Below are 71,076 nucleotides of genomic sequence, written 5' to 3' on the forward strand. Positions count from 1 at the left end.
TTTTGGTTTACCCAAATGTCCACTCCTAACGGGGCCTATGAGAAGCACGGTGGGCTTATGGGAGACGCCGGCCCTAGCATAAGCAGCAGCGAGAGGCCTGTGTCGATCTAGACATGCAGGCTGAACAAGAAGTGGCCGGAACGGACGGGCTCTGTTCATGAAAGAAAAAACTGTGGAATTGAACGAGGCAGTCCAAAACTGACGACTTCAATTCATATAAAGATCCAAATTTGCTCAAAGAACGTCAGATTAACCGTGCTCGCTTAACGAAAAAAAAATCTATTTGGACAAGTTCCGCACCAAAAATGCAAATCTTTGTTTACAAACAAAAAATGCAAATCTTTATTTACAAAAAACAAAAAAAAAAAAGACCGTGCTCAGCCGGGGCTCAATCATCTGGGAGATAGTGTGCAGATGAGTGCGACGACACAAGTCACGAGAGCATGTCATCGTCGCTGGGTACACAGGTTGGGCTAAGAGAGGCTCGAACTCTCACGCTCGGGGGATGACTACTCATTCATCAAGTGAGACTCAAGCGCAAGCCAACTGCGCCACCACCCAGTTCGTGATTAGCGGAGGAACAATCCACCCATAGAGGTTGGAGGCCAAAAACATCGTGGCGTTGGACAGAGACGTGGTAGTGTATTTGAGCGGCATGTTTCACCAACCAGAGCCCAACACTATGAGCATCGATGACAGACTCATAACATTACTACCACAAGCTAAATAGTAGCTAAAAAGAATTCAAGACATAATGTTGGCGAGATGAAACTAGGGCAAAATAACACAACACATCTTGTATAGCTCCTATCCCCAAGATCCAACCACTTATCCTACGCCGCGTAAGTACTTACCCCGGCAAGAAATATCGGCTTGGTATTTGCACCATGTTGCTTGTTGGTTTCAGCGAGCCCAAACCAGCCACCCAACAGTGTTTTTCTCTCACAACAAACCAGCACCAGCCAACCCAGAAACCAACCAGCGAACAGGCCGTTGATTGGATAAACTTGGTGAGTGAATCATGCAATACAATGAGATTCGTCTATACCAGGTGTGGTAGATCGTGTAGTTCTTGGCCGTCGGCTTGGTTGTGGCGCTCCCCACCCCTAGGCAGTGTGTCAACGCGACGATGGCGCACACGGCTAGCTTACCCTACGTGCGTCTGGTCGCTACCGCCGTCTTCTGTGCGCTCATTTAATTTCTAGTATACAGTGGCAAAGCTAAAGCAAATTGAAGGGATACGTTTGTCTTGTAGATACATAGGCTTGTACCCTCGAGGGTGTAGAAATTGCCACCATTTTACTTATAATCACTATTTTCACATTTTTTAGCCCTAACTCCTACGTAGCTTCGACCCAACTTGCAGGGCTTGTCTCTGTCACTTGTGCGCTCTGATTAACCCGGTCACATACAACATGGCTAGTAACAGACGCTTAGAGCAATGGTTTGGTACGGGACTCGCTTCATCACCTTCGGGTTTTGCGTGTTGAATCTCCAGCGCTTGGCGATGGCGCGGAATGGGACATGCTTTGTGAACTCTAGGGAATTTATTGTGGTGGATTTGGGTGCGTCTCCCCACCCAACCTAGGCGTGTGGGAGGTGAGAGTGCGGAGCGGCCGGGAGGTGACGGAACGCAGCCCTCCAGTGTCCGATCGAGCTAGGCTCCGAGAAACGAAGTCTCCTTTCGTTTCTCGGAGGCTTATTGGCTGTCGGGTGCTTTGAGCACCATGCTAGTTGGGATCTGATAGACATTTAAGGAAACAATCAGCTTTTGTTGTTGCACCCCGTAGGCCTGGCTGGACCTCTAGTCTGGCAACAAACAAGCCCTTAAGCAGCGCCGAGGAGTCATGTTGATCTTGACATCCAGGAGGAGAGTTTTCTGGAATAAGAAGAGGCATGATTAGGCTCCTAATCGTTGAATCACCGTACAAAAAATATTTTGGAATTGACCGAGACAGTCTAAAATTGCTTGTAGATCTTGACATCTAGGAGGAGAGTTTCTAGAACAATACGTTCAAAAATAAAGTTCATGGAACAAGAAGTGGCATGACTAGGCTCTCGATAGTCGAATCACCGTTGAAAAATACCGTGGAATTGACCGAGATAGCCCAAAATTCACAACTTCAATTCATATAATAAATCCAAATTTTCCTCAAAGAAAACCGCTCCTGTGGTCAGATTAATCATGCTCGCTTTGCCGAAGAAAAATCTATTAGGACAGGAAAAAAAAACCGAGCTCAGCTGGGGCTCAATCATCTTTATGGGCAGATAAGTGTGACGACCCAAGTGGTCACGAGAGCTACATCATCATCGCTCGGTAAATTGGGGTGAGAGAGGCTCGAACTCTCGATCTCAGGATAACTCAAACAAGCTATGAGACCTACGCGCTAGCCAACTGCGCCACCACCCCGTTGATGCTATGCAGAGGAACAAAAAGCCTATAGAGGCAGCACACCGATATGCCAATTTTGCCGCAGCAGAGACCAGGGGGCGCGGCGTGCCGGGGTCGCCGCCGAGGGACCCTCCTGTGCTTTTCATTTGGACAAACAAAAACGTATTAAAAATGTCCAGAAAAATATAAATAGTTAGATAATATAGAGTTCTACATTTTTATATAACATTTGAGAATCATATTTTTTTTTGTTGAATCTCAAATTTTATATGAACACGGAACTTTGCGTCATATACCTATGAATTTTTTCGGCCACATTTGGATATTTTTCTTTGCAAATGGAAGCAGGAGAGCATAGAAAGGCGTGGGAGAATTGGGTATGTTCTCAGGTGTGCGAAGTACAAGCGGAGTTTCTGTTCAATTTGGAGCCGCCATACGGAGTGTGCGCGCGCGCGCGCGGAGGGCGTTGTTCAATCTTTTTATTTGTCTGAGCATGACGTCCTAGTAGAGAAAAACAAAAAAAATAAACAAAAACATTGTGACGTTGGAGGGAGAATGGGAGATGTGATGGTGTATTTGAGTGGCAAGTTCTACAAACCAGAGCCTAACACAATGAGCATCCATGACACACTCATAATACTACTCCCACAAGCTAAATGCCCGCTAAAAATTCAAAAGATTGGCTGAAACTGGCTGAAAAACACTGTTCCGACTGAATTGTTGTGAGAGAAAAACACTGTTCCGGCTGAAAAAAGAAGTCGAACAAGCCATTTTTAAGACAAGCGAACGGGGTCAATGTTGGGAAGAAAACTAGGCCAAAAATTATTTTTGCTTGAAGGAAAAAAAAACAAGTCATGCATATTACCATTGTTTAATTTTTTAAAATGTGATTTATTATTTCCAAAACTATGATGTTTTTTTTTATATTGTCAACTCGACCATCTGGTGAAACATGCAGAACAACTGTTGCAGGAAAAGGGGATGAAGAAAATAGTGTCACGAGGACAGGAGATTCCACACATTCGTAACAAGACATGGAAACGTGTACGAAAGGTGAGAGATTACAGAGATCAGAGCTCTAATCCATCGTGCAACACCTTCCACAATAGCAGGTTTATGACAAACAGACAAGCAAAGGATGGCATCAGCCTATCAGGAACAAGATACGAAATAATGCAATTTTTGTTGTAAGATATTAGATATAATAACCACGCTGGCTTTCTTGAACAAAAGGGTCACCTGTTGGAGTTTTAGTGGGAAAAGAATGGCTTTATTTAGCCAGTAAGCAACATTTCATTTGCCGCCGAATTCCGGCGGTGCCGTGTTCTCTGCATGCACTAACAATCAAGCATGGCAGAGCGTAAGATGTTTCAGAAGCAAGCAAAGACCAGCAGTGCCAAAGAGGCGCCTACGCCATCTCTTGCTTCTCTGCGCCGTTCTCTCGGTGCTTCAGATATCCAAATCCCTCGTCGCAAGCCTTCTCCTTCAGCCTGTCCTTCTTCCCCGCCTGCACCCCCTCCGTTCTAATCGCACCCGTCATCATTCTTATGCTTGGGCGCGCGGTTCGTCGTCTCGAGCTTCCTGGGATCGATGGCAGATCATTTCGCGGTGATGGCAGGCCGATTGCTCACGGAGTCCAGTCCTCAGTCCGCCATTGGTGAGGCCTCTAACGTCTGTCGTGCCCTCCACCACGTCGGCTGCGTGCGATGTGTCTGTCCGTGTCCAAGATGGCAGGCCAGCGAGCGATTTTTTCGCGACGGAGAATATAGCCTGTTTATTATTAGGAGGAAGAGAATTACACATTCAGCTAATCAGCTACGAGAGAACCTTTATAGCACAGATTGCATACCACTAAGCCAGTGGTGAGTGATCCGGAATACAACTTAAGAACAAGAAAAAAGATAAAAAGTGACTGCCCTTAATACCCGAAACCTACCAACTGAGCCTGCAAGAAAAGGATACAACGTCACAATGGTTGCCTACAAACTAGACCTGCCTTGGGTGACAAAGCATCCGCTAGAGATTCCACCGACAACCTAGCATCTATCGGGGGAGAAGCGAAGACGGCCACTGCGGCAAAGCATCCGCAGTGGGAGTAACCATGGCACACACGACAGTAAAGCATCTGCCAGAGATGTGGCCAACAACAATGGTGGCAAAGCATCCGCCAGAGAAACCAGGGATGGCCAAGCATCCGCCATGGTGACGACAATAGCGGCAAAGCATCCGCTATGAAAGCCAAACGACGACGACAAGGTCTAATGCTGCAGGACAACCATTGCGAGTAGAACATAGGCATATACAGGCACAACGAGAAACTTCACCAAAAGCCGGCGGTGGTGAAGGAGACACGGACGTAGGCGACCACACGGGGCGAGAGATTCTTCAGTGACGCCTTCACGAAGGACATGACGCCCAAAGGTATGGTAGAACCGTTCGAAATAACACACTTACGGATGCGCTTATCTTCTACTAGACACTAAGCACCCCGAAGATGGCCTACATTAGGCAGTTCTATCGAGCACACCCCATGGGAGAACCCGGACATCCATATTTTTCAACAGGATCATAAATGGGAAAATAAACCTTACAACATTTTAGCCATTTCTTACATCACTTTTCGTGCAACATCAGAGTATAATATTTATTGTTTATAACAACGGAATATAATCATGTTATCAGAGTTTCAGCATAAATAAAATCATTTAATGACAAGTCAAACATTAACATGATGATCCGTTATATACATCGGCCCCGTTCGCTGGTCTGAAACTTGGCTGGTTTTGTGAGAGAGAAACACTGTAGCGGCTGGTTGATGAACAATGTTCGCAGCGAACGCGCCCATCATAACAGGTTATAAGTTTTTTCCATTGTAAAATATTTTAGGTGGAAGTTTCAAATAAACTCTATGTTCGCAACGTTAAGAAAACCCTCGCTAAGCCCATCAGGAGATTTTCACACACAAAGTGTCAGCTCCACATGTTCCTGTCACCTACAATAGGGTAGAACAAACCCTGGGTACTCAATTATACTCCGCAAGGCTTATCAGTCAGGAGAAAAGAAAACACTCTAAGGATATGCAATGCTATCTGGCTTGAGGGTTATTGCATCTGTGGAAGCATTACTAAACGTACGTCCTTATATTAAATTTTATTAGCAGTCATCATTAGTCCATTACTAACCATTCTATGTAAGCACCTATGCTACTTTCAAGCAAGTGTTAAATAATCAGAACCATTTAACAATCTTTCATATTTCAGTTCTTACTACGGTGCTAGATCGTAGACAAGTCGTACCGTATCACACGGTGATTCGAGAACCAATGTATCCCAGCTGGGTACCCTAAAACACACGTCCCATTTGTACCCTAGGCACAAGCAGGACCAACCCACCACTCTCCTGTTAAGGGGTCTAGGTCTCCATCTAAACTTGGACTCTAAACCCCTACCCGAGTCCCGGACTTAGTGTGGTGCTTAGACCTCCACCATCCCCGTCTCCAATCAGTCGGTCTGGAAAGAGCCGGAACCTACGATAAGAGAGCAACGAGTCTTTCCGCTCCCATAAGCAAGTATATGCTTAGGATAATAAGTCTATGACCTGACTAGAATCCAATATAACGGACGGTCCTCAATCGACACAGGCAGAACAAATGCAATCCGAGCCTCACTCAAATGCCTAACCAAGTCCAAATCTGAAGTACCATTCCATCCGATCTTCAATTATCATTCATATATATTCTATGTGATAGTAATACAATAACAACAATAATATCTTTCCCATCTCTTGCGAGTGACAGGTAATCACTTGATTTCTACCGGATCCTATAGCATAACAATCTACACGATACTGACATACTAGTAGGACTCATAGGATAATGATATATATGCAAGTGGTTTTCATTCAACTCCGTAAAACTTAATGCATAAGCATAAAATAAAGTATAGAATAATAGGGGTTATACACCGGGGCTTGCCTAGTTAAAATATAACCAAGTTAGCTTTTATCTTGGTGGCATGATCATCAAGTCACCATCTGCTTCTGCTACTCCCAATGACTCCGCGATCCAACATCGCTCCGATCATGAAATACGTGAATGCAACGCAGGGACGTAAATAATGAACGGCATTCGTAACTCTAAAATATGATTACATCTCGCAAGCTAATGAGCTAGCTCTAATGACTAACATACTAGGTCATGTATCCACATGGTCAAGTGAGGCTCATTCCTAGAAAATGTTTTTGTTCTATAAACCCCCAACTAATTTTTGACATTTGATTTATTAAATATATATTTTCGTACTATGGCTCATTTAGTTACCTTAACAAACTAATTTCTATGGAGCTACAAAAATTATAGTGAGCACCTAATAATGTTAGGAATCTACTATAAAAATTTCAGAGCCAACACTACTACCAATTTATAACAACAATTCCTATAAGTTTATATTTTGAAAATATTAAGTATCTCAAATTAATTATATAGCTCCTAAGAATATTATAAAACTATGTGAAAAAACTATACTAGCAGATAGATCATGATTTTAGGAACCTGACAAAATTGGTTTCACAATTTTTGGCCAACTCAACAAATTTATATTGAATTTACAAGTTGTCTTAGAAACTAAATTAGAAATGCCTAGAAAATACAAAGAGGCCGGCAGCAACCATATTGGCCCCAGCGGCCCACGCGAACGCGGCGCTCGTGGTGGCCTAAGGCGGGGGAGCCCGCGCCCGCGCCGCACTTTTTGCAAAATAGCCCCTAGCCTACCTGAATATTATGCGACGCCTCTAAGTACTATTGCACCACGACAATCTCCCGAACTTGAGTCCGACACTCCATCGCAGTGAATCACCCACAACCGCTCACAACTTGAGTTGGGTCATCCACAGACACCAAGTCAACAAGATGTACTCAAAAGATATGAAATAAGCATGAGTACGAATAATAAAGCTCATTTGCATCGGAGTAAAACGCGGAAGCAAAAACAAATGAGCTTAGCACAAGTGATATGATATATAAATGATTCAAAGTAGAGAGCACACATGTCATATATCACGATCACGTAGATATCACTGTCACATAAATATAGTTTAATGCATAAAAGTAAAACACGACGAATGCATAATAGTGTATCACACATAAAAACCAAATATAAAAGATAGTCTAAGTAAACTAAACTCCCCCTAAGTCTAGCATACTCGATCCCTCTCCTCCTTTGGCGTCAAACACCAAAACCTAAGGGTCGGTCGGCGGGGCAGCAGCGAACGAGTCAGGCGCTGAGGTACGAGGAGCAAGCTGGAATAGAGTGCCATCATCATCTGAACCAGAGCTCTGAGCTATCTGACCCTCTGTAGCTGGAAGCGACGCTGAAGCGGTCTAGGTCAGATCAACAACTGGAGCTGCTGTAGACTGTGCAGGTATGACTAGAGCAGCTAGCTCTAATGATGCCACTGAGGAAGGGAGCATCTCTGTAGTCCCGGTAATAGGTGCAACTATAGAAGGACCTGGGACATACAAATATGGCTGAGTAGGCTGCCCTATCAAATCACTGAAAGTCACACCAAGGCTCCTAGACACTGTAGTCTCTAGCACTAGCAGCGAGAAAGTCTGAGCTGGTGTGAAGCCCGTCTAGAGAGGTGTGAACTGTAGGGCTAACACGAGCGAAGCAAACCACTGAGACACCTGCTCTGTAGATGAAGCAAACTGTGCCGGTAGCTATCCCTGACTCTGAAGCCCACTAGGCTGTAACGCTGGAGTCATAGAAGTGGTGGTAGGCTGACCGAGCTGGGGTGAAGACTATGGCAGTGGAACCCCAATAGCTGTCACTACATGCTGCATAAATCCAAGGAGCTGCTGATGATGCATGGGCTGCTGCTGCTGCTGTATGGCCTGTTGTTGCCGCTGAAACTCATCCTGTCGAGTCTAAAACTATGCAAAAGTAACGGCGGTCTCCTAAGCCTGGTGAGCCTGATCCTGCCTCATCCGCTCAAGTATGGCAAGTAGAGCGGGGTTATCTGTGGTGTAGATGGAGCTGAACTAGAGCTACTGGCCTCATGATCATGTCGTTGAGGAGGCATCTGAGGGATATCGCGGTAGTCCTCATCTGAGCTATCTCTGGGGTTGCTCTCGACCAGAGTAGCAAAGCTGTGGCGAAGGTGCCTGCTCTGTCTCCTCGGCCTACTGTCCCTCCTGAGTATGCGTTGTTGCCTATGACTCCTGCTGTGACTCCCCCTGAGGATGACTCTCATCCAAGACAACTCGCCATCCCACAACCATGATAGTCCTAGCTGGACCACTATGACGGCGCTCAACCTTCTCTAGTATGCCCCTCATAGATGGAGAGAGCCGATCTGCAATAACAACACCACTGCGAGCACCTTCTCTCTCGGCATGCTCTGTGGCCTTTACAACTGCGGCTGCTCTAGCTGTGTCTGCATCTAGATACTTCCGCTTCTTTGTTGCAAGTTTTTTCGTCACCTTGCCTTTTGGATCTATAGGCAAGCGAGGCAGGTGTCTTGGATCCTCATCACTGGGACCACCTCCAACATTCTTGATGTGAACCATTGATTGGATCTAAAAAGAACAACTGCCGCCGACAAGAAACAACTGTCAACTATCACTTCCGAGGCTTAGCCTCGATCCTTACTCACGAGCTTAGCCCCAAGTTTACTAACAACTACAAATAGGACCTCAACGGCACCGACTCACTACACGATAGAATAGAGGATATACAGATAATCTTAATTATTTTATCTAGAGATACGAAACCCTAAGAAAGCAAGCAATTAGGTACGAAATTGAATTGAGGGCTTGCTACCTGATGAACCGGTGATCCAAAGAGATGAGAAGCGACACACGGGGAACCACCAAATCGGCTAGGGTTAGGGTTCCAGCGATGCACTACGATGAATCAGCGAGGAGAGCAGTGGCTAGGGCACCGACGACGATGAAGCTATGGCACGACGGCGCTGGAGCTAGGGCATGGCGGTGTAATGGCTGATGAGCGGGAGCGTACAGATGAGGGGAGGCATGGTGGAGCAACATGGGCTCATGGTGGCGGCGGCTTAGGTGCGACGCAGCGTGGGCGACGATGCACGAAGGCACAGCACAGTGGCGGTGGCGGTGGCGGTGGCAACACAAGCGCGGAGGCACGACGGGTGGTGGCGCGGGCAGCGACAGCGTGCGGGCACGGCACAGCGTGGGCGGCGTAGGGAGCGGCAGTATAGTGTGCGGCAGTCGGCGGCGTGGGAGCAAGGCGGCGATGTCGGCGCGGAGGCGACGGATTTGCGGCTCAAGAGCAGAATATGGCACGATTAAATAGTGGCCCCCAACGTGATGGGAAAGGAAACAGAGAAGAGTTGGAATCCTGCATGATTTCTACTGATTGGAGGCTCCGGTGGCAGCGACCAGACGCTGCCACTCAGCGTTCGGTCGATTCCAGAGAGGTCCAAATTCCCTAGAATCGCGACCGGACGCATCCGGTGGACACCGACCGGACGCAGCCAGAGTCCGGTGCAAGCTGTCTCCTTCGTCTTCGATCGACCGGACGCAGAGCTACCATCTAACCGGACGCTGAGAGAACACTGTTTTAGCGTTCGGTCACTCCTTCGTAGTAGGTTCACCTCCTGTGAACTAACCGGACGTTGGACATCAGAGTCCGGTGCAGCGTCCGGTCACTCTTTTTTCAGCAAATCTTTAAAGTCCTTCGTGCTGCCTATTCCCAATCAAGTCCCAACTCCAATAAGATCCAAATAAACACCAATTGAGACTGATATGAGTGACCTCTCTCAAACCCTCATGTTTTTCAAAAATATTTTGCCTTAGGCTATTATTCTTTTTTATAAAAATAGGCAATAAGAGGGCAATTGAAGATAAACGATAAAACAACATTCATGCATATGCAATGCAATACTTGAAGATAAATCTAGTTGCTTGTCAAGTTTGATGTTAAGCTTCTTCACACGCTTTACGGCGGTTATCTTAACCATGTTAGATAAGCCCTATATGCATTACCAAAAATTAAACATGTTGTATATTACAATGCAATGCAAGGGACAACACAAGCTCATTTTTTTAGTGAAGTTACTAAAATCAAGAATATTGAGCTCATTCCGCAATCGACAAAAAGTCACCTTATCTAGTGGTTTAGTGAAGATATCCGCCAATTGATCATCGGTCCTTACACCTTCTAATGATATATTATTTTTAGCAATATGATCTCTAAGAAAGTGGTGGTGGATATCTATGTGCTTGGTGCGAGAGTGTTAAACCGGATTATTTGCAAGTTTTACCGTACTTTCATTATCATACAAAAGAGGTACTTTATCTAGAACTACACCATAGTCTAGTAAAGTTTGTTTCATTTAAAGTATTTGTGCACAATAAGCACCCGCGATAATGTATTCCGCTTCGGCGGTGAACAAAGCCATACTATTTTGCTTTTTGGAGGACCAAGACACAAGTGATCTACCAAGCAAATGGCACCATCCGGATGTGCTTTTTCTATCAACTTTGCAACCGGCATAATCCGAATCGGAATAGCCAATTAATTCAAATCTAGCTCCTTTGGGATACCAAAGGCCAATGCTTGGTGTGTGCTTAAGATGCCTAAGGATTTTTTTTACGGCAATTAAATGAGTTTCCTTAGGATTGACTTGAAATCTTGCACACATACACACACTAAACATGATGTCGGGCATAGATGCGGTTAAATATAACAAGCTACCAATCATAGAGCGGTAGATAGTTTGATCAACCGTGTTACCTCCTCATCTAGGTCGAGATGTCCATTAGTTGGCATTGGTGTCTTGATTGGCTTACATTCATCCATCTTGAATCTCTTGAGAAGATCATTTGTATATTTCTCTTAAGAGATGAAAATCTCTTCTCTCATTTGTTTGATTTGAAAACCAAGAAAGAATGTAAGCTCTCCAATCATTGACATCTCGAACTCCTTCGACATCAATTCACCAAACTCTTTGCAAGAATCTTCATTTGATGATCCAAAGATGATATCGTCAACATACACTTGACAAATGAAGATGTGCCCATTAAGCTTCTTGATCATCTTGTTTGTTGCGGAATACCCAATTTGTTCCAATGACTCTTGCTCCTTTTGGCCGCTCTTTAAGAGTCCAAACTTTATTACGGGTGAAGTTGTTCAACTCTTCATGCATGGCATTTATCTAATCCAGATCTTGAAGAGCTTCTTCTACCTTGGTAGGCTCATAGCAAGAGACAAAAGAGTGATGAGCAATAAATAAAGCAAGTTTTTGTGAGCGGGTCATTACACCCTTTGATGGACTCCCTATGATGAGATCTTGTGGATGATCTTGTAGTAGAGGTGTATTTCTTCTATTGACCACTTAAGGAGGAGGTTGCAGAGCATCAACATCTTGTGCTTGTACCACCATTTGATCATGGGAGACATGAGTGTCTTCATTTTCTACTCTCCCATCTTTATCATCATCTTGTGGCACACTTGATGAAGAAGGTGGATCAATCACTTGTACATCATCTTTAGGCTTGATGTCTCCAACTAGAATGTTCTTCATAGCCTCCCTTAATGGTTCATCACCTACATCATCAAGATTCTCATGTGCTCCTTTGAAGCCGTTAGATTCATCAAATTCCACATCATATATTTCTTCAACCAAGCCGATGGCATGATTAAATACTCTATATGCTTTGAACTTTGATGAGTAACCAACAAGAAAACCAATATCACAACATCTTTAAAACTTTCCTAGGTGTTGTCGCTTCTTGTAGATGTAGCATTTGCAACCAAACACCCTAAAGAAAAAGACGTCTAGCTTCTTCTCATTGAGCAACTCATAAAATGTCTTGTCAAGGAACTTTTGAAGGAATAGGCGGTTGGATGCATAACATGCGGTGTTGATAGCTTCTGCCCATAAAGCTTCAGGGGTGTTGTACTCATCAAGCATTGTTCTTGACAGAGTGATCAATGTCCGGTTCTTCCTCTCAACTACACCATTTTATTGAGGAGTATATGTTGCGGAGACCTCATGTTTGATTCCAACTTCATCACAATAGGCTTCTATGTTTATGTTGTCAAATTCCTTTCCATTGTCACTTCTTATCTTCTTGAGCTTCACTTCAAATTCATTTTGTGCTCTCTTGGCAAACTTCTTAAAGCAAGATGCAACTTTGGATTTGTCATGAAGGAAGAATACCTATGTATATTTTGAATAGTCATCAATAATCATAAGACAATAAAGATTTCCTCTCAAACTCTTGTATATTGTTAGTCCAAATAAATCCATGTAAAGGAGTTCTAGCACTCTTGTAGTTGACATGAAAGCTTTGGTTGGATGAGTATTTGCAACTTGCTTGTCGGGTTGACATGCACTATAAAGCTTGTCCTTCTCAAACTTCATGTCCTTCAACCCTCTCACCAAATCATTCTTCATTAGCTTCTTGAGTGAGCTCATCCCAACATGAGCAAGTCTTCTATGCCATAGCCACCCAAGTGTTGTTTTGGTGAATAGGCAAGTCTTTAAATTTGCATCTTTGGAGGTAAAATCCATTAGATATAGGTTGTTGTATCTAAATCCTTTGAATATCACTTGATCGTCATCCTTCTTAGATACAATAACTTCCTTCTCGATGAACAAGCATTGGAAGCCGAGATCACACAATTGTCCAACGGATAGCAAGTTGAAGCTCAATGAAGCAACATATAGCATATTTGAGATAGAATGATCATTTGATATTGCTACTTTGCCCAATCCTTTAACCTTGCCCTTTGAGTTATCTCCAAATGTGATTCTTTCTTGTCCATCTACTTCTTCATCTAGTGAGGTGAACATACGAGGATCACCGGTCATATGTTGTGTGCAACTAGTATCAATAACCTAATGACTTCCACCGGTCTTATAGTTCACCTACACATAAGAGATCAAGTTTTAGGAACCCAAACTTGTTGAGGGCCCTTCACCTTCTCAATAAGTGACTTAATAACCCAAATTTTCTTAGCCATATTCTTGTTGGGAGGTCCTAAGAACATGACTTTCATCTTTCCACTAGAATCCTTTCTAAGCATGCAGTGAGCATTAAAGGCAAAAGGTCTAGCATGCTTGGGCAAGGGTTGTGGTGGTGGAGTTTAGCACTCATGAGCAAAGTGGCCTTCTTGTCCATACTCAAAACACTTCTTTGGCTTTAGCTTTTGTTGTTGTTGAGCTTGAGCCTTCTTCTCTTTGTTTGCCATGTACGTAATGCCACTTCTATTCATCTTCATGACGGTGTTCATTAGTAGCTTACTTTGAAGATACTTGCCTCTAGTGAACTTGCTCAATCCAATCTTGAGATGCTCTTTCTCCAACTTGAGCTTCTTGTTCTTTTTCTTAAGAGCATCATTGTTTTTCTCTTCCTTAACCTTCTTGTTTTCTTCTTTGAGCTTCTCATTCTGAAGCATCAACTCACCATCATGATTAAGAGTTTCTAACACAATGGTGTTGTGACTTTTGATCTCTTCAAGATCTTTCTTGAGCTTTTCATTGTCATTCTTGAGCTTGACAAACTTATCATAATCATTGGCCTCAACCACTTGCTTACCCTTGCTATTAGAACTTTGCTCAATGCTCTCAATGATCAAATCATCATATGATATAGCTATATCAATCTTAACAACATTGTTAGTAGCATCATGTGGCTCATTGGATAAATATTCTTGAGCAATAACAAGATTATCATGATTATTATTAAGAGTAGTATATTCATCTTTTAGCATATTATGGCTAGTGATGAGCTCTTTATGCATCCTCTCAAGTTTATCATGTTTATCTTTAAGCTCTTTCTTAGAAGATTTGAGCTCCTTGAGTTTGGATGACATAGCTTCATTTGCTTCTCTAAGCTCAACACTAGCCTTTTCGGCTATATCATATTTAGCTAAAAGAGAATCATTTTAGCTTCTAGCTTGTTATTCTTAGCTCTAGTCTTTATAATGATCTTGGAGTATTTATTTAGCAATTTAACAAGATCATCATAAGAAGGTGATTCATATTCATCATCATCACTATCGCTATCATCATTACTAGCATGTTCATCATCACTACTCTCATCATCATTTGATACCTTGCATTCATCCTTGGCCATAAGGCATAGGTGTGTAGAGGATGATGGCGATGGTGGCGGTGAAGATGATGAAGAGTTAATAACAATGGCGACCACCTTATCATTGTCACTATCATCATCAGATGAGCCGCTAGATGAATTAATGTCCGTGAGCCAATCACCGACGATGTATGTCTTTCCACTCTTCTTCTTCTTGTGGAAGTCCTTCTTCTTGCCATATCTCTTCTTGTATGGCTTGTCTTTCTTCTCATCTTTATCACTTGAGTCATCTTTCTTGTCCTTGTTCTTGTTCTTGAACTTGTCTTTCTTGGGCTTTATGTATTGATGAGCTAGATGACCAAGTTCTCCACAATTATAGCAATCTATCTCAGAGATTGGCTTCCTTCTAGAGCTAGTGAAGAAATTCTTCTTCTTGCCATCAAACTTGATGCCACTCTTGTTGAGCTTCTTTAGCATCTTGGCGGTTTTTCTCACCATGAGAGCAAGGCTTGCATCTCAACTTCATCATCACTTGAGCTCTCATACTCAAGCCTTGCTTTGCCCTTCTCTTGACTAGCTTTGAATGCTAAGTCCTTTTCTTTCTTCTTGTTAGAGGATGAGCCATCTTGAGGTATGATGTGCATGTACATCTCATGAGCATTGATCTTTCCCAAGATTTGTGTCAGTGTAGTGGTGGAAAGATCACCTTGATAAAGCATAGTCATAATATGCCCATATTTGTCAATGGGGAGGACACTCAAAATCTTTCTTACAACATCAGATGGTTGCATTTGAGTGAGTCCAAGCTCATTGACTTCCTCTACAAGAACATTTAAACGTGAATACATTTCATTAGCACATTCTTTAGGAAGCATCTCAAAAGAGTTAAGCTTTTTCATGACAAGATGATAGTGTTCCTCATGCTCACTCTTTGTTTCCTTATGGAGCACACAAACGTTCGACCATAGTGCATGAGTGTCTTTGTGGTTCCTTACCTGGTTGAACACATCTTTGCAAAGACATCTAAAGATGGTGTTTTGAGCCTTTGCATTCCATTTCTCGTAATTCACCTCGTCGCCTTATAGGTTAGTAGCATCCCGAGGTTTTGGGAAGCCTTGTGAGGTGGCTCTAAGTATTCCAATATCTAGAGCTTCTAAGTATGTCTCCATGCAAATTTTCTAATATGGAAAATTATCCCCCTCAAAGATAGAAGGAGGTCCATCCCTGTGAGACATCTTTCTCTAGGCGGTTAAGCCTAAATACATGAGCATAAGGCTCCGATACCAATCGAAAGGATCAAGATGCCCAAGATAGGGGGTGAATTGGGCTAATTCTAAATTTCTTTGCAATAATTAAACTCTACGGTTAGCCCAATTAACCCCTTGTGCCTAGAAAGTGTTTCTATTGATCTAACGCACAAAAATTTAGCACCCTAAGTTCCAATCCTACTCTAGCATGGCAATTCTAGGAATGTAAATGACAAGAATTAAATTGCTCCAAGTAAATGCTCAAAGTAAGGAGAGAAGGAGGAACGCAGCGATGTTTTACCGAGGTATCGAAGAGTCGCCACTCCCCACTAGTCCTCATTGGAGCACCCACGCAAGGGTGTTGCTCCCCCTTGATCCGCGCAAGGATTAAGTGCTCTCTACGGGTTGATTCTTTGACACTCCATCACGGTGAATCACCCACAACCACTCACAACTTGAGTTGGGTCATCCACAAACACCACCGGATGATCACCAATCTCCCAATCACCACCAAGCCATCTAGGTGATGGTGATCACCAAGAGTAACAAGCACGAACTCTCACTTGACCACGACAAGCCTAATGAGAAGGATGGATGCACACTTTGCTACTCTTGATCTCACTAATGAGGGCTCTCTTTGGGATTCTCAAATCTCAATCACCTCACTATGACCTTGCTCTTCTTGGCACTCTCAAAGGTGTTTCTCAGCTGTTGGAATGAGCAAAAGTCCCCTCACACATGAATGGAGGAAGTATTTATAACATGAGCTGAAAAATGAACTGTTATGTGCCTCTGTGGGATGACCGAACGCTCCAGTCATGTTGACCGAACATGCCGGTCAGTTCACCCTGAACTCCAATATTTAAAGTGTGACCGGACGCGTCCGGTCATGATTTTTCCTCTCTAGAACCTTACTGGAGTCGACCGAACGCTGGCCCTCAGCGTTCGGTTACGTGACCTCTCAGCGTCTGGTCACTTCTAGATGACTTCACTTTGATCAAATGAACTGACCGAACCCTGAGCCAGCGTCCGGTCACACCGGAGCCAGCGTCACGTCCGGTCAGTATTTGACCCTCCATTCACTTCCAACTCTCGATCATACGTAAATGAAGTTTGCTCCAATGGATCTAAGGGCTTTTTAGGAGCTACCTAGTGCTAGATTTAGCAAGTGTGCACCACACCTAACCCACTAGACTCACCTAGGTCAAGCTACCTATCCATACCCCCCCTTAATAGTACGGTCAAAGGAAAAACAAAGTCCTAAACTACTCTAAGTGTCTCTTCAACTCCAATCGATACTTAGAACTAGTCCATCCTTAACCTTGTCGTTCATCCTTTGAAAACCGAAATGATTTCCATCGTAGGGGCATGACCACCATGATAGCCCAATCAATCTCTATTACCATGACCTAACTTAATTGCCTCTGCAAAATATATGTTAGTCATAGTAATCACGTATTGTCATTAATCACCAAAACCCAACTAAGGGCCTAGATGCTTTCAATCTCTCCCTTTTTGGTGATTGATGACAACACTACCTCGAGTATGAGAAAGAGTTGAGGTTTTTGACATGCTTGGTTCATATAAGCTTTTGGTAATAAGAACAAAAATGTTAGGCAAGCTTATATGACCTAAGCCAACAAGATGTACTCAAAAGATATGAAATAAGCATGAGTACAAGTAATAAAGCTCATTTGCATCGGAGTAAAACGCGGAAGCAAAAACAAATGAGCTTAGCACAAGTGATATGACATATAAATGATTCAAAGTAGAGAGCACACATGTCATATATCACGATCACGTAGATATCACTATCACATAAATATAGTTTAATGCATAAAAGTAAACACACGACGAATGCATAATAGTGTATCACACATAAAAACAAATATAAAAGATAGTCTAAGTAAACTAAACTCCCCCTAAGTCGCTCCCCCCTAAGTCTAGCATACTCGATCCCTCTCCCCCTTTGGCGTCAAACACCAAAACCTAAGGGTTGGTCAGCGGGGCAGCAGCGAACGAGTCAGGTGCTGAGGTATGAGGAGCAAGCTGGAATAGAGTGCCATCATCATCGGAACCAGAGCTCTGAGCTGGTCTAAAACTTAGCTGAAACTGGCTGGTTTTGTGAGAGAGAAACACTGTAGCGGCTGGTTGATGAACAATGTTCGCTGAGGAGGATCAGCCGGCTAGTCTGGTCTTACTAGACCAGCGAACGCGCCTATCATAATAGGTTATAAGTTTTTCCATTGTAAAATATTTTGGGTGGAAGTTTCAAATAAACTCTATGTTCACAACGTTAAGAAAATCCTCGCTGAGCCCATCAGGAGATTTTCACACACAAAGTGCCAGCTCCACATGTTCCTGTCACCTACAACAGGGTAGAACAAACCCTGAGTACTCAATTATACTCCATAAGGCTTACCAGTCAGGAGAAAAGAAAACACTCTAAGGATATGCAAGGCTATCTGGCTTGAGGGTTATTGCATCTATAGAAGCATTACTAAACGTGCGTCCTTATATTAAATTTTATTAGCAGTCATCATTAGTCCATTACTAACCATTCTATGTAAGCACCTGTGCTACTTTCAAGCAAGTGTTAAATAATTAGAACCATTTTTATATTTCAGTTCTTACTACGGTGCTAGATCGTAGCCAAGTCGTACCGTATCACACGGCGATTCGAGAACCAATGTATCCTAGTTGGATACCCTAAAACACATGCCCCGCTTGTACCCTAGGTACAAGCAGGACCAACCCACCACTCTCCTGTTAAGGGGTCTAGGTCTCCATCTAAACTTGGACTCTAAGCCCCCTACCTGAGTCCCAGACTTAGTGTGGTGCTTAGACCTCCACCATCCCCATCTCCAATCAGTCGGTCTGGAAAGAGCCAGAACCTACGATAAGAGAGCAACGAGTCTTTCCGCTCCTATAAGTAAGTATGTGCTCAGGATAATAAGTCTATGACCTGACTAGAATCCAATGCAACGGACGGTCCTCAATCGACACAGGCAGAATAAATGTAATCCGAGCCTCACTCAAATGCCTAACCAAGTCCAGATCTAAAGTACCATTCCACCCGATCTTCAATTATCATTCATATATATTCTATATGATAGTAATACAATAACAACAATAATATCTTTCCCATCTCTCGCGAGTGATAGGTAATCACTTGATTTCTATCGGATCCTATAGCATAGCAATCTACATGATACTGACATACTAGTAGGACTCATAGGATAATGATATATATATATATATATATGCAAGTGGTTTTTATTCAACTCCTTAAAACTTAATGCATAAGCATAAAATAAAGTATAGAATAATAGGGGTTATACACCGATGCTTGCCTGGTTAAGATATAACCAAGTTAGCTTTTATCTTGGTGGCATGATCATCAAGTCACCATCTGCTTCCGCTACTCCCGATGACTCCGCGATCCAACATCGCTCCTATCATGAAATACGTGGATGCAACGTAGGGACGTAAATAATCAACGACATCCGTAACTCTAAAATACGATTATGTCTCGCAAGCTAACGAGCTAGCTCTAATGACTAACATACTAGGTCATGTATCCACATGGTTAAGTGAGGCTCATTCCCGGGAAATGTTTTTGTTCTATAAACCCCCAACTAATTTTTGACATTTGATTTATTAAATATATATTTTTGTACTATGGCTCATTTAGTTACCTTAACAAACTAATTTCTATGGAGCTACAAAAATTATAGTGAGCACCTAATAATGTTAGGAATCTACTGTAAAAATTTTAGAGCCAACACTACTACCAATTTATAACAACAATTCCTACAAGTTTATATTTTGACAATATTAAGTATCTCAAATTAATTATATAGCTCCTAAGAATATTATAAAACTATGTGAAAAAACTATACTAGTAGATAGATCTTGATTTTAGAAACCTGACAAAATTGGTTTCATAATTTTTGGCCAACTACACAAATTTATATTGAATTTACAAGTTGTCTTAGAAACTAAATTAGAAAATGCCTAGAAAATACAAAGAGGCCGGCATCAACCATATTGGCCCCAGCGGCCCACGCGGACGTGGCGCACACGGCGGCCCAAGGCGGGGGGAGCCCGCGCCCGCGCCGCACTTTTTGCAAAATAGCCCCTAGCCTACCTGAATATTATGCGGCGCCTCCAAGTACTATTGCACCACGACAATCTCCCGAACTTGAGTCCGACACTCCATCGCGGTGAATCACCCACAACCGCTCACAACTTGAGTTGGGTCATCCACAGACACCACCGGATGATCACCAATCTCCCAATCACCATCAAGCCGTCTAGGTGATGGCTATCACCAAGAGTAACAAGCATGAACTCTCACTTAACCACGACAAGCCTAATGAGAAGGGTGGATGTACACTTTGCTACTCTTGATCTCACTAATAAGGGCTCTCTTTGGGATTCTTAAATCTCAATCACCTCACTAGGACCTTGCTCTTCTTGGCACTCTCAAAGGTGTTTCTCAGCTGTTGGAATGAGCAAAAGTCCCCTCACACATGAATGGAGGAAGTATTTATAACATGAGCTAAAAAGCGAACCGTTATGTGCCTCTGCGGGGTGACTGAATGCTCCGGTCATGTTGACCGGACGCGCTGGTCAGTTCACCCTGAACTCCAGTGTTTAAAGTATAACCGGACGCGTCCGGTCATGATTTTCCCTCTCTAGAACCTTCTAGAGTCGACCGGACGCTGGCCCTCAGCGTCCGGTCATGTGACCTCTCAGCGTCCGGTCATTTCCAAACGACTTACTTTGATCAAATGAACTGATCGGACCCTAAGCCAACGTCTGGTCACACCGGAGCCAGCATCGCGTCCGGTCAGTATTTGACCCTCCATTCACTTCTAACTCTCGATCATACGTGAATGAAGTTTGCTCCAATAGATCTAAGGGCTTTTTAGGAGCTACCTAGTGCTAGGTTTAGCAAGTGTGCACCACACCTAACCCACTAGACTCATCTAGGTCAAGCTACCCGTCCATACCCCCCTTAATAGTATGGCCAAAGGAAAAATAAAGTCCTAAACTACTCTAAGTGTCTCTTCAACTCCAATCGACACTTAGAACTAGTCCATCCTTAACCTTGTCGTTTATCCTTTGAAAACCGAAACAATTTCCATCGTAGGGGCATGACCACCATGATAGCCCAATCGATCTCTATTACCATGACCTAACTTAATTGCCTCTGCAAAACACACGTTAGTCATAGTAATCACGTATTGTCATTAATCACCGAAACCCAACTAGAGGCCTAGATGCTTTCAAAGGCTACCAAAGACAGTGTCATCGAGGTTCGAGCGAGGGTCACCACCATAGACTATCCAAAGATAAAATCATCCCTAGACTATCTCGGTACATACGGGAGTTGTGTGTCGGGCCCAAGATGTAATTGGGTCACACTTTAGTTGAATTAAGCTATTGGATCTTGTGCTTCTGAGGAAAACCAAATAGCTGAGGGGCTATTGTTGGGAGATGTATCATATGTTAGGGATCCACATTCGTGTATTTGGGGCTCATTACATAGTCTAGGCGCTTGTGAGATAATGTTTAGGACCCATTTGTGGCCCCTAGAAACTTTTTTTGTCAATGCAAGCCCCACTAGGGGAATAATGAAAAACTCCCCTCACACCCCCCTTATAAAAGGGGACGAGTGGGAAGGTAGAGGGACTTTTCTTGGCCTTTCACTCATTTAGCTCTCTCTCTTTCTCTTCACTGCCACCTTTACTATATATTAATTAAAATGTAATTAGTGTAGACTATTTGCCAATTTTATTAGATTGTTATGTTATGCAATATTGTATATACATATATTTAAGTGTCATGTTTGAATTTACTGTTTTAACATATATGTATATTTGTTGGTGCAAGGAAGAAGAGAAAACTAAATCGGTCAATGGGAGCAAAAGTTATAATCTAGTAGAAATTATGTGTATTTATTGGTGCATCAAAGAAGAAAAAACTAAATTAGTTAATGACTAGAAGAAATTACCGCTAAGTGACAATCTTAAGTGTCTTTGAACAACGTCTCCTACTCCGGTGCGCATCAACAAGGCGTCACAAAAGAAGTCGTCCCCGAAAACCTACGCTGACGTCACGCGAGGACAGGGCGAGGGCACCCGCTTCGCTGCTACGCCCGCCCGCCCCCTCTCGGTGTCCATAGGGCCGCGCAGCCCGTGCTTGGCCATGATGAGCAGGAGCAGGGGCCAGCGGGGTCTCCGGTGGCTGTTCGCCGGGCGGCAGCGCTGACGGCCACGACAGCAACGGCCTCCTCATGGACTACGATGGCTAGGGCGAGCACCCATCGCCACCGGCGCCCGTGCACTCGTTGCGGGCGGGTGGTGCTACCGCTACCGCCACGGGTGGTCTGCTCAGCAGCACCAACATCGGTTCCGTCTCCTCCACCGGGAGTGGCAACGACACCAACGGTGGCGGGCGTGGCCAATACACCTCCTGGTGGTGCTAGTAGAGGCCGTGGCGGTGGCGGAGGCCGCGACGGTGGCATCGCACAATTCTAACAGCGGCCGCTGGCGCTGGTATGCTCGATGTGCCTGCAACTTACTTACATATTTCTTCATTCCTTTACATGCTGGTTGGCAGCTATAGGGTGTACAACAACTTGTATTACCACTACGCCAGAGTCGAGAAGGTAGTTCACAATTTGGCTAAATTAAATGTTATAATTCATTGCTACAGTATGCATGGTCAGGGTAGGATCAGTAGCTATATGGCGAGTTCGCCGCAGAGGGTTCCCCGACATGTGTATTACCCTTAGACATGTGTATTACCCTTAGACTCCTCTAAGTTCTTTGTTATCTTCCATTACCCATCGTGTCTTCGTTTACCCGCGGAAGGAGAGTACTGTTATGGTTTATTGTGATGAGTTCTGTGTGATGTTTTCTATTATCCGCCGTACTAGAGAACTATTATGTAATGTTTTGATGTACTAGGTACTATGGTTCCATTATCGGTAGAATGGAAGTACTACTGTGATGTTTTATTGTGAGTTCTGTGTGATGTGATGTTTTACTGTGAGTTCTGTGTGATGTCTTCCATTATCCGCCGTACTATGACAACTATACTCCAGTTATGTAATGTTTTGATGTGTACTATGATGTTGACGAAGACATCACATTCAAGTATTTAGCTCTCTTGTCACCACTCTACATTTGGCATACGAATTACATTAGTGTGCGATAAAAAAAATCTGCATCTAACAAAATATTTAGACAAGCGTACTTACAGATTTCATCTTCACAACCTCAATTTCATCATGAAAATAGTTTACTAAATCCACTATAGAATATGTATTGATAGAGCAACTATTTGGTACTATCAAATAAGTAATGTTATTTTTCTATTTGGTGTTTTGTATTTTTCTAGAAAAAAAGACAGTCAAAATTTAAGAAGTTTAACTCATTATCAAGTCCAAGTAACCAATAAAATTTGGAAGGGGAGTAAGATATAGAGTAGTAAATACAGTTAAAACGAAATTAACTATTGATTTGAGAAAAAACAAGTCGCGCATAGTACCATTGTTTAAATTTTGAAAATGTGAGCTATTATTTCCAAAACCACGATGGTTTTTTGTTTTTATTGTCGACCATCTGGTGAAACATGGAGAACAACTGTTTCAGGAAGGGGATTGATGAAAATAGTGTCACCAGGACAGGAGATCCCACACATTCGTAACAAGACATGAAACGTGTACGAAAGGTGAGAGATTACAGAGATCAGAGCTCGAATCCATCATGCAACACTTTACACCTTCCTTCACCTGTCAAGTTTCCCAGTCCTAACTAGAATCGCAGGACAAACAGACAAGCAAAGGATGATATCAGCCTATCAGCAACAAGATACAAAAAACTAATGCAATATCATAACAACGCTGGCTTTCTTGAACAAAAGGGTCACCTGGACGCTTAGAGCAATAATATGGTATACCTTCATGGCTTCATTATTTCCCCAACTCCTTGCTTGAGTTTTAGTGGGAAAGAATAGTTTTATTTAGCCAGTAAGCAAACATTTCGTTTGCCGCCGAATTCCGGCGGTGCCTTGTTCCCTGCATGCACTAACAATCAAGCATGTCAGGGCGTAAGATGTTTCAGAAGCAAGCAAAGATCAGCAGTGGCAAAGAGGCGCCTACTCCATCTCTTGCTTCTCTTCGCCATTCTCTCGGTGCTTCAGATATCCAAATCCCTCGTCGCAAGCCTTCTCCTTCAGCCTGCCTGCCGCCGCTGCCCTTCTTCCTCGCCTCCACCCCCTCCGTTCTGATCGCATCCGTCATCATTCTTATGCTTGGGCGCGCGGTTCGTTGTCTCGAGCTTCCTGGGATCGATGGCAGACCATTTCGCGGTGATGGCAGGCCGATTGCTCACGGAGTCGAGTCTTCAGTCCGCCATTGATGAGGCCTCTGTCGTGCCCTCTACCACATCGACTGCGTGCGATGTGTCTGTCCAAGATGGCAGGCCAGCGAGCGGCGTCTTGGTAGAATGCAGAATCTGCCAGGAGGATGACGACGAGGCCTGCATGGAGGCTCCTTGCTCCTGCAAGGGAAGCTTGAAGGTACAACGCATCATCATGCTAATCCCACTTCGTTTCAGCAATTAGTTTCGGAGGAAGAATTTTCAGGAATTTGAAACATGTTAGATAGTAGTAGAATCGAACTAATTTGGTATGCGGGATCAAATACATGGATTAATTAAGGTGTTTTATTGCAGTATGCTCATCGCAAATGCATTCAGAGATGGTGTGACGAGAAGGGAGACACCATATGTGAGATATGCTTGCAGGTGAAATTCTTCACCAGGCATCTAGTCTCATCTGGTATTTCAAATCAACTTTACGCGAACAAAAACTGACTGTTATCTTCTGATTCACGGTCACGCAGCAATTTGTACCAAATTACACTGCCTCTTCAAAGCTGTTTCAACGCGGAAGAAACACGATTTTCTTCAGGTACCTTGTTATTATAGAACTTCACTTGTTATCACAAGAACGAATGCTTGAGCCTGACCACTGATCAGGAACATATGGAATAACACCCTTGTCATTTCCCAATTGCAGTGCTCCTGGCTACATTCAAGCACGACCAATGCTGAATGCAGATCATTCTGCTACATCAACAAGCTATGGATATGATCAAACTCCAGCTCCTACCGGCGTATTATGCTGTCGCATAATCGCTATAACTGTAAGTATCTGCAGAAGATACAGAGTGCATACTTTTTGTTCGTCCCAAATCTCGACAGTAACATTCTGAAACATCCACCTTCAGTTGATGGTTCTCCTGGTCTTCCGCGACGCCCTCTCGGTTTTCCTCGGTGACCAAGATGCCTACACCGTTGCAATGGTCACTGTAAGGCTCTGAATTACATCCTTGAAAACCTAGATGCATCACATCAACGCTTGTCCAACTTGGCTAACCTAGTGCAATTATGCTCCTGAAAAAACAGCTGCTGATGCTTAGAACCGCGGCGATCGTCATACCGGTCTACATCATATTGGTGGCGGTTACTGAGCTGCTTCATCGATGCAGGCAACGGCAGGTCTGTCTGAATCTTTTACGAAAGATCGTGCTGCAAGATACTAGTACTACATGCAGTTTCAAACTGAGATGATGAGGCGTGACTGACGATGCAGGTTGTGCACGACCAGGCTTCAGAACATGCAGGAGAGGAGAGGACGCAGCCGCAGCAGCATGTCATTAGCATTCAGTAGCAAGCTGGCCATCAATCCTGGTGTTCTTGCTGTCATCCAGTATTGATCCTTCAATGAACGGCTGAGCTTCAGGTGTGACGGGCCAGCAGATATGGAAGATGACTTGACTGCAACCATAGGCATCTCTTCAGAACAGCGCTGCCTGCACTTACTGTACATAGTAGTCGTAGCATATTTAACTGCTGCCAGCAGCCTTCTATAGAGACGATTGTACGTGACCACTCTCTTCGAATGAAGATGAAGTGAGCTTCCTGTGCATAACTCTATGACTTGTCTTTTTAATGCATTTACAGTAGGAGCCTCTGGCTCCTCCTGATCCCTAAAAAAAAACTCTATGACTTGAAGTGAGCTGGGAATCGATTTGCCAAGTTGAATCAGAGATAAGGCAAATTCAGATACTCCTATTCGCTTGGGCTTGTTTGGCTTATAAGCAGTACATTTTTCAGCCAACGAACAATATTTTTCTCTCACATCAAATCAGTCAACAGTATTTTCAACCATAGCTTATCAGCCAAACAAGCCCAAACGAACAGGGCACAGTTTCTGCACTGAGCGTGGTGCATCCAAGTACAGTATCAAACAGCATGCCACTTTGTCAGTAAGAGGCCGATGGAACGAGAAGTGAGGGACCTGGGTAGGGTAGTCATGGCCAAGGTATAATTTGTAAATCCTGTGAAATTTCGCAAAACATCTTTGAATGTGATCTTATTCTTATTATTCTATAATATGGTTCAAGTTAAAATTATCTCTGACACTAGTGTATTTTAGAGAGGGGAAATGTATTACACGTTTCACCAGTACTAGCGTATAAACGCGTGCTCCCTCTGTCCAAAAAGCATGCAAATCTCACGTATCTTCATTCTCAAGTTTGATCAGCTTATAGAGAATAGCATCAACATTTGTATCCCCAAAGATGTTTATTATAAAAAACATAGTTCATCATTTATCTAATGATACTTATCATCATAGCTATTATTTCCTTGTATATATTTGGTCAAAGTTGAGATTAATTGACTACCCAAGAGACGATATTTCCATTCATTTTGGAGCAGAGTACTGCAACAATTAGGATGACACATACAATATTACTGAGGTTTCAGCACAGGATAAAGTAAGGCACGCCAAAAAAATTTAATTTTGGTTTTCACTCATTAAATTGCTAAGATTACATCAATAGCCACTTTGCCAGGTAAACGTATGACCTGCAACAAGTTCACGCCGTTGCACGAAACAATCACGTGACTTGGCACTGCTAAATCTACTTCTGTATGTTTTCCATGTAATCACTGATCAACTTTTTGGGTACTTGCATTGCCAAGATAACCAGTCCAGAAAATATACACTCATGAAGGCTCCCTCCGATGCAGACATGCAGTTTAGAGTTTGCAAGTGATGCACTATTTTCAGTTCCAGTTCTTTCTTTGCCTGTGAAATGAACAAAGGAGACAAAAAGATCCTAATCACTTCTCTATGATATGAATCTACAAAGCTCAGATTAGTAATGGAATCCTACAAACCTAAAATGTTTAGTCAAATTTTCTTTAAAGAACGTAAATGGTAGTACTTTCTGTTCTTCTGCTGGGTCCTCCAGAAGCATGCTAGTGCCCCAAATGTACAGCTAGCAAGGGCGATACCCAGGGCAGCTCCGATTGGTACTGTTGCGGCACTTGATGCGAAAGAATCATCAGAAATTGAGCCTACTTGCTTGGTTACTTGAAGAAGAGACTCCATGGAGGCCTCCCTGTAGGATGATACAAGCATCTTCCCATAGTAGTTAACCAAGAAATTGAATACTTCATCTTCATTCCACTCAACCTGCATGGCTCCATCAGCAGTACTACTAGAAGAACGGTAGCACAATGGACAGAGCTGCTTTGGAGGCCAGATGATCTTAGGAAATGAAGGATCAGCATTGTCTAAATCCTTTTCTTCTTTCATCAACCTCTCATTAACTTTGTTATGCGCGGTCCATAGCCAGAGAGCAAGGTCACGGGCAGATTTGAAGGGGACTGATACACTACAGATGAACGGTAACAATTAGACATGCATTTGATTTTTGTGGCAATATATCGCTAGAGTAGTTTCTCCAAACCTTGAACACATTTCATAGAAGTGCGTGCGGCATTCCTCACAGATGAAGAAATTGTGGATGAAATCACAAATTGATGTAAATGTTATTTGGCTCTCTCCATCTCCGATTCGGACAGTTAGTGAATGCAGCAAAACCCATAGACCACAGCTGATACAGAAGAAAATGTTAATTTCATGTGATATTGAGCTTCTGAATGAAGTCTTAGAAAGAACCTGAAGAATAGTATTAAACAGCATTTGCAAATTTCCAATAAAATATGCGGAGCGCAGACATCACCTAAATCCTCTCATTTCCTTTTTACTTCCTCGGCAGAAAATCTGCGAGACAGGTACAAAATATACAACAAATGTTAAACATTCAATGCAAAAAGTTGTACCCAAAAGCAATTGAAGAAAAGGGTTCAAAAGAAGAGCGTGGATTATGAAGTTTAAGGGCTATTGAGCAGACTGAGAATTCGGGCGTACCCAGTATCCACGTGGCACCCCATTTCCACATATTTTCTCTCCTGCACTTTTCAACAATGTAGAACTGTCTTGCAGACTTAATGAGAGGTTTGTATGCCAGTGATCATCAAAGTCAATAAGTAGCTCAGCAGATCCTCTTCGACACCTAAGCAATCAACAAATAAGGCATAAGCATAATACAGCATAGCTATGCATTGGCACTAGTATAATCTCAAAAGGTCACCTCCATACCTCTTTGATGGATGATGAGCCACCAAAATTTGTAAAAACCTAATAAGTGAGTCGCGAGTGTCTGGTTTGATCATCTACAGTTAGCAGGTTACCATTAGCAATAATCATAAAAACAGGCGCAGAGAACAAATTAGTTGTAAGTTTTGATCATTTGACTCAAACCTTATGCTCCAAAATTATCTGCAATGCATGAGCTGTAGCTTCCTCAACATCATAAATTGCTCGAGCAATCTATCAGCATAAAATTATCCTTAAATAGTGCTTCATAAGGACTGAATCGTTTTGTAGATCTCATGTAAATTTACTCAAGAAAACCAGTATGCAACTGCACCTGTTCAGGATCTGAAGCATTTTTTGGGAGCATACTTTCATTCTCATACTTTTTGTCGTCTAAATTGAATGAGCTGCAAAAAATAAAGATGGTTCAATGGCTGTATCAGTAAAAATAAAGCATGCATATAATGGTTACATAAAAGAATTCAAACCATAACAGAATTAGGGTCAAACCAACCCACCAACATACTTCCAGATAAACATGGGTAATAAAAGAGAAAGGCAAGAACAGATGTACAAACAGTTGCTGATTTCATATGAAATTGTGAACCAAAGCATAATAGACGGCAACTTACCTTCCCATCTTCTTGTTTATCCATTTAAGTAACCGATCTGCTGTTCTTCCATCATCAATTAATTCTAATTCACTTTTCTCTTGCTTTGGTTTCCACTGAACCAAATTAAATTTTGTTGGCGGACCCCACACTAGGTAAGGATAATGGTCAACAGAGAATTTATTGCAAAGCTCCACGTTCACCTGTGCTGTCGAACATTCAAAAGAAATAAGGCATCACTGCATGCCAATGCAAACCACAACATGGTGTACAACATGTTTTCGCTATTTACCAGCTTAATGGTATTCTGAGAGAACATTGAAACTAAACTAAATCAAATTAAGCGCTAGTTATGCTCCACAAGAGAGAAAGAGAACTAATTTCTATAGTTTTAGCTTTAATAAAAGGGAAACAAAAGATTAAATAATTCTAAAAGGAATATCATTATCCAGTTAAAGGTTAGACTCGATCACAGAAAAACCCTTTCAAAGTTCTTAATTGTTTAGATCGAGGAAATTGAAAAAAAAAAGATATCACCCTTCACCGGAGCTACTGTACCTTTGATGCACAATCAACCCGTGCCATCACAATAGTCCCTGGATGTGCAGCATCTGGGCCATTGAAAAGTTTTGCAACCTTCTCATAGTGAGGCTGTATATACAGAGGAATCAAGATCAGCATGAATTGTAGTTCAGATCATAGTAGAGTCCACTGCTGGTTACATACCTTGTAGTTTCTGCAGGCAGGACACCTGAGCAAACATTGCAGGCATTCAAGTTAGTAGCAGTTCAACAATACATTGAAATGACATAAGCAAGAAATAGATGGAGAAAAGAAAATGTCAAGAGTTTATTGCAATAAAAGTTGGCAACAAGCTGTGGTCATCAGTCGATCGAGAAACTACTGGATGATGTCAGCCCACTCTTCAGTAATAAGAAAAATAAGTTCAGAAATGGCTTCAGTAAGTGAGAACCCTTGGGGTACAGAGAATTAGATACTGTAGCGTAATAGAGTACGGATTTATAACCAACGCCACTTCACAGCCATATCTTTGATTGATGTCTTCTAAATAAAACATAACAAACTGAATATACTATTTAAAAACTCGGTCGGTGGGGAAATATCACCCCAAGTTATTTAACTAAGAAGAAACTCTCAGTCAAACCGACCAAGAAAGCCCCTGAACCCCAGCTTCACCCCATAGGGCCGCATCGTAACCTGGGCCGACCATGACCTTCTGGGCTGGCGACCACTGCAACTACCCTCTGATAGGAGGGCCCAAACCAACAACAAGTGCCACAGGTACTCTAGCACTATTTTTTGGGTTGGCAGCGAGGGGACAAATTGAATACATTATTATTCACGTAAAGTCGTAAACTTCAAAATTCCAAAGCAGCTTGCAGGTAAATCTAGAGTGTGCCTTTTGGCGTGAGACACAACAAGTTTGAGATCATTCCAAGGTTGCATACGCATTAAGTTACTTCCTATGTAGCAGTTTGACAGTAATATTACTTTAGTACAACTTCAGAAAGAAACGATAATGATGAAGTAAGACTCGATGAGCACGTCACATCTAGTACAGGTTTACAGCCTAGCATACAGAACACACAGTTGAGGAAATTGTTTTTGACCAAACGTACAATTTAGCATGTTGCTCAAGTGCTATTTTTAGCTTGACATCCATAGTACTGACATAGTTACTACAAATCTGCAATAGTTGAGGAGGCTGCGGCATGGAGGAACTAATAAGCCATAAAGTTCCTCGTGCCCCATAAGAGATGGTCGTAGAGATCCGTTTTGTACGTTTTCAATCCTTTTGACTTCATATTTGCACCTGTACATCCCAGTGTACCAGTGAAGCACGGCAGCAGCACGCTAATCGGATTGAACCGTGCATCCATCCCAATTCCCACCCGATAGGCCTCGGCTTACACTAACAAAACAATCCACTAACAAAACAATCCTAGCATACTCAAAACCCACAAAAAATTCGCTGGAGCTATATATTATTCAAGTTTTGCCCACACCACAGGCGAGACGAAATAATCATTTGGATTTCGAGTCACAGATTCAGCGATCCCAATTCCCACATATCGGACGATCTCAATTTTAACCCATTTCGCGACTCGGAGACTAACGCGCCGATCGATTTGGAACGAACCCAGCCGCCGCATCGAATCAACGGGAACCAAAACGGGGAAAAAAACGAATCAACGAAGTCAGAGACGAGGGGCCAACCAGTGGGCGAAGAACTCGACGACCGCGAACGACTCCGGCGAGGCCTGGAGGAAGGCGGTGAAGTTGGAGGCGTCGAGGTCAACGGCCGCGTCCCCGTCGGCCGCCTTGGCGCCCCCGACGCCGAGCGAGCGGAGCGCGTCCGCCCCGCGCGGCGCCGCGCCGAGGCAGGCGGCGAGGGCGGCGAGGGCGAGGAGGAGCCGCCGCGCTGCCGTCGTCGCGGCGGCCATGGATCGCGGCGGGGGTCGGATCTCTCGGCTGCGCCCGGCGGGATTTGGTGATCTGTTTCGGACACCTGCCTGCCCCGCTCGGACCTCGGAGTCCTCCTACTCCTCCTAGTGGGGCGAGGGCGACTACCAGCAGGCTGGGTTTTAGAGCGATTGTTTCGCCGATCTGGGAAAAGGCTTTTGCGTAATTACGTCTTCTTTTTTGAGGGGCAATTATGCAATTTTCTGGGGTGCAAGTGCGACTGCAGCCTGATTTGCCCGGCTTTTGCTTGTCGTTAAAGGTAGACTAGTGGCGTGCTGGAGATAGGCGTACCGTGGCTTCGATGACGTTCACTGGCTGACGCATGGGTCCCCAAGAATGTCAAAGGGAGGCTCTGGCCCACGGGCAAGCGTGCAGAGATGGGTTCACCGTGGACCAGAGGATTTTTGTGTTGGGTTCGGTGCGACGCTAGCTATACTTTTTTCTTGTCAACCCGTGCGAGGGAGGCAAGGCAAGCAGAGGCACGCCACGGCCACGCAGCACTTGTTTTGTTTGCCGCTGTGGCTAGTGGCTAGTGGCTAGATCCTAGCACCGAGACACCTAGTTTTCTACAAAATACGGGTACTCTTCACTAATACGGGTACTCTTCACTCTTGAAAGACCTTAGGATCATCATAGCTACACAAATGCTTAGCAAGGTTCACATTAGTAATAAGGTCTTAAAGAACAAGTAAACCTATGATAATCATGCTACTATGCAATCCTAGTTGTCAGTTGCCACTCAACAAGAGAACTTGTACACGACAAATAAAGTAAAAGCTTAAACAAGAAGTAAAACGAAAGAGAGAAAGAGACAACTAGATTTTTTTCCCTTGGTATCTAGTTATTATCACAAGTTCACAACCCTCGAGTCCATATTGGAAGACCAAAGAGTCACCAAGACATGACTATGCTCCTCGTCACTAGTGAATAACCATTATCTACTCTGGAATTGTGAGTATCACAACCCTCAAGTCCATGTTGGAACACTAATGAAGTAATAGATTTGGTAGTATGACATGTGAGTGGAATGGCTGTGAAGAGTACATGTTAAAAGCGTGTTGGACAGCGAGAAATTTAGGCTCTAAGTAGAATCACTAGAGTCGTTGCTAAAATGCCACAGAGAAAAATGTTTCAGAGAGAAACATTTGGAACCGATTCTCGTTTCTCTAGGAACACCTAAAATCTAGTTTCTCTTGATTCTAGCTCTAATTTCACCAATCCAACAAGCTAGCCAAATGAATCCATAAAATGTTCTAATTCACTAGAAGCGTTTCTGAAGAAATTTGGATTAAAAAAACATTTCGAGGAGAATCTAAAACCCATCAAACGAGCCATAAATTATACTCCCTCCATCCAAATTTTATGATGTTTTAACTTTTTCTAGATACTTGATATTTGTTATGCACTTAGATATACACTATGTCTAATACATGGCAAATACAATGTATCCAGAATAATCAAAATGTATTATAGTATGTAACCGAGGGAGTATAAGGTAGAATAACATGCTAGCCGCGCAACTTGTGTTGGCCACGCCTCGCTAGTTACAATCATGTACGCGAATCATTCTGCTTTCTAGCTTTCCATTCGACGGTTCTCTTTGGCCAACCTGCCAGGAGCCCAAGGAGGCAGGAGCTGTGTGCGAGGGCCCGCGCTTCGCCGCTTCATCGGCGGCGTCGTGGGCTCGCGGCGACGGCAACACGTCCTACTTCCACGGGCGCAGGGACCGGGACTTCTGCCTGCTCTCCGACGCCAACCTCCACATCAACGCGCACTTCATCGGCAGCCACGTCCCGGGCCTCAAGAGGGACCCGACCTGGGTGCAGGCCATCGCCGTGCAGTTCCGGGGCCACCGCCTCTACGTCGGGGTGCTCAGGACCGCCGTGTGGGACAACGAGGCGGATCGTCTCGCCATCGTCCTCGACGGTGAGCCCGTGCAGGTTCAGGGCGTCGTGGACGCCAAATGGGAGGCGCCTGCCTCCGCCGCGCCGTCGCTGTCCGTGGCGCGGACCAGGGCGGCCAACGGCGTCGTGGTGGAGCTCGCCGGGGCGTTCAGGATCACGGCGAACGCGGTGCCCATCACCGAGGAGGACTCCAGGGCCCACACCTACGGGCTCCGCGATGGTGACTGCTTCACGCATCTGGACCTGGCGTTCAAGTTCTACTCCCTCACCGACGACGTGCACGGCGTGCTGGGGCAGACGTACAGGCGCAGGTACGTGAACCGGTTCGACGTGTCGGCGAAGATGCTCGTCATGGGAGGCGAGAGGGACTTCGCAGCGTCCGGGCTCTTCGCCACTGACTGCGCCGTTGCCCGGTTCGCCCATGCCTAGCGCCGACGATGTGCTTGCCGTTGCCTCCGATGATGACCTGGCCGGCGGCGTCAAGTGCTCTACCGGCCTCGACGGTGTTGGATTGGTGTGCAAGAAGTAAGACAGACCTCACACGCTCTCGTGCCGTTCGTGCGTCGCAACAGATAAATAAAGTGTGGACACGTACGCACATAACACAATTGTGGGCTCAAATCAGTAGCTTGCCACTCCATGAACCGACGAACGTAGCCGTGTGAAACCACGAAATGTGTCTAGCTCCTGTGTTCGTGTAACACGTGAATTATACCTGGGAGCGCCGGCGCCCGGACGTCCGCTGGATTCCGTGGACGCACTCTCTTAGCGCGAGCTCTTCCTTCTCAGTTTTGCACAGCACGCTACCAGCACGTCCCCCGCGCGACACGCGCAAGGAGTGGACCCGCTGGACCGCCGCCGTCGCCCTGAGATCGCGCGCCCACGCGAACTACCGCTGCTGCGCCTTCGTCGAACGAAGAGCCCCGCTAACACCGACGAACCCGCGACCTGCGATGCCTACAAAGAGCCCCGCTAGCTTCTGTGCCACGCGAGTCCGTACGCCCCCAGATTTCCCCGCAGTCCGTCGCGTCCGCCCCACACCCACGACGAGCATGCTGCATGCCTAGTGCCCCCATGGCCACAGCACCCCGCGTCCGCCAGCCCCAGCACCTCCGCCCGCTAGGCTCCGGCGAAAACCACGCACCCCGTCCGTCCCAACTCACCTCTCCCCGGTCGAACAACATAGAAAGCCGGAATAAAAACATGTGCAACAACACGGAAACAACTACTGCAACATTAGGCTGAAGCAGCTGAAACACCATGAACATATATATTGCAACAACAAGGAACAGCAGCTGCAACATTAGGATGAAAGCAGTTGAAACACCATGAACATACTATTGCAACAACAAGGAACAACAGCTGAAACATTATGCTGAAGCAGGTGAAATACCATGAACATGTTATTACAACAACACCGAATAAATTGTTGCAACAATTGGTTGAAGGAACTGAAACATTTGGAATATATTATTGCAACACTGGTGTGAAGCATATGAACAACACTTGAAAATAAAATACTTGCAACAACATAGAACAACTACTGCAACATAAGATTGAAGCAACTGAAACATACTGCAACATCTCAAGCAGTACTACTGTAACATCGCAAAAACATCTGTTGCAACAACAAAAAAAAAATCCCATTGCAACATTCGAAATCATCTGTTGCAACATAAAAAAAACATTGCAACACGGCGAGATCTGACCCCGAAAGCTCGCCGAAACCCTAGCCATCGTCGCATCCCTTAGATCCAGAGGAGGAGGAGGAGGGAGGAGGGCTCAGATCCAGAGGAGGGGGGGCAGGCCTCAGATCCAGATCCCTCCGCCACCTACCTCGTCGGAGCCACCACCATTGCCCTCGTCTCCGGTGGGGTGTGGGAGCCGAGTCGTAGGGACAATGGGGGTGCATGGAGGTCACGGTGGGCGAGGAACGGAGGGAGGAAGGGAACACCGGCGGACGGGGGCGCGCACGCGCGCGGTGTCCCCTGTCCCAGCGACGACGCGGAGAGCGGGCAGGAAAGCGGCGCGGAGGGGGAGCGGGTGCGGGGGAGCGGCACGGAGAAAGAGCAAGTGAGGGAGAGAGGCTGCGGGGGAGCGGACGGAGCCGGAAAAGTGGGCCGAGTGCGAGTGGGAGTGTGGGGCATCCGACCGGTCGGATGCCCGGTTTATAGCATTACCGAGTATATTTTAATCTCTATAAGACCATTCTTATTCTTAATTTGGAAAGATTCTTATCGAACAATACTTTTTCACGAGTTCATTTTGACCATGTCAAGGCAACGTGCAATCTGAAGCTGCGGATGACACTAACATTGACCAGTAAATAAAGCTTAGAGACATCTCAACGAACATCGATCGAATTCAAATGTTTGATTGAGTTGATCATGCTACCTTCAGATCTTGTTTCATGAAACCGCCGTATCTCTTCAACAAAAGCCTGGAGGTTCCGGTCCGAGGACCCACCATCGGCAACAGCTGCCGCCGCTTCGTCTTTCCACGCCTTGGCTCTCATCCGGAACGCCGCTGCCCGTGGCCCGCCCATCACCTCGTCGACGCTCGCGCGGAGGGCGTCCGGCGTCGCCGGCGCGGGCAGCCGGACGCCGACCCTATACTCCTCCACCAATAGCTTGGCGTTGGTGAACTGGTCGGACCACCACGGGTACCCGACCATCGGCACGCCGGCGGCGAGCGCCTCGGCGACGGAGTTCCACCCGCAGTGCGTCACGAAGCACCCGACGGCGCCGTGGCCGAGCACGCGCCCCTGCGGGCACCACGCCACGACCCTGCCCCTGTCGCCACACGCCGCGAGGGCGTCCTCCGGGAGGAGGAGCCGCCGGCTGTCGTCGCGCACCACCCACAGGAAAGGCCTGCCGGTGCTGGCCAGGCCCTCCGCCACCTCCAGCATCTCGCCGCGGCCGATGTTCACGAGGCTGCCGAACGCCACGTACACCACAGACCCGGGCAGCTGCGCGTCCAGCCACGCCATGCAGCCGTCGTCGTCGTCGTGGTCGCCGTCATGGTCCAGGAGCGGACCAACGGGGGTCACCGGCGCGTGGGAGCGAAGCGCCTCGACGACCGGGCGCTCGAGCCCCTCGAAGGTGTTGACCAGCACCCAGGTCACCGTCTTCCTGATGATCTCCCCGAGCTGCGCCCGGAGCATCTGGCCCCACAGGTTCCTCGCGTATTCAGGGCGGACCATGAGCGGCAGCTCGTCCGCGGCCACCGTCGGCAGGCCCGGCACCGCGACCGGCGTGTCGGGGTCGGCCTCGGACGGGAAGAAGGCCTCGGGGAAGTTGTAGAAGTGGTAGTACAGCGACAGCACGGCGCAGGACTGGATCCACAGCATGGCGCACGGAATGCCCACGCCCGCCGCCACGTCGAGCGCCCACGGCACGAAGGGGTTGTTCACGACGCACGCCACGGGCCGCCCGGCGTCGGCCTGGCGCCGGAGGAGGCCGGCCAGCGCCAACGGTCCCACGTCCGCGACGTGGCGTAGCATGTCGCTGGGGTCCAGGTAGCGCGGGTCGTCGTCCGGGGAGCGCAACGGCCCGCCGTCGTCGCGGAGGTAGTCGAACCGGAGGCGGCCGCGCCCGGCGCCGACGGCGACGCACGCGCCGTCGTCGCGCAGGGCGCGGAGGCCGGCGTGGCGGAACGTCGTGAAGGTGACGAGGAGGCCCTTGGCGGCGAGGCGGGCGCCCAGTCGGAGCAGCGGGTTCACGTGGCCCTGGAGAGGGAACGACACCAGGAGGACGTGCGGCTGCGACGACATGGCTGTGGAGTGTGGACTATGGTGTGTTCGTCCAAACTACAAAGGTTGTGTGTGGGTGTTTCTAATGAAGGGAGAGAACATGTTGGGTGCCTGTCTCTAAATACAGCGCGAGTCGTCTCGTACTGTACTCGGTACTCCTGCAGGAGCGAATCTAGGATTTTAGTTTAGGGATTTTTATATATAATTTGGTAAATTTATTTTAGTCAATTTAGTAACAATTGTAAATTTTACATACGCTAAGTAACATGATAAGGCTTAAATTGAATGATTAAGTTGAAAACATCCACTAAATACAACTGGACCAAGGGAACGATTACTGGATCAGGGACGACCAGAAGGTTAAACAGGGGAACGAGATCAGTTGTGAAAAAGAGATGCAATATCTAAGTTTCTCTTCGTAAATACATAAATATTAAAAAAACACATTGGCAAATAATTAAACAATTTTTTTATTTGTGATGTTAGCAAATAGCTATGAAAGTTGACAATAATTTCCTAAACAAACAAAGAGCAAAGATTAAATTTTACCTAAACAAAATAGCGAATCAAAATGATAAGCCCTGGCGAGACCGTATATACTGCAGACGAGATGTGCCAAATAGACGGTGATTCAGAGCAGGGTGAACGGCGGCAGGCCCGACACTAGGGCCAGGGCTGCGGCCGGCAGGGCGTCACCGACTCACCGGCCGAATTTTTTACTATTTTGCCATTTTTTCGAAAGTTTCTCTCAAATAGACCCCTGGCGGAAATAATTCCAGAAATAGACCCTTGGCTCGGCGCCAGAGTGACTGGCGCCGAGCTCGGCGCCACGGTCACTGGTGCCGAGGTCCTGGGCACGGGAAAATGGCCTGCCAGGGGCTCGGCGCCAGAGTGACTGGCGCCGAGCTCGGCGTTACGGTCACTGGCGCCGAGGTCTTGGGCACGGGAAAATGGCCTGCCAGGGGCTCGGCGCCAGAGTGACCGCCGAGCCCCTGGCAGGCCATTTTCCCGTGCCCAGGACCTCGGCGCCAGTGACCGTGGCGCCGAGCTCGGCGCCTGTCATTCTGGCGCTGAGCCAAGGGTCCATTTCTGGAATTATTTTCGCCAGGGTCTATTTGAGAGAAACTTTCGAAAAAAGAGCCCAATACTAAAAAAAAAAAATTTCGGACTCACCGGTCACTCGGTCAGGCGGCGACGCGGCGTGTTCCTCGGTAGGCTCCGTGGAACTCCCCGATCTAGATTGGATTAGAAAATTAAAACGTCGTGTACGGAGTATACTGGACGAATGGAGTTCACTTGCTGTGTGGGTCGCGTCAGTGCGTCACATGGGCCCCCCGTCATCACGTTATGCGTCCAGGTCTGTTTTTCCTTTTTTACAAATACAGCACATATACTATTATACAGTATATATATACTACTTGCCGCCGGATTTGCAACCCGACATACCCCGTGCCTCCGCACTGTACTCCTGTGCAAATGTCGGCGCGGCGAGACAGGACAACACACTGCCCCAGCGTTATACAGTTGATGCGTGTTTAAAATGGGGCACGAAAGCAGCCCGAGTTCTTCGTTATACAGTTGATGCACATTTTGGGTGTCAAAGCACTCAAACAAAGATTGACAGATGTGCACGTACAACCAACTCTGAATTTCAGCCCCATGAAAACAACAGTCGCGTGCTCAACGAATCAAATAACCATTTTCCAACCTATGTATGCGTGGGTTGAACACGATGGAATAGCTATTTTTGTTCCTCGATTATCGTTTGGATCTCAAATTCGTTTTTGAACTAGTATTATTGAAGTGTCTGTTTCACGTTTCTCTTTTGGATCAGTCTCGTCTTTATAAACTACTAAAGTGCATACTTTAGTCTTCAAATTTTACCTTTGGGCTCAGTTCCATCCATAAATTCAGTTCTTTTTTTTTTTTGGCTCATCCTTTCTCCTCATCCTAACGTGGCACACCATGTTTTCATAACCACCACTCCTCGTCCTATGTAGCGCATCATGTTTATGCTAAAGCAAATTCTGTATATGTTGTATCTCAAAAGTCTCCTCAACTACAATACTGCACCTGCCTATAGCCCTCTACCACTCACCCTTTTCATGCACCCATCCCATGGTGCTCAGTTGTATGTCGCACCTCCTTTGACATAGTTTACGGTCGTGTGTCGACATCGAGTGTGTGTGTGACACATGCGGTAGTCAAACCTAATGAGCCCAAAAGAAAAGTTTAAGGACTGAAACAACTTCTTTGACAGTCCATGTATAAAATTAAGCCAAAAAGTAAGGTTTGAGGAATAAAATAGCCCACTTTGGTAGTCTATGGACTAAACTAGATCCAAAAGTAAAATTTAAGGACTAAAACAACTACTTTGGTAGTTAAAAATGAACTTGAGCATCGAGCTATAGTTAAGGGACAAAAAAAAAAGGCTATTCCAACCTACTGAACAAAACCAAATACAACTTGTTAGTCAACATGGTTCAACCAAAGTAATATTGTTCTCTTTATAAAGGATAAAAGTTACTCCTGATCAACATATGATTCAGTTTTGGTCTTTAATTTGTACGGAAGGAGGTATGAAGGGATACAATCCGTTGTGGAAAACAAAATTACAATTGGAAAATGTTCGCCAGTGATAGACGGAAAGCTAATGATATAGAATTAGCATCAATTAAGACCTTCATCTACACTTTTTCCTATCATATGAGCACCTTTCTTACCTCTATGAGCATATTTGCAAGACTAAACTGACACACCTAAAGATTGATGAAGTAACCATAGCCACATCATATCGATTAACACATCTCCAGACACTGAAAGAATAGTGTCATTGAGTCATGAAATGAATCTAGTCTGATTACCAAAGGTCCACCGCAAAGATTCTAATCAACTTAGTTATGCTCAATATGCTTAGACTTTTGAGGAAGTTGCGTAGCAATAGATGGTTAGAGCATCTCCGAGAACTTGTATAATTTACTTGCTAAACTAAGGCTTCAGAAAATAAGTAGCAACATCAATTTATCTCCTTCTCCAAGTAATTTTCTATATAAACTTCATAAAATAAAAAGGGTCACATGTTGTTTTGTGCGGCAATTCTAGGTCGCATAGCACCCCTGTCGTTCAGACTAGCTCACTAGCACAATCAGGTATTGTCAACCACCCTAGCACGCAGAGCCCCCCCCCCCCCCCCACACACACACAACAGCAACAACAAAACCCCAAAATGAGTTTGATTGATTCCACTCACAGAATCTTTGCTAACATTGAACCAAGCTGACACAGTTAATTTGTCCTCGTCCTTCCTGTTTGATTTATATCATGAGTTTATTCATAAAATTGTCTAATTATCTGGTAAAAGCTATTTAGTCTGGAACAAAGGGACTCAACATTATCGTAGCTAGAGATCACACAATCAGCAGTAAGACAAACAAGCCAAAACGGATGCACACAAATGGCTGATGGCCTTGTAGACAGTGATCGGCGTAGTACAGTAATGATCGACTGAAATAAAAGAAATTCCGAGACACCTAACATGAATCACCATCACCCCTTCTACCAAAACTAGTCTAAACAAATATAAACCGGCGTGAGCAGATATGGAGCCGAAGAAGGGGAAGTTGACAACGAAGGCTAGATGGCGCAATGGCCATTGACAAAATGGAAGAAGCGTTACGGTTGACATATTTTTTATGGAGGGAAGCTCGATTTCAACATGTATGTGACATCATGAGCTAAACAATCAGACACCGAGGGCACGAGTACCACGAGTAGAGTAGTACTAGTAGTAGGTGACCTCAGTTTCGTACTCGGCCGGCTGCTATTTTGCATGTTCCTTTCGTGTGGGGACGGGGAAATCACCGTGTGGTTTTTCCTTTGTTTTTTTTTTCCAGAGACACCTGATTGATGAGTACGCTTGTTTAATTCCTTGGTCAAAACTTTACGTTCTATCACATCGAACATTTAACACATGCATAGAGTATTAAATATAGACTCAAAAAATAATTAATTGCACAGATTGCTACTACTTTGCGAGACGAATCTTTTAAATCTAATTAGTTCATAATTCGACAATAAAGTGCTACAGTAACATATGTGCTAATAACGGATTAATTAGGCTTAATAAATTCGTCTCGCGATTTACTGACGAATTCTGTAATTTATTTTTTATTAGTATCCGAACACCCCATATAACATCCAATATGGCACCCAAAATTTTGCACCCTTCGTCTAAACACCGCCAAACATGAACAGCTCCGTATCACGGTCACGAAATCACGTGCACCACAGTGCAGTACTGCTACTAGTACACGTTTCTGCAAGGTACGGTTTGACTCGTACGGGTATGCAACGGCAATTGCCATGTGGGTAAGGGGCAGAGCATGAGCATATGGATAAGGGTGCAGGGGAGTAGCAAAACACCAAGAACCTTTTGCAGTTGCTGTTGCAGCACACTCATCGCCATTGTTCGTGCCGGTCGTGCAGACTCGACGTGCCGTCAGTTCAACTGTGCGAGATGCGATGCCTGACCGCCTGTCCGCCTCTGCTGCTTCCCACCTGCCAGTTCCAGGGAGCCACGTTGACGACAAACATGAATGGATAGGAGTAGGATGCATGCTCATGGTTGGACGTGACATCTTCGCTGTTAATTGGCCATTGCAAGCTCACACTGCGACACAGGTCCGATGGCCGGATGCTCTACTGCATTCGTAGAGAGAGTATGGGGCACGTACGCAAATGATCAGGCCGGTCAAAAGGAGATAGACAGATAGTGGACTTCCTCCTGATGGAATGTGTTTGCCAACAAACGTTGTCTCGTGTGCATCTGCTGTGCCCATTGCGCAGCTTTGTTTTTTTGATTTCATGTTTCTCATAGAGGTACAATATCAACTTTTGGATAAAGAATATATCTGTTTAACCAATGGTGTAAACAGAGATAGGATAAGAATAGGACTTTCTCTTTTGACCAGCGGTAATACTAGGAAGCGGACGTTCGTTCGCGCGGACGCTCTTTTGGTGGGCTATAACGCCAGCCTAACACTCTCTGCTCCTCCGTTTCTACATAGAAAATCCGCTCATCAATGTACTCGTTCATATCCGCTCACTTGCTCCTACCCGCTCGCCTGCGCCTCCGGCGCTCGGTAGCTGGCCTAGACAGGCGCGGCGCACGGCCACCTCTGAGGGGCAGTGCTCGGCCACCGGCCCTGCCATGCGCAGCGCGCGGCCTCCTCCTAGTCGCGATGCTCGGCTGCCAGCCCTGCCAGGCGCAGCGCATGGCTACCCTCTTCTAGTCGTGTGGCCACTACCTCCCCGCCGCGTCGTGTGGACGATGCCTCCCTTCCACGTCGTGTAGCCGTCGCCTCCGGCCCGTCGCCTCCAAGCGTCGCCAGGCCCCTCGCTCTGATGAACTCCACATGCTGACGAGGAGATGTTGCGCTGAAAGCGCATATTACAGGAGTACGTTTCAATTGTTTTAGATGTTTCAGAGGTATGTTCCAAGTGGTTCATATGGATATTACAAAAATAGATCGGAATATTGCATATGCTACAGTGTTTGTACGCGTATGTTGAAAGCATATGTTCTAAATGTTTCATCTGTTTTTTGAGACGTACATTGCAAGTGTTTTTTTATGTTGCATATGTTTCATGCATATGTTGCAATTATTTTATCTGGATGTTGCATATGTTTTGCAATGGCTTTGTCAAGTGTTTTTATGCGTTTTTTTCAGTGTTTCAGAAGCACGTTTCAAGTGTTTCATTTGTCTTCAGATACATGTTGCAAGCGTTTCATCCGAACGTTTTTTAAAAGTAGATAAATGTTGTTGCTGGGACACACCTACCGCATCCGCCTGCTGCGGGGCGCCGCCGAGCAGGCGCATACCTCCAGGCGAGGAGATGCGGAGGGGGCACGAGCGGTCGCCGCGTGGGTCGGACAGTGTGGGCGACATCCGAGTGGCGCGAGCCCTTGCGACGCGCAAAACGAAGAGCATGCGCGCGTCCAGATATTCGGGCTCCAGCACTGCCGTTTGACCAGGGCAGCTGCGTTTTGCTGGTCTTATAGCTTACGGGGAATGGTTTATATATATTTTACAGATGCCAGCGAAATACCTTAGCTTGTCATGTCCATAGGGATTAGGGATACACTAACTTCTGTTCTAGACGCAGTGGCGCACTATGATGATCAAAAGGTGACCTTCGTCCAGGTGTGCCATACTCTTGAGATTGAGATGATGCGCTTCTTCGCATCCCACGATGGCCATTTTATTTTGGTTCACTTGGATAAAGTTGTCCATCTTAAAGCTGACCTTTTAAGTTGAAATATTTTGAATCCGATTAGTTGCTTGCATAAAGCTATACATACATAATAGCTTAAACAAAATAATTTACCTAGACAATTGTATGTAATTAGCTGGTGTTTAGTTCGCTTAGATATCATCATGGACATTGTTAAGCCTGCGATGGGTTGTCTATATAAGCGGTTTTTCTGCGTTATAGGCTGAATATGCAACGCTTGCATAGCTGGATACGGGGAAATAGACCGTTTTGTCATATGTGTATAGGTCTATGCAAGATACCAAATAATTTAAGTAGGAATTGCACTACGAGAATCTAGATAAAGGTTAATAAGCAACCAAACAGACCCTTTGTGATTCACGCGTGGATTCTTTGCATATGTTGTGCTACAAGTTATAATAAACATTAATTCCTTTTTGTTTCTTTTTTTAAAAGAAAAAAAAACCGGTTCCTCTTTGTTGAGCAGGATAAGGTCGGAATGACTTTTTTTCGGACTGTTCGGCTGATGGTTTCTACGGCTGAACATGACTGATAAGTTTAAGCGAACATAGTCTTCATTATGTTAGGAAAAAAAGATGGCCATCTTATCTAATGATTTGCTTTTCTGAAGCGATCAGGCGAATCTGGTAATGCTCGGCTAGTTGCTTGACGAGTGACGAGACTCAAAAGGGAGCGATGGGGTAGAGAAATGCAGGACATTTCCTCTTTTTTTTTTTTTGAGGAAAACGCAGGACATTTCCTATCACTGTTTGTGTTTGCCCAACATCTTTGGGCCAAGCTATTCGTTGCAGAAACCGAGTGAGTACTATGGGCCGTCACGCTAAAGTAGACCGACACAGAACGCGAACCCCACGCCATTTCCTATCATTGTTTGTGTTTGCCCAACATCTTTGGGCCAAGCTATTCGTTGCAGAAACCGAGTGAGTACTATGGGCCGCAGCCGATCGAAGAGTGGAACGCACGGGCGGCGGGGCGGAGCATGCCGCGTGCGTCTTCCGCGGCGCGGGCAACAAAAAAACACACGGTGACAGGTAGGGCTCGATATCGAGCCAGGCTTGGTTCAGCTCTGAGCTGGCTCCTCTAACGAGCCAGTTCGGCTCGGCTCGTTAATATTACGAGTTAGAGGGACAGCTTAGCTCGGCTCGTTAGTGAGTTTGAGCTGGCTCATTTAGCTCGTGAGCTTAAAAAAAATAGGATACACATGTTTATAATATTTATGTCATAATAATTTTAGAAGGTGACGTCTACCATTATGCAACCATACATGATTAATACATATCAGGTATATAAAAAATATCAACCATGCAACGTAGCTGGTCCATTCACGATCCATGCAGTTCCAGCATACTTGCTAGTTGTTTGCTATCACAAATTTAGAAAAATCTACAAATTCAATGTCGTTATCATCATTTTCTTCATGAAAAACAATCCATAAATTAATATTTAAGTACCATAATAATTATAAAATCAAAATTTATATAAAACAACTGAAAATAAGGATTATATGTTAATAGAATAGGTGTACGCTTTTGGGTTAGTATATGGTGGTCATCGGGGTTCATGCTCGTGGGCTGACACGGCACCCCCGCAGGTTGACCTCCGCGCTTGCCGCCCTTCACCCTTACGTCGGCGGCGGCGTACGCGCACCCGTATACTCTTCCAATCGACGCGGCCGACGACGGCAAACCACCCACGCTACTTGCCGCGCGCTCTGAGTCAAATCAGACACTGCGTGCCGAGCCCGAGCCGCAGGTGCACTCATGTAGGCCAAACAGGTGCCCTAAGCCGACTCACATGTCACATCGCCATGTGTACGGGTGCTGCTCGTGCTGTCTGTCTACCGACGGCGCCGTGGACGAGGACGACCGGGAAAGGGCAGGGCGTGCTGTTGGATGCAACTATGCAAGCTGCTTGGATGGCTTTTGCATTAGCGGCGAATTCAGGGAAGGGAAACGAATTTTTAACGGGTTGTCGCGGCTAATTTCTTGCTGGGAAGAATGCTTTTCTTCGCCTTCCGAGCGACGCATTCCGCTGCTGCCAAATTTTGGGTTTGCTTTCTCCATCAACCAGAGGCTGTTAGGCAGGCAGAGAGACCTTGCTTTCACCGGTCGTTCATCTCTCCTCTCCCACTCTCTCTTTACCCTGTTCCGAGGGAACATCATGGTGTCTTTCTGCGCAAACAATGTTTGGGCTCGTGTCGCACCTCGCATCATCGTATTCGTACCAATGGAACCTGACAGTGACCGATTCTCTGTTACTCCGTTTCTGATGTGTTGTCTGAAACCCCAGGATCACCTGCTTGGCTGCTTCTGATTAAACTTACCGAGTTACAGTACATGGGTTATGTGCATTTTCAGTAGATTACATCCATACGGTGTTTAATCTGACACTGTCACCAATTTATATAGAAAATTTATTTTAAATCTAGATCGTTGTGCATTACGAGCACATGTTTTGTGATAAGTTTGTAACCACGGACTTATATTGTGAACTCAATCTATACAAGATTTTAAATATGCATGGTAAAAAGAAAAGTTTAACATTGGACGAATCTAAACGGCTTCTTTTTGCTACTACTAGTACAATTTTAATGAACATATAATTAATTAGGATACGCGGTAGTCGGCTAGTCGCATATAGTTCTCATGCTATTTCTAGTCCTCACGGACATCATGTCTGTTTTGAATGTCGTTTTCTGAGAATGCTTGTAAGCGATGTTGAAATCATTGTTACAAGTTTTGTTTTCTTTTTGTGTCCTGCGCAATGTATAGTATACGTATTATATACTCCTCTCTAAAATTTGTCCCTTTTATATCGCCATGTTTGTCAAGGACTGATCTCTCCAGTTCAGAATGATTTGGTTTTGGTCTTTAGCGCTGTGCAATTATAGATATATATATATATATATATAATGTAGTCACTGAAACATGCAGAGTTATTATGCTGTGAAAGATTTTTTTTACCAAGGTGAATCTATCTGCAAAATCAACATACATGCTTAAGTTCAATATATACACTAAAAAGCGATATTGATTGGTAATTTTCTAAATTGGTTGCATATATGGTATAAGACATTATTTGAGGACACAACATTTATGCGAGCAAAAGTTATGAATATTCTTTGAGAAAAGTTTAGTATAAGCACCTTATTACTTGCTTCTATTATTACGGGAGAAGAATTGGATAAACATTACGTATATCACTTGAAAGTATGTAGTTTGCGGCGCTCAATGTTACTTATACTAACAAGCAATAAAGGCATCAAATTTAAGCCACTTATCACAAAACGGCTGTAATAGGTGCAATGACTTGTGGCGCCGATTTGTACGGCCAAAGTGTGGAACCAATCTCTTCTTCTCCTGAAGATATTTGCTCATTCAACTGGTTACAAGGACATAATATGGGGAAATTGAAAGCAACCGGCCATTCCACTCTAAACAGGAGAATTTGAAACGAGACAACTGCACAAGAGAAGAAAGCTAAGCGACTGAAAAGCCTGACCTAGTAATTGTATACTTCATATATGTATATTTTTTACAAAAATGGCTGTACATTTTACTTACTTTCCATCACATATATTTTGGAGTTTCATTCAGTTGAACCAAATGCTCCAAAAGATGGAACCGAAAACATGCTTGAATCACAAAGTATCAAAAAAGCTTTGTCATGCCATGCATGCCTTAGTAGGCCATGTATCTCGACGACATGTAATTCTCCTCCTCTATGGTCTCCAGCGTGGGTCTCCTGGACCGGGCATTGCTGGCCCGGTGCTTCAACTCGCAGATCTCCGCGGCCGCCGCGTCGTCCACCATCTCCTCCAGCCGCAGCAGCCTGGGCGCGTCCTCCGCCACCGCCACCGCCACCACCTCGGCAGGCGGCGCCACGACGACGGCGTTGGCCACCTTGGCGGAGGACCGGCGGGCCTCCCAGGTGGCCGCGGCGGCGAGGCGCGCCACGTCGGCGGCCGCCAGCGGCGTGCCCTTGCGCTTCATCGGGAAGGTCGCGTACACGGCGCCGAGCTCCAGCTCCTTGTCCGCGGGCAGCGCGGCGAGGCGCGCCCCGAGGCCCGCGCCGCGCGCGTCGACGAGGAAGTGGCCCGGCGCGTCCATCATCAGCTCCGCCGCCGTCGCCGGCAGCGGCACCTGTCTGACGCCGCCGTCCGGGAGTATCACCCTCGCGCACTTGCCGCCGCCGGACCCCGGCGCCTTGGCCAGCGTGCAGGACATGTAGTTGCCCATGGCCGGTGGGCAAGACCAGGAAGGATCGAACTGTGGTTGACGCACGCACTCGGACGGACAGACTTGTGATGAGATCGATGGGGAGGTCGTGGCTGGGTATGTATGAGTATGAGGTTGCCTGGCCGGGGAGGCCGCGGGTTATATAGCGCGGGCGGCGCGGGGGCGGGGCGGAAGAAGCGCTTGGAAACGCGTGTGGGCGAAGGCCGAAGGCGAGTAGGAGACGGGGATGGATGGATGACGGCAAACGCCAAGTGGAGAGGGAAAGGATGCGTGTGGTTTGGTGGCGCCTGGCGGGTGGCAGTGTCAGCGACTCAGCGCGCGCGCAACGCAAGGCGCCAAGGCCTTTCCTTCCCGTTCGTGATGATGGGGGGTGGGGTCGGTCGGTCGGCCGGGGTTGCGTTTGGCGCGGTGGATTGGGATCGCGCGTGGGACTTGGTGGGGTCTCGGTGGTTGCCCGGCTGGCTGGGTTGGGTTCTCGCTCGGGACAGGACGCGCCGCTGGCTGGCAGCTGGAGCTGGGAGTGAGCCGCCGCCGCAGGCCGCGTGACGGAAAGTGCGCCCGCTCGCTTCCCGTTCGCGTACAAGGCGTCCCGAGTCTCCTCACCGCAACGCGTTGGAGCGGCGGTTGGCTGCACTTGCACAGTTGCAAGGTTGCCTAGTGGCGAGTGCTACGGCACAACACTTTCCAGTGCTTCTATCTCGGAGCTGTCGAGCCAAAACCGTACTGAGTGAGGCGATGTTTAGCATGTTTGCTGTGTATATAATAATATGGTGCAAATACAATGCGTCAGGGATTTACTAGGGAATTTCGCCGTGAGGCCCATGTACAAATAGGTTCGCCAACCACCTTTTATGCAAGAACATTGACCTATCTTCTGCAATATTGTCATATCTTAACTTTGGCAACAATGGAATCCATGGTAGTATGTGTGTAGCTTATTTTGACACACGGAGTGATTGTACCAAGCTCCGGACTAAACGAGCAGCACATATCTTCATACTGCTGAATTTCGTAGTCTGATGTACGAGTAAGAGTTCTCTTAACCCAGCTCCAGCATTTTAAACTGTCCAGTTTCATGACTTTGTCAGTAGTCGGTACACAGACGAGTCCTTTCGTCTTTATGGCTCTCCTTTGGTTGACATACAAAATCATGGCTTACCAAATCATTGGCATGACAAATTTTAGAAGCGAACCAAACAGTCCGCCTTTGTCTTATTGGATTGGATTGCTGTATCAATCTACCTCTGCAATTCTGTATGCACAACTTTAACGTGCCTAGCTACCTACTGTGGTTGCTGGTTTACCTGTATCCATTTTGTTTATAGAAAATTGTATCCATTTTGTAGGCTTCGAACAGAGGAAGCAGGTGATAAAACCCAGATGACAGGGCAGGGGGGAGTGTGTGCAACACACTGTCCGTGTGTGTCTACACGCTCACTGCGTGTCGTCTGATGGTACAACAGTGGACAAGAAAGATTCCCTCTTTTTCATCTGATGAAGTCAAGGGATATACATTTCGATGCAATTGCAAGGATCATCTTTTACCCTTGCATGCTCTACTAAAATATTATAACTAGTACATCAGTACATCACCGAGGTAATTGGGTGGTGTCTCACAGAAACGAATTGAAACTCGGTGTAAGTTTCTCCATCTTTCGGTGGGAACATTCAGCAGTGAACCAGTCCAAAGACTACAATTAATTCCAAAAACCTAACAAACAATTCGCTAGGAATTTTTCTAAACTGGATTACCTACTAATCGACCGACTTTTGATTTCAAAAAAAAAAATCGGCCGACAAAACGACTCGATAAACTCGTGCTAGATTATAGATCACACAGGACTCCAGGACCGGGTCCTCAAGTTCACATCCAATCGCCTCGACTCTGCAGTCTAAACCGCACTGACAGAGACATATACTCGTCTGAAAAGTTAATGACTACGCAGAGTATAGCTAGTTAAAGAGATCGACGAAAAGGATAAGTGCGAGTTGACCACGGAACCTGCCCGCGCGACGCGAATAATTCCACCGGCTCAAGCTGATCAGCAGCTGACATTCACATGATCCATCATCAGTTCGTCGTAATCGTAAAGAATGTCGCCGACGAAGCTGCCGGGAACCTGCAGGCTTGATGCAGATGCAGTGGTGACCGTACGTGATCGTGTGAACGGACAGAATAATATTAGTACTGGTGCTATGAACACGCCGTGCTGTGCCTGCGCTGCGCGTGGACTGAGCTGCCGAATCAATCGATCACGTTGGAGACGCGAGTTGTTCTGGAACTGGAACGAATGAACGATGAAATGAGCCTGAACCGTCCTTCCTGCGTGGTGTGGTGTAACCGTGGCCAGGTGGCCTCTCTGAGACTCTGAGCAGATGCTGATAGTTGTTTGGATTGGAAAGGGTTGACCTGTGCAACATAGTATATGCTCATTAATCAACCTTCTTAGTGGTTTCAGCACCTGGCAGCAACTAAGGGATTAGAGTATTACTATTAGACGGCATGTTGAGCAGTACTATAGTAGTACACTAGTGCTGTCTGTTATTGTTCGCTTGAAATTATCAGTTGTGGTATAGTGTTTTTCTCTCACAACAAATTAGCGAAACACTATTTTTCAGCCTGGCTTTTCAGCGAAGCGGACAAGGCTGTCTCCTCTATTATTGGTCGTTTTATTATTATACAGCTTCTTGAAAAATCTATTGTTCTGGCAAATATTGATGCCTGCTGGTAAATTGGGTAATAACCCGTAACCATATCCTTCAAAGCTATCCGACCGAAACTTGCTTCAGTATAATTTACTGTTGTAGCCTTTTAACATCTTCACCGCGGCAGTAGTACTCGATGTAAGCTTTCATTTCCATGACGGAATGATTATATATTGAGTTTTTTTTTGCGAGTCATGATTATATCGAGTTGTTGACTGACCTCAACACGTCAATTTTTAACCTCTAGCCAACTAAAACGTTCATTTCTAGCTTATCATTTCGTTCATCCAGAGCAACCAATTGGTGTCACTCCCACTGCTACAGTAAAGTCCTTTTATAGGGCCAAACGGTTGCCTGCCAATTCAATAATCATGAGTTTGGTTGAGGGGTTGGGTTGGGGATGGGTTGGACCCAGTTTTGGAAGTGTTTGGTTGGGTGAGTAGTGGGGTGGGTTCATCCCCTTCAGGGTTTATTTTGCTTAGATGCGGGTCGACCCCGTCCCTCCGAATTGAGCGAACGGCCAACTTCGACCGAGTGAGCAGAGGCCGCGGGGGTGTCGGCGAGCGAGCAGAGGCCGAGGGCGAGCGCCTCGGCATACGGCGGAGCACGACCGCGAGCGCGATGCGAGCACGTGGCCAAGCACAGGGGCAGCCGGCGGCACGAGCGCGGGGCTGAGCACGGCCGGCGGCTTACGGTCTGTGCGGGAGGAAGGAGGAGGAAACAGACTGACGTGTGGGATCCATGTGGCAGGGATCTCAACCCACATTCCATGTGTCTCAACCCATACAAGAAACTGGACGAACCCAACCCACACAACCAAACAAGAAATGGGTTCACTCCATTACAGAAAATCAGGGATGGATCCAACCCAACCCAATCCAGTAAGTCCCAGAACCAAGCACACGCTAAAGTTGCACGCCGGGGTCAACCACCGAAACTGAACGCTAAAGTTGCACGCCGGGGTCAACCACCGAAACTGAACTAGGAGTACCGACCAATACTAGCGTTTCTGACAAGATCGCTCACGGGATTCAGACATTCAGCTATACAGCGGGGATTTCCCGGCATTCTTGATGATCAAGCGGCACGATAGACAGCAAATTCGCCACACTAGCTCCTTCTCCTTGACGTCAGTCCGAACATATCCATGGTCGATTGCCGTTTAGATTGTCTCTGGTTGAGCCATTTCCCATATTTAAACATCTTAAACTTTTGCTGTTGCTTCAAGACATTTGAATAATCTTTTCCTTCTTCACATTCAATGCAATGCAGTATATCAGCCCACGAGTTTCGTGAGTATTCAGGATGACACTCTAAAAACCTTTGACCATTAGCCTTTCCAACTCTGGAATTACATTCCTCAGGGGTGCCCAAACTGCAACAAGATAACATAATTGAAAATAAACAATTATTAGCAGCTAATAGACACATGAATAAGGAGACACATGACACATGAAACTAGTATTACTCCGACATGTTCAAAAAAAGTGTCTAAAGATGAGAACGACAAAACAGTCCACCATCATCAATTTGTTCATCTATAGGAACTCACTAAGATCAAATTTGGTAGAAGGGCTTAAATTGGTCTTGACTACACATCACAAGATGCAAATAATAGTGGCACAAACCAGTAAACATTCCAGATAAAAACATCTGATGCACACCACCATTTTCTACTTGTCTTTTTGACATTCCTATAGACAGTTTCTTAAAAAAAAAAGAGACTATATTATACATTTAAATGGAACTTTATCCAGCATTCTGGTCTTAATAACAATGTTGCGTCATTTATTGATTAAAATTGCTTACACCTACCAATAGTCACCAGGAATCCAGGAACTACTGGTCAAATGGGAGAAGAGGGTAGTGTCTCAGGGTGCTAATTTGGGGCACATCAGTGGCCCCAGTAAATCCAAGTCAATAACGCATGGCCCCCATTAAGTTCGCATAACTGAAACATAATCAAAGTGTATTTGCCAGAATGGGAAAAGGGACGTGCACAATAGTGTTGTTTTTAATAATATTATTAATAGAGTATTAATTTACTTTCTCTGTCCCAGAATATTTGCACTTCTATGATTCAAATTTGGTCCCAAAATAAAAGGCCACATAGTAGAGGGATATAGGTTTGGGAGCTCCAATGGCCAGCACTACTGCTCTTGCCCATCACCAGTCCCATCAGCGTGAGACCAACAAAATAAAAATAAAAAATCAACTTCTCTGAAAAAAAACCCAATGGTCTTATCCCTCCGTCCAGGGGAGTCCAGAAAGCTCCCATGCACTCGTTCATGAGTTCTGCACCGCAACTAATCTGCTCACCATCATCCTAGATGTGCAAATATTTTGGGATGGAGAAAGTATGCAAAAATAAAATGTCACGGGTCTACAAGATTCAAATCTAGTATTGTGTTTCCATTGAATAAATGTAACTATGCAAGAACTGGAAGACACCACAAAATATCTCTGAGAAGACCTCTTTCCCTCACACCCACGTCCAACTAAGACTTAGCCAATCTGCAAGGTTATGATATGGCTGATGCGGCACCATTGTGCATGCCCTTAGTGTATATAATTGGTAAAAATGTTCAGTTTCTATAAGCAAATTCAGTTTAGTAATAGATGGAGCATGCACTATATTTGCCATCAAAATTTCTTTCACCCGTTACTGTTCTATTATCTGCAAAGCTTTCCATGTGTTCAAGCGCATCCATGCCATTTTTTTATATCAAAGCATTACTGATGCAACCTCAAAAAGAAATCTCTTCCCTAAGGATTAACTTCCAGTTCACAAAAAAAAAAGTAAACACTTACTTGTAACAGAAATGAGAATAGAAAGAAGCTAAGATAAATACTACTCCCTCAATTCCAAATTATAAGACGTTTTTGGCTTTTCTAGATACATTGCTTCTATTATATATCTAGACATTGTGTATATCTAAGTGCATAGTAAAAGTTATGTTAGAAAAGCCAAAACGTCTTATAGTTTGGAACGGAGGGGTTAGAAGATATTGTTCTTGACTTCATTTCCAAATTAAGATATAAAACAAAGACAAGTTTCTCAATTGTAGACCTAAAGCTTCAATAACTGAAAATATAGTTGCAGAACCTACCTGAGTCCATCAGCATAAAAGTGCCTGCCTTTATCAAGAAATCTATGTATGCTTTTATACCGTAATATTATCTCTTTAGTCCGAGCAGAAACCTGCATACATGGTACTCAAATGAAATGAAATTGTAGAAATAAAATAATGCAAAAAAGGCAACTCAATATGAACCAGGAGGGATCAATATATGATATAGGCAAGTGCTACCTCAGAGATCCCCAGTTTGGTATTGCAGAAAACTGCAGATTCTTTTGAGACGTCCATAGGGAGATCAAATGTACTCAAACTTTGCTCTTCAGCAATAAGATTTGTGGTCATCATCATCATGATAATACAACCTTTCCACAGGAAGCCAAGCTTCTTTCTTAAACAAGAAGTTGATAAACTAGCAAAATGAGTCAGCATTAACATTGAGGCACTTTCACTGTCCACAGACTTCCCAGTAATAGCCAGGTCATATCTATGAAGCACATTTGTTTCATATTGCCCAAGCAAACTGATAATTTCATATATAATCTTGTACTCCTTGTTATGTTTCTTGTCAGTGGCCGACCTCATTTGGATGAAATGGTGCAGTATGTGCTGCATTGAGGAGCCCAATACCCTCAATGCTGCAGCAAGGCAAATAATCTCATCTGATACTTCAGCATCAGGTTCAAGCACCTCCTTTTGCTTTGCACAGCACAGGATACTAGACAATATGGCCTTCACAACCACAGTACATTGTTGCCTGAACTTTTCATGAAACATATGCTGGTTCTCTTCAATTACGCGACCAATATCACTCACACCGATGGGAAGATCATCACCAGAGTGCAATTCACAAAACGAAAGCAGCCGATCGATCTGACTTCTGAGTTTCTGCTCAGTGGTATCTTTGATACAACTATAAGGTCTTTTCTTGCCCAAATAATTCAGTGGGGCTTCTGCATCACCAGTTCTGTTGAAAACACACAATGCCGGTAAATATCTGACATAAAGTTTCATGGCATACTGAAACGCTAGCATATGCGAGTTAAGATCACTGGTGCATCTTGACATGAGCAGTAAAAGATGTGCTTGTACAACAGCCGGCAACGAGAAGAACCAGGTCCTTTGAACCAGCGCTAAAGCCCCCTGAAAGCTGATTTCTGGAGTCTGCTGCAATGCCTTCCCTGACCAAGAAAGTGCACTCACAAACACCTCAAATGCCCCCTCATCCAGTAATGATGAAATGAAGTGGCAGCACACAAGTTCAAGCATGATGTGCTCATCCTCGTACGGCAGGGCCTCAGTGAACATCCTTGATCCTTCCGGTGCAGCACAGTTGGCTATGACCAAGCAGCTCCTCAATTGGCCACTAGAAACAGCACTCTCAGCGAAGACCTGCAAGGACCAGAAGAAAGTTCAACTATCCAAACCAATCAACTCACAGAACATTTCAGTGGAACGAAAATCAGCACTTGAAACTAGTTCCTAAATCTTTGGTAAAGGAATTGACGCAACCAACTAAAGAGAGGGTACTGAAACGGGTACCTCGATTGCAGGGAGGAGGGATTGCGAGGGATCCCGAGAGAGGATGGCGCGAAGGGAGGCGAGGAGGCCGTGGCAGCATCGACCCGCTAGGCTTGGATCGCCGGCGTTGAGAAGAGGCAGCAACTGGAGGCAGCGGCGAAGGAGCGCCGGGAGGTTGGAGCGAGGAGGCGACGTCGAAGACGAGTTACAGAGCTCCGTCAAGGTGAGGGTCGCCACGCGCCGGGCGGCTTCCAGCGCCTTGGCGTGAGGCATCGGCGGCGGATTGGAAGCAGAAACCCTAGGATTTGTTGCCTCTCAGAGGAACGAGCAGAACTGGGAGCGGAAGAGAAGGAGATGCAAAGTTGCCATTCACCAACGGCGGCTGTCTTCCGCGCCCTGACGCAAATGTCTCCTCGCCTGACGCCTGACGCCTGGCGCAGGCCGCTGTTCCTGGCTGCCGCGGCCACCACACCACAACAGCCCCAGCCGCCCAGGTGCAAGTGACCAGCCCAAACCAGGGACCCGGCGTTCGGCGTTGGCCAGAGGTGCCGTCGGCCGTGCGCCCCGCCGCCGCCTACTACAGATTCACCGAACTCCAGTCGTGGAGATAGAGATTGGGGAAGTGGGGATCGTTTTTTTTTTTTTTGAATCTCTGACCTCTGGGGATAAGGGGGTTTGTTGGGCGTGAGACCGTTAGAGCCTGAGAAGAATCGGGAGGTCGACAGTCGACACTACCGGTTGGCCTTCGTAGGCCTTTTGGGCCGGTCTGGAAAAGAGGAGGAGGATAGATAGGTGTCGGTGTGTCGCCTATGGGCTTGAGGGCCTGATTGGTCCGTTACCAAAATTTGTATTCAAGATTTGGCAACAAAAAATTATCAAAACTTTGATAAAAATATTTGCCATAGATTTGACATATTAATTATAAATTTTGTTACCAAACCAAATGGCTGTCAAAATCTTGGCTTATCTAAGTTTTCGTAACAAAATTTTGGCTATCAACTGATGGTGTCGTCACCCCCAATCGCAGGGATCTAGCTTCTATATATTCGGCTCGAGTGCCACCCGACTACCAGTGACTCCGGCGACACTAATGCCACGCAGGTGGCGCCCCTGTGGTTGTTCTCTTCCGTCGCTACGGGTGTGTTTGGTTGCCCGCATAAGGGCAAACCAGGCTCCCGGGATGCAGCCTGCTCATGTTTGGTTCCCTAGCCACCCTCCCGAGCCAGGCTCCGCTCGTGCAAAAGCCCCCTCCTGGCCTGGCTCGCGAGGAACGCCCAAATCGGCCGTTTTTCTTCAGCCTGGCTCGCTCCGTGCTCCCGCGAGCTCGCGCGCCTGGCGATTCCATGCGCGGGGAGATGGCACGAAGATCCTAGGGTTACCTCCCCCGTTCCCGCCATTCACCGCCTATATATCTTCCCTCCCACCGCCTCCATCTCTTTTTTTTTCTTGTCGCTCCCCGTCTGCGCCGCCGGTAAGCTCCACCTCCTCTTCCTCCTCCCCCCGGTGTTCTTGATGGATTCGTGGCCTCCTAATGCCTACCCTCTCTCTCGATTTGTTGCAGGTGCCGTGGATTTGCGTCCTCTCGAAGCAAGTGAGTTTTTTCCCTTCTCTTTCTCCATTTTTTCTGTGCGATTTGAAACCCTAGGTCACCATTGTTTGTTGATCTCGCTGCAGGCACACCAGATCTGATTTCTTGGCTGTTATTGCGGTATGGATCCTTGTTCTTAGGTCTCATTTTTTTCTTATTTTTTTCAAGTAAAAATCCTATTTTGTGTATGCTAATCCTCTTTTCTTTGCTTGTGTGCTTGCATATCTGAGCTCCCTCACCTGTTGGGTTGGGCTTTTGCTGGTGCTGCTGTTTGTTGACGTGGGTATTTTGTATATCTACTCCCCCTCTCGCCTCCCCCCTAATCTGTATCGTGCGATAGTGAGTCCTGCGTTCTTGGATTCGGATGCATGTTCTACTTTGTGAGATTATGAGCAAGCATATGAAGTTGCCATATTGTCTGAGCTATTGTCCAAGTCTGTGATGATTCCTTTTGTCCTGAGCTATTACCTTAGTCTATGATGATGCTTTTTTCTGAGCTATTGCCCTAGTCTTTAATGATGAAAGTCTTATTTTTAGCATGTTCTAGTATATGATGAATCCTTTTTCTGAGCTTTTGTCCAAGTCCATGTTGATGACATTGTCATTCTGAGCATTTGTCCTTAAATTCCATTCATTTTTTCTAGATGGACTTAGAAGAGAAGAGACACATTCTTTTTGCTCGTGCGGCTGCTCTTATCACTGCTATGTATGCCCTGCTATTTGCTAGACTTAGAATGCTTCAGAGTCAGCGGCCTCAGATCAGTTATGGTCCAATGAGCATTAGGGATGAGGAGCACCAAAGGAACTTGAACTTAATTTACAACTACAATGATATAGAGTGTGTGAACATGCTTAGAATGAGAAGGGCACCCTTTTTTAGTTTGTGCAACTTGCTTAGGGACAAGAAGCTACTTGCTAACAACATAAATTCTTGTGTTGAAGAGCAAGTTGCAATATTTCTCCATATTGTTGGTCATAACCAACGATTTAGAGTTGTAAAGCAAAACTAGAGAAGGTCTATAGAGATAGTCCACTACCATTTTAAAGATGTGTTGTATGCTATTGGTGAACTTAGATAAGAGATGATTAGACCTCTAAGCAATAAGACACCAGTAAAGATTAGCAACAGCCATAGATGGTATCCTTACTTTAAGATAAAAAAACCTATCATATAGCTGCTAGGATATTGTTGCATTAGCTCATGTTAATTTACTATGCAATTTTGGATGCCACGTAGGACTGCATTGGGGCCATCGATGGGACTTGTGTATTTGCCAAAGTTCCAGCCAAGATGCAAGCTGCATTTAGGGGTAGAAAGAATGCCCCCACACAAAATGTGCTAGCAGCAGTTAGCTTTGACTTGAAATTTACCTATGTGATGGCTGGTTGGGAGGGATTAGCTCATGATGCCACAATTCTTGCTGATGCATTACAGAGAGAGGATGGGTTGAGGGTTCCACTAGGTATTTAAATCAACTGTGTACAACCACCTGAGGAAGTGGAGGCAGAGGTGGGTGAAACTGTCCAAGCTGAGGGACCTTAGTGGAGCTTAGTGGGATGAGGACAACTGCATGATTGTTCTTGAGGAGGAACACTACAATGGTCATACCAAGGTGAGCAAGAACCTGTGATACTACAACTTAATTTGTTAGATGACTCTTTGAAACATTTTGTCATTATGACTAACAAGGGACATTTCATTATGCAGGACCACCCCAATGATGCTCCACTACTCAACAAGCCCATACAACACTACAAGCATATGATGATCATCTTTGGCAATGGTTAGGCAACAGGCAAGTGGGCTATGGGCTCCAAAGAGCCACTTGGCACACCATCTGACTGTGCTGAGAGCTCACTGAAGACTGAGGCTACTGAGATCCTGAATAGTGGCAAGACTGTCACTCCTGAGGCTACTGTAACAGAACCGACCAATTATACAAAATTAAGTAAGAAAATCATCTGCCAGCGCAGACGATTTAACAAACTTAAGCCTGTATAACCCGGTAGTCCGTGAAATCACGAAGGATTTCAAACCAACTCACATACCAGCCAAGATCATAATAAGTTTAGCGGTCACCATCACATATTACATAAAATTTCGCATCACAGATACATCAGAGTTTAAACATAGTTATTACAAAATGAGTTCGGATAAAAGTAGCGGAAGCCATTTGTTCAAAACCACATATACTCACACGGAGTTCAAATACAGTGCCAGCTAATGATCATCTCCAACAAAAGCATCAGACGAGACGTAAGGAATGACCATGCCCATGGTCCTAAGCATCACCCATCGCAGGATAAAGGCAATTGATACAGTAGCTGTAATACATCTGCCCATCTGTAACAAGTGGGAATAAAACCCTGAGTACGAGAAGGTACTCAGCTAGACTTACCCGACATAACCGAAAATAAAGTGACACCAAGGATTATGAAGGACTTTATAGTAGGGTAGCTGACTCATTTGCAAAAAGAGGCAGTTTCAGCATTTCAAGAACTTTTCCAAAAGCATTATTGTCAAGTTAATTATTATTAACCTGTCGACTACATTTGCACCTATACTAGAGCAAGCATGGGATTAAGCAACTAATGATAACCAATGATCATTAACAACTTCCATAATGTCATATTCATTATAACTGTCTAAGTGTTCCATTAACATTACTACGATGAAGTAACTCAAGTCAAGTGCTCACTATCCAGGAGCGATGGCGATTCGAATCAATTCCTAACCAGCTGGTGATTTATTCCTTACACAAACCTCACTCATCCGCTAAAGTGAGGTATTGGTCACCGAGTTAACTATCCAGGAATCTCGAGTTTGCCAGGAACCATATGTACCCGAGGGCCGACCAACTGCACTTTGGTCTTATCATCTCGCCCCCGTGTCCTACCACACCTGCTCCGGCACAGTGCGCTGCGGGCAATCTACTCGGCCCAAATAATCTCCTAGCTTCACGGTCAAAAGGTACTTTATTCGGCCAGCTAAATGTAAGGCATGTGTTCAACATGACTCGAGGCCCAACAACGGTCGGTCCTTAATCGACACAGACGGAAAGCACTACAGTCCAAAACTCTGTAAGTCTCCGTCCGATCTCAACTTTATTTAACACTTAGTTATACCATGACCACATAGTTATCCAAGCAGATCCAGGTAACCACCTATAGCTCGCAGGTGATAGGAAATCACCCGACTTCTACCGGTCTAAGCCAGCTAAGCATTGACTCGACTGCGGATACCATGGTAACAAGGATATAGTATAACAAAGGTAGACAAGGTATAATGCAGCAACGGTTGCAAACAACTCCTGAACGTAATGCATCAATTAAGGTAAAGCATTTTAATTAACAATTGCAAACCGGGGAGAAAATGCTCCGGGGCTTGCCTCCTTCGAAGGAGCTCGGGCGGTGATCGGGGCACTCCGGAAGTTCCTCAACGTCCTCCTCGTCGGCTTCGATCACTTCCTATGGCTGCACCTCAAACTGTTTCTCAGGCTCCTCGGGTATGACGACTAGGCTCTCGGTTTGCGATCCTATATGATGCATGTGCGTAAGTGCTTATGCAAAAGTGCATCGGATGAAATGAACACAAGGGATATGCTTGAATGCAAGGTAGTCAACATCATCCAAGAACATATACTATAAGCACATGTCATCTACTGCATTCTCTTCTACTACTAATATGCTAAGTCAACACATCTCATTAAATGCTTCAAAGATACATCAAAGCTTCACTAATTTCTTAAACATACACAAAGCAACATTTGATTAACCCTAGTTAATAATAGGTTTGAATCACAACATCTATTTTTATAGCTTAGAAAAATCTTATAAAATTACCATAGCACAGTACTACCCTAAGTAGTCTACCATCAAATTTTTATGGCATTTGAATAAGTGAAATAGCCTACACAAAAATGACAAGCTTGGACCTAAATATGAGCATGAAAATACTTTGTATTGTGAAAAGTGTGAAACAATAGATTTAGTATTTTTCCTATGATCTTCATAGCATGCAATCACTGTACAAAAATTATCACATGCATGTTTTATACAATTTTTGCTCTCTAGCAAAAATAACAAAAATCAGCCATTAAAGGCACTTGAACTACACCTCATACTTTTTCTACAGGACATGCATGGCATATATTTTTCCTAGGAAGTACATTACACAAGAAGAATAACACACGTGGAAGCATATTTTTCTGATACTTATAGGTTTTACTACACATTTTACAAGATATCAGCAATATCAAGAATTAAATAAAGCTCTATAGAAAAGTATCTCAAAAATGACATGAAATATTTTTATCATGTAGATCTAGTAACAAGGAACCTAGAAAAATTTGTTTCAACAAATTTGGAGCCAAAATGATTACACAAACATTTCCCAAAGTATTTAACAGAAATCTAAAAATTCCTTTTTCTTAATTCCTTTTTAAAACCAACCGACGAAAAAGGCTGGGTGCACCCGGTGCTGTGCACCCGGAACCTTCACCAGCCACTGCGGCTGGGCTCTGTGGCCCCATGGGTCAGCGACCCGAGAGCAGGGGAGGAGCTCCGCCGACCGATGCTCACCGGCGACGAGCCCTTCCGGTGGCGCGTGCGGTGCCAGCGTGCACACCACGCCGAGCCGCACTGGCTGGGAGGGTGGCGTTGGCCCGGCGGCATGATCGACCACGCGACCATGGTAGCATGCTCACCGGAGAGGAAGGAGGCGGCCAAGCTCGGCCCTTACCTCGACGACGGCGGCTGCAAGCGAGCGCAAGCGAGGCAGGGACCTAAGGCGGAGCTGTTGGCGGCGGGAATCGAAGAATGGAGGCGTGGAAGGAGGGTACGTCGCCGGCGGGGCAGCGACGGCGTTCGGTGGTGAGAGCGGGCGCGCGCTGCTGCTGTCGTGGCTTCTGAGCGAGCGGGGGTGCGAAATGGGGGCGCAGCGGGGGCAGCAGATGAAGGCGAGCGCGTGGAAGCGAAGGCAGGCCGTGGCTGCCGCGCGGCGTACGTCACCGGCGCATGGTGGCCATGCGGCAAGCGTGCTCTGGCGCTGGTCGGGACGCGGCGTGCGCTGGCGAACGGTGAGCGGGAGCAGGGGAGCGGCGCGGAGGCGGGCCGTCGCGCGAGGTGGGCTGGGCCACGGCGAAGGTGTTGCTAGGCCAGACGCGGGCGGGCGAGCGAGCGGCGCGGTGGTAGGCCGAGCCGGCTTCGGCCATGGGCCGAGAAGCGGGGCGGCGGCCCGTGAAAGGAGAAAACCTTTTTCTCAATTTCTATTTTCAAGAAATTTTCAAATACCAGTTTTCAAATATCATTTTGAGCAAAAAAATGGCATCTTTTAAAAATGTCCCAAAAATAAAAGTTGCTTAGAATTTAATCCTCTACAACTTTGCTTTTATGACCAAAGTCAAATTCCAAATAGATTTTTAATTACCAAATTAAACTCAATATTAATTCAAAACCCTAATTTTGAAGAATTATTTTTAAAGCAAAATTTGACAATAATTCAAATACAAACTTTGCTCGAAAAATTATGCTAAATAATTCTAGATGCTTTACAATCATAGCCAAACATGTTTTACTAACCTAGCAAGCATAATGAGGACAAAAACAACTCTAAACAAGTTTATGCAACATTCATGTTTCACGAGCATGTTTCATACGTTTCGAAGCATGATTTCAGTTATTATTTACATGATTAGGTATGTATGATTAGGATGCTTGATGATGCATAATATGCATGATTTGCAGTGCCTAAATGCTGGCATAACATCGGGGTGTTACAGCCCCCCCCCCCCTTATAAAAATCTCGTCCCGAGATTTGGGTTACGAACCATTTGTTATAAAAATCTTCATAAGCTTTTTGTAGATATTCTCCTGTTTCCTAAGTTGTATCTCCCCCATCATGATGATTCCACTGTATCTTGTATGTTTTCACCACACTATTCCGAGTAGCACGTTCTTTAGTGTCTAACATACGGACCGGTTGCTCATGATACACTAAATCTGATTTGAGTTGGATGCCTCGAGGTTCTATTCTTTCCTCCGGAACACGCAAACACTTCTTGAGATGTGATACATGAAAAACTGGGAAGACGATACTCATTGTCTCAAGTAACTCTAACTTGTAAGCTACTGGACCTCTTCTTTCCAAGATCTTGTATGGTCCTACGAATCTAGCAGCAAGTTTTCTCCGGACTCCAAACCGTTTTTTCTTCATTGGCGTGGCCTTCAGATAAACATAGTCACCAACTTCAAACACAAGAGGTCTCCTTCTGTCTGCATAACTTTTCTGACGCGATTGGGCCGCCTTCATATTTTGTTGAATAATATGAACTTTCTTCTCGGCCTCTTCTACAAAGTCAATGCCATAATACCTTCAATCTCCTGGCTCGACCCAATTCAATGGTATTCTACATTTTCTGCCATACAAAGCTTCGAATGGAGCCATCTTGATGCTTTCTTAATAACTATTATTATAAGCAAACTCAGCTAATGGTAACCATGACTCCCATGATCCCCTAGAAGACAACACACAGGCTCTTAACATATCCTCAAGAACAACATTCACTCATTCAGTCTGACCATCCGTCTGAGGATGATAAGCGGTACTACGAATCAAACTCGTTCCTAGGTCTTTGTGTAAATGTTCCCAAAAGTGAGCCGTGAACTGTGGCCCTCTATCAGATACTATAGTCTTTGGTATACCATGCAACCTCACAATTTCTGCGATATACTTCTCGGCATATTGAGGTGGTCGATATTCTGTCTTGATAGGTAAGAAATGAGCGGTCTTAGTAAGACGGTCCACAATCACCCAAATCGAATCATGTCCCTTTTGAGTCATGGGCAAACCCGAGATAAAATCCATACTTATATCATCCCACTTCCAACTAGGTACGGACAAAGGTTGCAACAAACCAACAGGTTTCATATGAATAGCTTTCACTCTACAACACGTGTCACATCTAGCAACATATGCTGTAACTTCTTTCTTCATTTTGGTCCACCAATAACAAGGTCTTAGTTCTTGATACATCTTACTACTTACGGATGGATAGATAGCTTAGAAAGGTGAGCTTCATCCATGAGTTTATTCCTAAGCTCTAGATCCTTGGGAACCACAAGACGGTCGTCAAACCACAACACGCCCTGTTCATCCACTTTAAAGTGCTTTGATGGCTTTTCTTTTATTTTCTCTTTGATGTGGAATATTCCCTTGTCGGTTTTCTGGCCTTCTATTATCTTACTCTCCAAAGAGCAACTAATATGAATACTATATAACACAGCAGGATGCATCAGATCGAACCCATCTTTAAGTAATGGCTGCACATTCAAGAAATGTGACTTTCTACTCAAAGCATCTACCACTACATTGGCCTTTCTAGGATGATATTGCACATTCAAGTTGTAATCTTTGATCAATTCCAACTATCTTCGCTATCTCATATTCAGTTCTGGTTGGGTAAAGATGTACTTGAGACTCTTGTGATCTGTGAAAATGTTGCACACATTACCAAGTAGATAATGTCTCCAAATTTTTAGGGCATGCACGACTACAGCAAGTTCAAGATCATGTGTCGGATAGTTGACCTCGTGCTTTCTCAACTGACGTGAGGCATAAGCAATGACTCTCCCTTCTTGCATAAGAACACAGCCCAAACCCATTTTCGATGCATCGCAAAACACATCAAATGATTTCTCAATGTCTAGTTGTGCGAGAACAGGAGCAGTGGTCAATAGCTTCCGCAAGGTGTGGAAAGCTGCTTCGCACTCCTCTGTCCACACAAACTTGTGATCTTTCTATAGCAGACTTGTCATTGGCTTGGCAATCTTCGAGAAGTCTAGTATAAAACGACGGTAGTAACCGGCTAATCCTAAGAAACTTATAATCTTAAGAACTGTGGTCGGTGCCTTCCAATCCATAACCTCTTGCACCTTACTTGGATCGACTGAAACTCCATTTTGTGACAGAATGTGACCAAGGAAAGGAACTTTCTTCAACCAGAATTCGCATTTGCTAAACTTAGCATATAGCTTATGATCTCTAAGTCTGGTTAAGACAATTCTCATATGCTCTTCATGATCCTTCTCGTTCTCAGAGTACACCAGAATGTCATCGATGAACACAACCACGAACTTATCCAATTCTGGCATGAAAACTGTATTCATCAAAAACATAAAGTATGCAGGAGCATTTGTCAAGCCAAAGGATATGACAAGATACTCATACAACCCATATCTGGTGGAAAATGCATTTTTTGGTATATCTTGTAGCCTAATCTTGATCTGATGATAACCGGATCTCAAATCTATCTTTGAGAACACCTTAGCCTTGGCTAACTGGTCAAACAGAACATCAATATGAGGCAAGGGATACTTATTCTTGATGGTTACATCGTTAAGTGGCCTGTAATCTACGCACATTCTCAAAGTGCCCTCTTTCTTTTTCTTCACAAACAAGGCGGGACATCCCCATTCAGACTTGCTTGGCTGGATAAACCCCTTTTTCGATAACTCTTCTAGTTGCTTCTTCAGCTCAACTAGTTCATCTGGAGGCATCCGATAGGGTCTCCTTGAAATCAGAGCTATTCCGGGGATTAACTCAATCCCAAACTCAATATCCCTATCTAGCGGAAGATTAGGTAGCTCATCGGGGAATACATCCGGAAACTCACACACTACCGGAATCTGATGAATAGGAATAACTTCAGTAGCACGTGTAACACTTATAAGGTCTATTCTCCAAGGCAATGGTACTTGGAAAGTACCCTCACCGAGAGGATCCTTAAGGGTAAGTACCCAACTTCCGGTATCTATGACTGATCCCCAATCCTTCATCCAATTCATCCCTATAATGACATCCAAAACTAGTCTAGACACAACTATCAAGTTCACTCAAAACTTTCTGCTACCTAATTCAAGGGTTGCCCCTCGAACCATCCGGTTGGTCAAAACATCAGCCCCTACTGAACTTATATGGTAACCATAACCCAATTCTATGCATAGTTGTTCATGTTTCCATGCAAATGCTTGACTCATAAAAGAATGCGATGACCTATAATCAAATAGAACAACTGTAGGGTTTTTGTTGACAGGAAACTTACCAGCGGTTATGGGCTCTCCTTCAGGAATCTCATCCACAGTCGTACTATGCACCCTAGCATTATAAGTCTGCTACTTCTTCTTGGGCGGATAAGGATAGAACCTTGAGAAGTGGCTGGGTTGGTCACAATTGTAGCAGGGTGCCCTCACTGTACCAGTAGATCCCACAGCTCCCTTGGAGCTACCCTGTACCGCAGTTGTGGCTGCCTTGTTAGACTGTACTACCATCTTGTAAGACTTCTGAGGTCCCCTAAAATTTTGACCTCTCTGCTGAGGTGGCCTGAACCTAGCGCCAGGCGTAGATGGACGATAGGGAGGACGACCTCCCGCAGGTGCTCTTGCTTGGGATGGACCACCTTCTAGGGCTCTCTTGCGAGTCTTAGCTGCGGTGTTGGTGTTGTCGTTCTTTTCATGCTTTAGACAATCACTGATGAAGTCATTGAATCTGGCGTGGGTGTTGGTACCCACATGCTTCATCATCTTTGGATTGAGTCCTCTCTTGAAACTGGCGATTCTCTTAGCATCAGTGTCAACCATATCGGGAGCATAACGACACAAGTTGTTGAAGGCATGTAAATATTGAGTCACAGTCTTGGTGCCCTCATTCAACACTAAGAACTCTCCTAACTTCATCTCGGTCAGCCCGGGTGAAATATAAACTCCACGGAAGGCTTCAGCAAACTCTCTCCACGTAATCTGAGCATTTGGAGGGAAGGTTATGCGATGGTGCTTCCACCACATTCCCGCTGGTCCTTGCAACTGATGTGCCGCATACTCAGTTTTCAATACCTCAGTCATCCTCAACACACGGAATTTATCTTCCATAGTGTTGATCCATTCTTCAGCATCAAGTGGTTATGTTGCTTCCTTGAATATTGGTGGCCTGGTGTCCATAAAATCTTTGAAGCTATTGTATTGATTCACCCCAATACCACCACCCTGATTATTACCGCGCTGAACATTGTTGGCGATGGTACGCAGAAAATCCTCCATGTTCTTCTGGGACTGTTCCGTGTTGCGCTGACTCCCGAGCAACTGTGCGAGGAACACCTCTGGGGTAAACGGGGGAGGAGGTGGCAAATGCGGTTCATGGCGAGGCTCATTGTTGTTGCCGTGGTTTCCACCACCACCACCGGTCCCCGCACCGTTAGCACCGGTCTCAGCGGCCTCATATGTGGTACGGCGAGTATTTGTCATCTGCATATTTCAGTAACAAGTAATGATTGAGTGAAGCTGTAATAATTGTGAGTGAATGAAAAATTATGCCAAACTGAATTTACTGGAGAGAATAAATTCATACAATAAAATAGAGGCATAATAATCACATCCCAATTAAAACAACATCACTAATTAAATTACTTCAAAAGCAAACATCGCGTCCGTACAACCAAATTGCCAGCATACATACACTGGACTTTTATGCATTTAGATATCGCATTACTAGCCAAGTTCCAATCACATGCCAAGTCTCATAAGTTCAAAGCAAGATACATTAGGTTACATGCCAACAAAAGAAAGGTCATCGCGACAGGACCTAAACACTAGCGCAAGGCAACTAGCCTACTCCTCGGGGCCGTCGTCGGGGTCGGAGACGTCACCATCGCCGCCATGTGAAACTACAGGCTCGTCCTCGTTGTCGTCGTCGATGTCCATGCTAGCGGCGTCTAGAGGAGCATATGGGCCAACCCCATTGTAGAGCGCGTGAAACTCTTCGTGTAGGTTGACGTTGTACTCCTCTAGCTCATCGACCCTCTGCAGCAGAAGATCCCTCTCGTCCCAGGCTTCATTCCTCTCCTAAACCAACTGTCCAATCATACGGTCTACATTGTTGTTGGCTTGAGTCAACGTATGCACCCGCTGCATAGCTCTATCCCCTCTCTCAACCGCTTGGTTTCGCTGTAAGTTCATATTAGCCAACTTCTCCTACAAACTAGCTATAGCATGTGCCTGCTTCTTCTTCTGCTTTCTCACCTTGAGCTTATCATGACCACGTAACCCAGTCAAAGTCTAGTAGGTACTCTCAAGACCCTCATACGCTCTAATGGCAGCGAACATAGCACTCATAGCATGGTTGTTGCTAGCCTGTCCCTCAGCTGGACCTCTGACCAAAGCACTTCCCTGAGGCTGAACCCAAATAGCATCATGAGGATCATCCCTAGGAAAGGTGCCAGCTAGAGCTGCTGCAAGCTCACTAGGAAATCTACTCATGATATCCCTGATGACATGGAAAGCTGCTCCCTCTGCACCCTCAATAGGAGTGCGACCCTCAAACTCCAAGTGCCAACCATCCCAATCTGGAGCATCACCAAGGGCAGGAATGGTGATCTCTACCACTGCAAGTCCATCCTCTGCTAACTGGCTCTCATTCCAAGAGTACACCGGCTCTTGACCCTTTGGGTACCCCACATCATGGAGCACTCTCCAAAGCAAGGTCAGCATGCCAAACTCACTCAAGAAGGTGTCCATGGTGCGGTGCTCCCTCAGGGCCAACAGACGTCGAGGTGCTCTTCCTCCGGTGGACTTACGGGCGGTCTGCTTCGTGCGGGCCATCTGTAGCAAAAGTTCTTTTATTACCTCGTGGGAATATATTTCTGGTGATACAACTTTTATCAAAATGAGATAATCAATTTATAAGGAGAGGAATGCATGACATGAAGGAAATGCACAAGTAATATGATGTATGTACGTGCCGTACGTTCTCACAAACTTATGAAATAATTAATTTCTAGCGATGAATTCGGTGGCATACAAACAATCTCTCAAATACATATCTAATACGTTCTACACGATAATGTTGTTATGTACCTGCAGAAGATTCATTTTAGCCTAATTCCCAATGAATGCATAAAAGCAATAAATTTTATCTACACGCTCTACACGAATCCCAGATACGTGTACAATGGTAGTAACTAACCGAACCATCGTCCGGCATCGCCTTAACAGATGGAATACCCACACATGAGATACCTTTGTAAAACATGCGTAGAACATGTAATTACTCCATCATCATATAAGCATTCACCCTAGATCGGCGGTGTATCCGATTATGCTCTCACAACTCACACTTACCAAGACGTAGAGGCAAATGATCCATACATTACCACTCAAACAAGTGGCACTCATACAATAGCACGCCGTATGAGCAACAAAAGATAAATATGATGCAAGAACCCCAAGTCAGTACTTAATTAAGCCACCTAGAGTCCTTAACTTGGCATAAAGGATATGACCACTGGCACACTTTTTAGTTTGGAAATCACGTTTTTCAAATGCCTTTTTGTTTTAAATACACTTGTGAATAGTACACATGCTAAACCATGCTCTGATGCCAGCTGTAACAGAACCGACCAATTATACGAAATTAAGTAAGAAAATCATCCGCTGGCACAGACGATTTAACAAACTTAAGCCCGTATAACCCGATAGTTCGTGAAATCACGAAGGATTTCAAACCAACTCACATACCAGCCAAGATCGTAATAAGTTTAGCGGTCACCATCACATATTACATAAAATTTTGCATCATAGATACATCAGAGTTTAAACATAGTTATTACAAAATGAGTTCGAACAAAAGTAGCGGAAGCCATTAGTTCAAAACCACACACACTCACACGGAGTTCAAATACAGTGCTAGCTAATGATCATCTCCAACAAAAGCATCAGACGAGACGTAAGGAATGACCATGCCCATGGTCCTAAGCATCACCCATCGCAGGATAAACGCAGTTGATACAGTAGCCGTAATACATCTGCCCATCTACAACAAGTGGGAATAAAACCCTGAGTATAAGAAGGTACTCAGCTAGACTTACCCGACATAACCGAAAATAAAGTGACACCAAGGATTATGAAGGGCTTTATAGTAGGGTAGCTGACTCATTTGCAAAAAGAGGCATTTTCAGCATTTCAAGAACCTTTCCAAAAGCATTATTGTCAAGTTAATTATTATTAACCTGTCGACTACATTTGCACCTATACTAGAGCAAGCATGGGATTAAGCAACTAATGATAACCAATGATCATTAACAACTTCCATAATGTCATATTCATTATAACTGTCTAAGTGTTCCATTAACATTACTATGATGAAGTAACTCAAGTTAAGTGCTCACTATCCAGGAGCGATGGCGATTTGAATCAATTCCTAACCAGCTGGTGATTTATTCCTTATACAAACCTCACTCACCCGCTAAAGTGAGGTATTGGTCACCGAGTTAACTATCCAGGAATCTCGAGTTTGCCAGGAACCACATGTACCCGAGGGCCGACCGACTGCACTTTGGTCTTATCATCTCGCCCCCGTGTCCTACCACACCTGCTCCGGCACAGTGCGCTGCGGGCAATCTACTCGGCCTGAATAATCTCCCAGCTTCACGGTCAAAAGGTACTTTATTCGGCCAGCTAAATGTAAGGCATGCGTTCAACATGACTCGAGGCCCAACAACGGTCGGTCCTTAATCGACACAGACGGAAAGCACTACAGTCCAAAACTCTGTAAGTCTCCGTCCGATCTCAACTTCATTTAACACTTAGTTATACCATGACCACATAGTTATCCAAGCAGATCCAGGTAACCACCTATAGCTCGCAGGTGATAGGAAATCACCCGACTTCTACCGGTCTAAGCCAGCTAAGCATTGACTCGACTGCGGATACCATGGTAACAAGGATATAGTATAACAAAGGTAGACAAGGTATAATGCAGCAACGGTTGCAAACAACTCCTGAACGTAATGCATCAATTAAGGTAAAGCATTTTAATTAACAATTGCAAACCGGGGAGAAAATGCTCCGGGGCTTGCCTCCTTCGAAGGAGCTCGGGCGGTGATCGGGGCACTTCGGAAGTTCCTCAACGTCCTCCTCATCGGCTTCGATCACTTCCTATGGCTGCACCTCAAACTGTTTCTCAGGCTCCTCGGGTATGACGACTAGGCTCTCGGTTTGCGATCCTGTATGATGCATGTGCGTAAGTGCTTATGCAAAAGTGCATCGGATGAAATGAACACAAGGGATATGCTTGAATGCAAGGTAGTCAACATCATCCAAGAACATATACTATAAGCACATGTCATCTACTGCATTCTCTTCTACTACTAATATGCTAAGTCAACACATCTCATTAAATGCTTCAAAGATACATCAAAGCTTCACTAATTTCTTAAACATACACAAAGCAACATTTGATTAACCCTAGTTAATAATAGGTTTGAATCACAACATCTATTTTTATAGCTTAGAAAAATCTTATAAAATTACCATAGCACAGTACTACCCTAAGTAGTCTACCATCAAATTTTTATGGCATTTGAATAAGTGAAATAGCCTACACAAAAATGACAAGCTTGGACCTAAATATGAGCATGAAAATACTTTGTATTGTGAAAAGTGTGAAACAATAGATTTAGTATTTTTCCTATGATCTTCATAGCATGCAATCACTGTACAAAAATTATCACATGCATGTTTTATACAATTTTTGCTCTCTAGCAAAAATAACAAAAATCAGCCATTAAAGGCACTTGAACTACACCTCATACTTTTTCTACAGGACATG

The 71,076-nt window shown here is 45.0% G+C and overlaps 5 protein-coding genes, 1 non-coding gene and 1 pseudogene across 7 annotated transcripts; 2 read left to right on the forward strand and 5 right to left on the reverse strand.

Annotated features, from left to right (window-relative positions):
• Positions 1-2,323: 2,323 nt before the first annotated feature.
• On the reverse strand, positions 2,324-2,410 carry TRNAM-CAU (transfer RNA methionine (anticodon CAU)). Its single transcript is given in 2 exon segments — positions 2,324-2,359; positions 2,373-2,410. It is a non-coding gene; the product is annotated as a tRNA-Met (tRNA).
• Positions 2,411-23,834: 21,424 nt separating this feature from the next.
• Positions 23,835-25,769, forward strand: LOC136518509 (uncharacterized). The gene is made up of 7 exons (XM_066512173.1): positions 23,835-24,307; positions 24,463-24,534; positions 24,633-24,700; positions 24,809-24,935; positions 25,020-25,100; positions 25,198-25,290; positions 25,385-25,769. The coding sequence occupies exons 1-7, from the start codon at positions 24,080-24,082 to the stop codon at positions 25,460-25,462; spliced, it is 747 nt and encodes a 248-aa protein (XP_066368270.1). The 5' UTR covers positions 23,835-24,079; the 3' UTR covers positions 25,463-25,769.
• An 805-nt stretch (positions 25,770-26,574) lies between these two features.
• Positions 26,575-31,447, reverse strand: LOC136516355 (sulfhydryl oxidase 1-like). Of its 2 annotated transcripts, none has more exons than XM_066509735.1 (12): positions 31,096-31,447; positions 29,584-29,608; positions 29,416-29,508; positions 28,879-29,060; positions 28,581-28,653; positions 28,412-28,480; positions 28,250-28,323; positions 28,019-28,163; positions 27,831-27,871; positions 27,555-27,701; positions 26,980-27,479; positions 26,575-26,887 (listed from the first exon to the last, which is right to left on the reverse strand). In XM_066509735.1, exons 1-11 carry the CDS (start codon positions 31,320-31,322, stop codon positions 26,993-26,995), a joined length of 1,563 nt encoding a protein of 520 aa, XP_066365832.1. In that variant the 5' UTR covers positions 31,323-31,447; the 3' UTR covers positions 26,575-26,887; positions 26,980-26,992. The 2 variants fall into 2 exon arrangements, with proteins under 2 accessions (XP_066365832.1, XP_066365834.1); XM_066509737.1 differs by having other exon boundaries at positions 27,027-27,479; positions 31,096-31,446.
• A 1,324-nt stretch (positions 31,448-32,771) lies between these two features.
• Positions 32,772-33,774, forward strand: LOC136516062 (uncharacterized; annotated as a pseudogene).
• A 1,750-nt stretch (positions 33,775-35,524) lies between these two features.
• Positions 35,525-37,023, reverse strand: LOC136518933 (gallate 1-beta-glucosyltransferase 84A23-like). Its single transcript, XM_066512617.1, has one exon. The coding sequence runs from the start codon at positions 37,015-37,017 to the stop codon at positions 35,590-35,592; it is 1,428 nt and encodes a 475-aa protein (XP_066368714.1). The 5' UTR covers positions 37,018-37,023; the 3' UTR covers positions 35,525-35,589.
• Positions 37,024-46,691: 9,668 nt separating this feature from the next.
• On the reverse strand, positions 46,692-47,651 carry LOC136518039 (uncharacterized). The gene has a single exon (XM_066511692.1). The coding sequence runs from the start codon at positions 47,526-47,528 to the stop codon at positions 46,971-46,973; it is 558 nt and encodes a 185-aa protein (XP_066367789.1). The 5' UTR covers positions 47,529-47,651; the 3' UTR covers positions 46,692-46,970.
• A 3,322-nt stretch (positions 47,652-50,973) lies between these two features.
• Positions 50,974-55,494, reverse strand: LOC136516935 (uncharacterized). Its single transcript, XM_066510439.1, has 4 exons — positions 54,854-55,494; positions 53,546-54,703; positions 53,345-53,436; positions 50,974-51,609 (listed from the first exon to the last, which is right to left on the reverse strand). Exons 1-4 carry the CDS (start codon positions 55,103-55,105, stop codon positions 51,345-51,347), a joined length of 1,767 nt encoding a protein of 588 aa, XP_066366536.1. The 5' UTR covers positions 55,106-55,494; the 3' UTR covers positions 50,974-51,344.
• Between the last annotated feature and the right edge of the window lie 15,582 nt (positions 55,495-71,076).

The sequence above is a fragment of the Miscanthus floridulus genome, chromosome 17, assembly GCF_019320115.1.
Source record: "Miscanthus floridulus cultivar M001 chromosome 17, ASM1932011v1, whole genome shotgun sequence".
NCBI lineage: Eukaryota > Viridiplantae > Streptophyta > Magnoliopsida > Poales > Poaceae > Miscanthus > Miscanthus floridulus.

Excerpts from the sequence above, each read along its gene's own strand:
- LOC136518933 (XM_066512617.1), bottom strand. The coding sequence starts at position 37,017 with ATGTCGTCGCAGCCGCACGTCCTCCTGGTGTCGTTCCCTCTCCAGGGC.
- LOC136518039 (XM_066511692.1), bottom strand. The coding sequence starts at position 47,528 with ATGGGCAACTACATGTCCTGCACGCTGGCCAAGGCGCCGGGGTCCGGC.
- LOC136518509 (XM_066512173.1), top strand. The coding sequence starts at position 24,080 with ATGGCAGACCATTTCGCGGTGATGGCAGGCCGATTGCTCACGGAGTCG. Across the intron at positions 24,701-24,808 it reads AGAAACACGATTTTCTTCAG|TGCTCCTGGCTACATTCAAG; the intron begins GTACCTTGTTAT and ends TCCCAATTGCAG. Across the intron at positions 25,291-25,384 it reads ATCGATGCAGGCAACGGCAG|GTTGTGCACGACCAGGCTTC; the intron begins GTCTGTCTGAAT and ends CTGACGATGCAG.
- LOC136516935 (XM_066510439.1), bottom strand. The coding sequence starts at position 55,105 with ATGCCTCACGCCAAGGCGCTGGAAGCCGCCCGGCGCGTGGCGACCCTC. Across the intron at positions 54,704-54,853 it reads CCCTCCTCCCTGCAATCGAG|GTCTTCGCTGAGAGTGCTGT; the intron begins GTACCCGTTTCA and ends TGGTCCTTGCAG. Across the intron at positions 53,437-53,545 it reads CCAAACTGGGGATCTCTGAG|GTTTCTGCTCGGACTAAAGA; the intron begins GTAGCACTTGCC and ends CCATGTATGCAG.
- LOC136516355 (XM_066509735.1), bottom strand. The coding sequence starts at position 31,322 with ATGGCCGCCGCGACGACGGCAGCGCGGCGGCTCCTCCTCGCCCTCGCC. Across the intron at positions 28,481-28,580 it reads ATGCTTCAGATCCTGAACAG|ATTGCTCGAGCAATTTATGA; the intron begins GTGCAGTTGCAT and ends TTATGCTGATAG. Across the intron at positions 27,480-27,554 it reads TTCTATGAAATGTGTTCAAG|TGTATCAGTCCCCTTCAAAT; the intron begins GTTTGGAGAAAC and ends GTTCATCTGTAG.